This window comes from Mauremys mutica, chromosome 1, assembly GCF_020497125.1.
Source record: "Mauremys mutica isolate MM-2020 ecotype Southern chromosome 1, ASM2049712v1, whole genome shotgun sequence".
Classification (NCBI taxonomy): Eukaryota; Metazoa; Chordata; order Testudines; family Geoemydidae; genus Mauremys; species Mauremys mutica.
In genome coordinates, this window is record NC_059072.1 from 297144911 (window position 1) to 297216999 (window position 72089).

Genomic DNA, 72089 nt, shown 5'->3' on the forward strand with positions numbered 1-72089 from the left:
TGTATTTTCTTGACTCTGAACTGATCTGGCTATCTTGCATTTACCAAAATGGTGTGTATTTAGGAAAGATGTTAAGTATTTATTTTATGGTTTTGATTATACAATGATATTTCCTGAAGCTAATTCATGAGTTTCTCAAGCTGGATCTGATATAGAAGTTGACAGTTTATTCACTGAAGATAGTGTATAAGATTCTTTCTTGCTGGAGTGCTATTTTTTCTTCTCTTCACTTAATCTTAGATTTGCTGCAATTTTTCCAGTTTTAAAAGTATATTCTGGAGTAATGACTGACATTCTGGACTGAGCTGATCTAGATAAACTATTTTATTTTCTGGGACAGGTAGCAAAACAGATGAAAGCAAGAGAGAGGACTCTTTAGAATTTTATCTTCTATCTGTACTGATTGATTTTTTATTTTAATCTGACACAGACCTTTGATGGATGATCATAGTGAATATTAAATATTGGGACTGCGTCATGAAATCCTTTGAATTTAATAGATCTTTTTTTTACTGCCCGTAGTGTAATATAAACTATTAATAATGCAATGTCTCTCCTCTTCCTTTATCAAACTGTGGACTTTATAGATACAGAAAAATTATCTCTGTTGTCTTAGACTCCAAAATCTACAATGAGCTTGATAAAGGAACACATATTTTATAACCATAGTAACTGCCAAGAACATTTGTAGTGTCTGCACTCTCTCATTCTCCAGAAAAGATTGAAAGACATCACTTATTTTGATTTTGTGTTAAAGGAAGAGAGGAAAGATCAATTATGGACATAACTTTACATTGCATATGGTTACCTATTTGGGAACCACTGGAACAGTGAGTGACAGATGGTAAAAATTATTTAGATTCAACTGAAATATAAGAGGGAGAATTGTCCTCTCTGTAATATCAGATTATCTGTCTAGACACTTTAATGATACCTTATGAAAAATGTCCATGTGTACTGTTCTCTTAAATGCTTTTTTTTGGGAGATTTTGTAACTCTGGGTCAGACTGTACCAGTCTGCCATAGAACCTGAGAGAGGAGGACCGAGGGAAGGAAAACTCAGTGAGAGATGACCCTGACAGAGTTTCTGCTAAATTATTCTGACAGTTGGGGCAGGGTTTGCTGAAGAAGCAATGGGTCATGTGGTATGTCAGTGAGAGTAGATATATTTCAATAGTATTTTAGGATAAGAAAAAACAAAATGTCCAAACACTGCCAGTGCTGCTGTAATCTATCCTGGTGGTGTGCAGGAATAGCCACCTTCACAAGGTTAAAAATCCTGATGGACAAAAAAACCCCAAATCCATGATAATAGGTTAAAAACAGTGGAATGTTTGTTTGTTTTTCTTTATCTTACACTGCTTTTTGGTTTGCTTTCTGATTTTTAAATACTTGACAGGCATTTCCCTTTTTGTGAGTGAGCATTTCAGGAAACTCAACCTGAGATGCACAAAAAATACACAAGTTGGGGGACTTCCTCCCTTTTACTTTTGGTTGAGAGGTGGGACACTTTCTTAACATCTTCCCTTCCCAAGGCACTGATCTCATTTCCTGCTCTGTGCCTGGTTCTCTGCACCCCTCTTCTTTCTGCTTTTCTCGAGCACAGCCCCTGCCCAGCTCCCACTCCTGGATACCTTCCCTTGTGCAGTTCCTTTTTCTTCCCTGGCTCTCAGGCCTGTATTGCTCTTCTCACAAAAGGCCTGGAGAGCTTGTATTCACCTGCATTAAGCATTACATAGCAGAGCAAGGAGAGGCAACACTGATTGATGGCATACTGGAAATTTCTCCCTGCATATAGCTCTTTACATGCAGCCCTTAATACAGTAGCTATGGCATGGGAATCTAAACATAATAATCTTTGGCCTGCCAGTTAAATGGACTCTTGCATTTCAAGGGTCTGTGGCATTTTTCTTCCCCATTCTGTTCCAGAAGGGCTCTTCCCATCTCTTTGCTATATCAGTTTATTTTTTTCCTTGCAGTATATTGGCTTTGCAGTGTAAAGGTCTCTTTCCAATACAGTTTCTGCCTAGATTTATATTTACTACTTTCCTAAAAGATTGTGTACAATTGTAGAGTTGAACCCCTTCTCAAAACTCTTACTTATGGGAATATTTTTTAATTTAATGTGGGGTTCCCAAGCTGATATTTTTTCCAGGTCATTATAAAGAGCGTTATTTAGAAGTAAGGCAAAGAAGGGAAGAGTTGAGATTTTGTTTGAATTTTTAAAATTTGTTCTGTGTACAGTACCATTTCCTGGCCAATTCTCATTCCTTTTACTAGACTATACAACTCGGCCTTACTCATAACAGTAATCCAGTTGATGTCAGTGGGCTCATCTCTTCCGTGAAGTCCAAGTTGTCTAAGGATTGGGGGAACAGTGACTGTGCCTATAAAAGAACAGGATAAGTTAGTGCTAGTGGAGTCCAAATCATAATGATATAACTAAGAACTCTAATTGCAAAAGTATCTGAGCAGCAAAGAATAACCCATGTATAAAATGGAATCTCTTTCAGAGGCAATGGAATTGGTATGTTAAGGAACTGGAAAGTGTGTGTACAAAATTATTATCAAAGAAACGTGTGCAAATTAGACCCTTATTTGTGGCCATAATGTAACTCCAAATTACATTTGCACTGTGAGTGCTTATTTTCAGAAGAAATAGCCCGCTCTTTGTATCATGCATGTTCGATTCATGATAATTTGAGTGCGCCTTTTTAATCTGGAACTCCTTAGCATACTGTGTTTGCACAGTCTAGTTACATGTGTACTCCAAAAACTGCTCAAGCACATTCTAGAGAAAATTGACAGAAAAAAAAAAGGAAAAATCAAGCATTTCCACCTGATTGTAGCCTATAAAGCTCAAAGCCAGAAGACTTGCAAGCATCTAATTAAAGTAGAAAACATCTAATAGAAGACTTGCAAACACTTAATACATGAAAGGGAAGGCACAACACCAGAAAACAGGCAGAAGCATTAAGAGCTGTTTGCAATAGATTTCATAAAACTGAAAACGAAACATAATTAGACACATCAGGGAGCCACCCTGCATAAGAGTACACTGTCAGCAGTGACAGTAAAGTCCCTATAAATGGTATGCTCTGTTGGAGCTGAGCTCCACATGAGTGAAGAGCAGAACAGCTGCCCGCTGGGGTCAGGCATTAGAAAACAATGGACTAGCCATTTGCTGAAAATTCAATACAATGGGTCATGGCAGAAATAGGACCAACTGAATGATCCTGATGCCATCTACAGGTTTGTGCTGTTCTATGTAGGTTGCTATACCACCCTCATCACCTCAGTATCTGAATGCCTTCCAGTAGTACATTAAGCAATGTGACTAACATCTGTCACTTATTTGTTCTCTCCTTATGGGGAGAGCTGTGTACGCTGGAATATTTTTGTTTTGGATTTTTTTTAATACATATACATGTTGCTATATGCTTATGCTAGAGAAGGTAAGTCAAAGAAATGTGCCTTGAACTTAGACTAGGAGGCGGTGAGGTTTGTGTTGGCCCTTAGTTCCTGGAGGAGTCCATTCCCTAGTCTAGGGCCAGGCCCCAGGAAAGCTCTTGTCCCCATAGTATGTTACCCTTTAAGTGACTTTAACTGCTAGAATTTAATTACACACTTACCCCTGAGAATAGAGTTTAAGGATGCAAAGTTAGCTTTAATATTTCATAGCAGAAAGTTTTATAACCATTCTTATTAAGACAAAAAGGAAATCCTCTATTCCCTGCAAAGTTTAAATGAGCAATGGCAAAGATACCCCCAAAGAACAACTTAGTGCATGTACAATTGACAGTTAGGCTAGTGATAATCCTGAAAGTCTTGTTTTTATTGTGATACCTCTAAAGGTTGTCAGAGCCACTGAACCACAGAAAGAGCAGGCACACTGACATTTTTATGGTGTTCCCTGAGTACTTACTAGACAAGGACCTGAACTGTACATCCCAAATGTTTGGAAAGCTCAAACATAAATCCAGATGTTGAGTCATGTGACTTTGGCCCCTCTTTAGCCCTTGAGGACAATTTAAACATTCCCTGCCAGACATATCTACAGTAATCCCTATTTTATTCTTTTCAGAGTCTTATACCACCCTCATCACCATAGTATCTAAGTGCCTTCCAACAGCATAGTAAGTGATGTGACTGAAGTCTGTCATGTGTGGTTTGTTTTATCTGTCAGTCTTTCCCCAGGGGGACAGTTGCGTGTGGGGAGGTGTTTTTTGGTAGTTTGTTTATAATGCATATGCTGTGCTGTGTGTTTGTAGTGGAAAGGACAAGGTTAAAGAAGCGTACCTTACACTGTGATTAAAAGCTGGTGTGACAGAGTATCTGTATATTTTTGAGTTATTTCATAATTGTTCTTATGAATATACAGTTTTCTATAGGAAAACCTTGCCAGTTGTTTTGCCCAGGCAGTTTTTGAACTGTGTGTGTCTCCGAAAGTATAATGTTAGTGAATAGGTGAATGTTTAAACCTGATCAAATTATGCCGTGAACTAAGATATCTTCCTTGGACTTCACCTTGTGTGAAGTGTTTTGAAAAGCTTTATGCTCAGACATATTAAATGTTTGTACCATGGAAAGCAGTTCTTCCAGGAATGAGCTAAGGCAATGCCAGAAAATCAGCTTTTATAGCACTGTCAAAGGCTTCCCAGCTATATGCAGCTTTACAAGCAGATACTGGCATGAGCATCAAATACGCCTGAACTTCAAGGTGTTCTTAGTATTGTCCTAGCTTTCTGTCTAAGAGAAGTGGAAAATTATACAGAGAAGTAAAGCATTTAATTTTTTTCATACTGCAAATTGTTAAGGATCCTCCCACAGAATTTGTTCCCACTGATGGACTACTTGATCCTAAATCGTACTGTGTAGGTTCTGTTGCAAGATAGGTCTCTTTAGGTTTCCTTCTCATTTCAGTTAGAAGGAAACTAGCTTCCGGATTGCTTTTCACACTGAATCTAAGGGTAGGTCTACACTGCAATTAAAAACCTGCAGCTGGCCTGTGCCAGTGGACTGGGCTCGCAGGACTCAGGCAATGGGTCTGCTTAATTGCGGTGTAGACATTCAAGCTCAGTCTGCAGCCCCAGCCCAAACATCTACACTGCAATTAAACAGCTCCTTAGCCCAACTTCCATGAATCTGATTTAGCACACCTGTGCCAGCCATGGGCTTTTAATTGCAATGTAGACAAACCCTCAGGAGGTGTCTCACTATTCATGAGGGAAGGGTTCCTTGGATATGCTCCCAAATTGGGGAAAATATTACATTTTATTTTTATTTTGTCAGTGGTGCCCTGTTACTACAGTAAATGGGTATCTTCTTCTAAGGAACCAATACAGCAGATTCCCCACATATGAAACACAACCTTAACTTTGCAGATCTTCCTTCTGGAGGCTTGCAGGATCAGGCAACAATAATAAGAATCTGTAGGTAAATTTATCTGTCATAATGCTAATCTGGCCCTCCATCAACATTGGATGTGAACACCTCACAATATATTTGTCCTCCCAATACCATGTCAGGCAGGGAAGTACTATAATCTTCATTTTACAATGGCAAACTGAGGCAGAGAGAGACAAAGGTACTTGCTAAAGGTCTCCTGGGAAGTCTCTGCCAAAGCAGGTCTTCCAAGTCCCTGATTAGTGAGTGCCCTGATCACCTGACCATGCTTCACCAACCAAGTATGGAGAAGTTGAACATTAAGCTCCAAACAGCTTGTGAATGCATTAGATCAGGGGTGGGCAACCTCTGGCACGCGGCTTGCCAGGGTAAGTACCCTGGCGGGCTGGGCCAGTTTGTTTACCTACCATGTCGGCAGGTTCGGCGGACCACGGCTCCCACTGGCTGCGATTTGCCATCCCAGGCCAATGGGGGCGGCGGGAAGCGATGCAGGCAAGGGATGTGCTGGCCGCGGCTTCCCGACACCCCCATTGGCCTGGGATGACGAACCGTGGCCAGTGGGAGCTGCGGTCCGCCGAACCTGCCAATGCGGCAGGTAAACAAAGTGGCCCAGCCCGCCAGGGTGCTTACCCTGGCAAGCCGCGTGCCAGAGGTTGCCGACCCCTGCATTAGATACTTATAATACCAGCAAGCTGTACTAAAATTTTATAGAAGTGTAGGGCTAAAAGGAACCTTGAAGTCATTGAGTCTAGCCCCCTGTGCTGAAGAAGGACTGAATAAACTTATCTCATCCCAGACTGTTTAACATGCGTAAATACCTTCAATTATGTGGATTCCACAACCTCCCTTGGAAGACTATTCCAGAGGCTTAACTACCTTTAAACTCTCCACATTACAAGGCACTGCAACACCTGATATAGTGGAAGTGTTACTAGAGCTATATTCATTTCTCTCCACTGAAGGAAACCAGGCAAATTTCGGCCTTTTGTGCTGTTCTGCTTTAGATATGAAATGTCTGGTATTTTGTCTAAAATTGTCACAGCTAAAAAGTACTTTTCCTGCAACAGAAGTCTCTCTTGGTTGACAGAAAAACAATGTAAGGACCAGGTTTTGCAAACCTCATCTGGCTAGGCCCAAGGAAAGTAATGTAAATTTCTCTGGGACTGTCATGCACCCATTCTCACAATTGTACGTCCATGTCCAACTGCCATGCTGGAGTTCATAGAATCATAGAAGATTAGGGTTGGAAGAGACCTCAGGAGGTCATTTATTCCAAGCCCCTGCTCCAAGCAGGACCAACCCCAACTAAATCATCCCAGCCAGGGCTTTGTCAAGCTGGACCTTAAAAACCTCTAATGATGGAGTTCCACCACCTCCCTAGGTAATCCATTCCAGTGCTTCACCACCCTCCAAGTGAAATAGTTTTTCCTAATATCCAACCTAGACCTCCTAATATCCAACCTGCAACTTGAGACCATTGCTCCTTCTTCTGTCATCTGTCACCACTGAGAGCAGCTGGGCTTCATCCTCTTTGCAACTCCCTCCCTCCCTTTTGTTCGTTGAAGGCTGCTATCATATCTCCCCTCACTCTTCTTTTCTGCAGACTAAATAAGCCCAGTTCCCTCAGCATCTCCTCATAAGTCATGTGCCCCAGCCCCCTAATAATTTTCGTTGCCCTCCGCTGGACTCTCTCCAATTTGTCCACATCCTTTCTGTAGTGAGGGGCCCAAAACTGGATGCAATACTCCAGATGTGGCCTCACCAGTGTCGAATAGAGGGGAATAATTTCCTTCAATCTGGTGGCAATGCTCCTACTAATGCAGGCCAATATGCTGTTAGACTTCTTAGCAACAAGGGCACACTGACTTATATCCAGCTTCTCGTCCTGCAGAAAAGAACCTATGGGTTACAGTGAACTTCTGCTTAGCCAGTCAGTCCCCAGCCTATAGCAGTGCAGGGGATTCTTCTGTCCTAAGGGCAGGACTCTGCACTTGTTCTTGTTGAACCTCATCAGATTTCTTTTGGCCCAATCCTCCAATTTGTCTAGGTCACTCTGGACCCTATCCCTACCCTCCAGCATATCTACCTCTCCCCCATTGTCATCTGCAAACTTGCTGAGGGTGCAATCCATCCCATCATCCAGATCATTAATGAAGATGTTGAACAAAACTGGCCCCAGGACCAACCCCTGGGGCACTCTGCTTTATACTGGCTGCCAACTAGATATCGAGCCGTTGATCACTACCCATTGAGCCCGATGATCTAGCCGAATTTCTATTCGCCTTATAGTCCATTCATCCAATCCATACATCTTTAACCTGCTGGCAAGAATACCATGGGAGACCAAAGCATGTATCAAAAGCTTTGCTAAAGTCAAGGTATTTCATCATTTTCCATATATCCACAGGGACAGTTGTCTCATGATAGAAGGCAATCATGTTGGTCAGGCATGACTTGGCCTGGGTGAATCCATGTTGATTGTTCCTGATCACCTTCCTCTCCTCCAAATGCTTCAAAATGGATTCCTTGAGGACCTGCTTCATGATTTTTTCCGGGGACTAAGGTGATGCTGACTGGTCTGTAGCTCCCCGGATTCTCCTTCTTCCCATTTTAAAAGATGGGCACTATATTTACCTTTCTCCAATCATCCGGGACCTTCCCTGATTGCCATGGGTTTTCAAAGATAATGACCAATGGCTCTGACATCACAGCAGTCAATTCCCTCAGCACCCTCAGATGCATTGCATTTGGCCCCATGGACTTGTGCATGTCCAGCTTTTCTAAATAGTCCTTAACCACTGAGGGCTGCTCACCTCCTCCCCATACTGTGCTGCCTAGTGCAGGAGTCTGGGAGCTGACCTTGTCTGTGAAGACTGAGGCAATAAAAGCATTGAGTACTTCAGCTTTTTCCACATCATCTGTCACTAGGTTGCCTCCCCCATTCAGTAAGGGTCCCACACTTTCCCTGACCACTTTCTTATTGCTAACATACCTGTAGAAACCCTTTTTGTTACCCTACACATCCCTTGCTAGCTACAACTCCAATTGTACTTTAACCTTCCTGATTATACCCCTGCATGCTCAAGCAATATCTTTATACTCCTCCCTAGACATCCGTCCAATTTTACACTTCTTGTAAGCTTCCTTTTTGTGTTTAAGTTCACCAAAGATTTCTCTGTTAAGCCAAGCTGGTCACCTGCAATATTTGCTATTCTCTCCGTACATCGGGATGGTTTGTTCCTGCATTCTCAATAAGGCTTCTTTAAAATACAGCCAGCTCTCCTGGATTCCTTTCCTCTTCATATTAGCCTCCCAGGGGATCCTGCCCATCAGTTCCCTGATGGAGTCAGAATCAGCTTTTCTGAAGTTTAGGGTCCATATTCTAATGCTCTCCTTTCATCCTTTTGTCAGGATCCTGAACTTGACCATCTCATGATCACTGCTGCCCAGGTTGCCACCCATGTCTACTTCCACTACCAATTTTTCCCTGTTTGTGAGCAGCAGGTCAAGAGGAGCATGGCCCCTAGTTGGTTCCTCCAACACTTGCATCAGGAAGTTGTCCCCAACACTCTCCAAAAATTTCCTGGATTGTCAGTGCACCGCTCTCCCAGCAGATGGAAGGGTGATTGAAGTCCTCCATGAGAACCAGAACCTGTGGTCTGGAAACTTTCGTTAGCTGTCTGAAGAAAGCCTCATCTGCCTCATCCTGCTGGTCTGGTGATCTATAGCAGATGCCCACCACGACATCACCCTTGTTGCTCTCGCCTCTAAACGTAACCAAAAGACTCTCAACAGGCTTTTCTCCAGTTTCATACTGGAGCTCTGAGCAATCATACTGCTCTCTTACAGACAGGGCAACTCCTCCACCTTTTCTCCCGCACCTGTCCTTCCTGAACAGTTTATACCCATCCATGACAGTACTCCAGTCATATGAGTTACCCCACCAAGTTTCTGTTATTCCAATCACATAATAGTTCCTTGACTGTGCGAGGACTTCCAATTCTTCCTGCTTGTTTCCCAGGCTTCTTACATTCATGTACAAGCACCTAAGATAACTAGCCAATTGCCCTACTTTCTCAGTCTGGATCAGGAGGCCTCCCTGTTGCACCCTCTTCCTTGTGTTTCTTCCCGGTATCCCACTTCCCCACTTATGTCAGGGGCTTACGTCTCCATCCCCCGGTGAACCTAGTTTAAAACCTTCCTCACTAGGTTAGCAAGCCTGCCTGCGAAGATGCTCTTCCCTCACATTGGTAGTGGATCCCATCTCTTCCTAGCAATCCTCCTTCCTGGAACAACAAAGGATGGTTGAAGATTCCAAAGCCCTCTCTCCAACACCACCCACGTAACCACGCATTTACTTCCACAATTTGATACTACTTACCTTGGCCTTTTCCTTCAACAGGGAGGATGGATGAGAACATAACTTGCCCCTCAAACTCCTTTATCCTTCTTCCCAGAGCCACGTAGTCTGCAGTGACCTGCTCAAGGTCATTCTTGGCAGTATCATTGGTACCCACATGGAGAAGTAGGAAGGGGTAGTGTTCTGAGGGCTTGATCAGTCTCAGCAGACACTCCTTCATATCCTGAATTCTAGCTCCAGGCAAGCAGCACACTTCTTGAGTTTCCTGGTCTGGACAGCAGATGGATGACTCTGTTCCCCCCTAGGAGGGAGTCTCTGACCACCACCACCCATCTCCTCCTCTTAGGAGTGGTGGTCATGGAACCCCCATCCCTAGAACAATGCAACCCATGCCTTCCAGTCGATGAGGTCTCCTTCTGATCACTTCCCTCAGATGACTCTTCTAAACTATTCTCCAACATAGTACCTGCGCAGAAAGCCTGAAAATGGTTTCTTACCTCTATCTGCTTTGGGGATACATGAGTTCTCCTCTTTCTTCCTCTGGAGGTCACATGCTGCCAGTTTTCTTCCCTGCTCTGCACTGTCCTCTCTGATTCTTCAGCATGATGTGCCTGCATTACCAAACACTGACAGCTATCCAGAAAGTCTTCATTTTCTCTGATGCAATGCAGGGATCGTACTTGGGTCTCTAGTCCTTTAACTTTCTCTTCCAATATGGAGACCAGCTTGAACTTCATACAGATGAAGTTGCTTCTATCCTTTGGGAGAAAGACAAACATGGCACATCCTGTGCAGGTCACAAAGCTGATCGCTCACTATCCATATTGTCTTCCTTCTAAGAGCCTCTTCAGATGTTGTATTAACTGCTCACAGAAGCCTAAAAGGCAAAAACTCTGTGGGAACTCTCCCGCCCCGCCCTCAGCAAACTCCCAGGCAAACTCCCTATATCTGGCTTTTTTATAAGTCTGCTGGCTCGAAGCAGTTGCCCTCACTCAAAGCCTTCCCTCCAATCAACCACTCAAGGCCCACTTGGAACAAAGCGTTCCCAATTCACACTTTCAAACAAACAACCACACAGTCAAACAATCACACTTATCAAACAAACAAACATATGGTGAGTTCACAGTCTCACACTTACCATTCACTCACTTTATCTCCAAGTTGACTGTGGGGATGGGAATGGGACACAACAGCTAGCTGGTATTAAGTGGAGAGGACTTCTTCCCTGGTCTCTTCTGGGCAAAAAGAGGGGCTGGTCAATTCTTCTTCCTGCATCTCCTGGGGAGTCCCCTTTCCTATGTCAATGGAGGGGCTGTGGGAAAACTCCTTGGCTTTCTTCTCAAGATGGGAATTGCCAGACTCCCTTCTCCACAAGGCCATGGGAATGTCAGCATCTAGTGACATTTTTCTGGGCCAACACCCAGCTTGAGGTGAGCACCTGATATCCAACTCTTGAGAAGGCAAAAACAGTACTACCAGCAAATCACCAATGGTACTAGTGCAGTAGCAGCACCAGACCTGCACAGTGACTCCATGTTACAAGTGAGCCTAGTTACTCACTGAATCCTGGCTTTGTGAAGTTAGGACATCAGAAAACAGAAGTGCAGACTGCAGTCGGCATGTGGAACATACAATTAGTAAGGTTCAAAAACAGTGCTGATATCTCCCACCTTATCCGCCGTCTTGTAGTCTCACAATATCGTGCAAAATCCTGTCATGTCTCATTCACTTGGGACACTTTTCAAATATATTGCTGAATATTTGTCCTTGGGTAATGGGTGGTGGAAATTCAATTGACATTTCTTCTATCACAATAGCAACCCCTAGATCTTCTGAGTGTGTTGAGGTTAGTGGAGTAGAAGTTGTGTAGAGAAGGATTTACCAGTAAACATTAAGGGAATGAACATGGGATTTTGTCATAGGAGAGTTGTTTAACAGTGATGGTAACACTTCTTTCATGGAAATTAATGTGGGATGGGTTAACAGTAGTGTTGGATACAACAATGTGGTATTGTTAGCAACAGAATGCATCTCTATTACATGCTGTTGTTGGGATCAGCAACCCATTCTGACAGAGTGGCAGTATTTTCCCAATCACTTTTTTTTTTACTTAATTGTTGAAAAAACAATGAAAGCAATCACCGTGTGCACTGAAATTAGCCACAAACCACTGGCAGGGCAATCTAATTGCAGTAAGTTACCAAAAATTTAAAATAACACTTTGTTTTTGAGTCAATTTTCTTGCCAACCTGAAACTAATACTTAGGGAGTTTGTTTCAGTAATGCCACTGAGTTATTTGGGGTGAGATAAACAGAAAGAGAGAACTATGTGTCAAATGAATGAGAATTTTTTAATATGACAGATTCAATTAACCAAAACAACATAATTTGTTATAACTATTAATAGCCTGACCTTCAACTGCTCCTCAAAGAAAATAGAGAATACAAAATAGAGAATAAAGTTTCACATAAAATGACAATGATCTTCATCAGATTACATATACATTATAGTACAATATCATATATATATATATATATATATATATATATATATATATATATAAAATAATTACTACAGCAATTTACACAATCTAATTAGATATGTTTGCAAGTGTGTTCACCGATTTCAAGTCTAGAAGGAATCATTATGGCATTTAGTCTGACCTCCTGTATAATACAGGCCTCGGAACTTCCCCAAAAATTCCTAGAGCAGATCTTTTAGAAACATACAATCTTGATTTACAAAGTGCCAGTGATGGAGAACCCATCATGCCCTTGGTAAATTATTCCAGTGTTTTCTAATCTTTAATCATTGTCATGGCTCATCTCTGAACCCTCTCCAATTTATCAACATCCTTCTTGAATGGTGAACACCAGTTCTGGACACAGTATTTCAGAAGCAGTCACACTACTGCCAGATTAGAGGTTAGATAACTTCTCTACTCCAACTTGAGTTTCCTCTGTTTATGCATCCAAGAATCACATTGGCCTTTATAGCCATGATGTCACACTGGGAGCTCATATTCAGCTGATTATATCCACCATGATCCCCAAATCTTTTTCAGAGTCAGTGCATCCCAGGACATAGTCCCCTCATTCTGTAAGTATGGCTTATATTAGTTGTTCTTATTTACATTTAGGCATATTCAAATGCATATTGTGTGTTTGCGCCCAGCTTGCCACATGATCTAGATCACTCTATATCAGTGAGCTGTACCCTTCATTTTTACCATTCCCTTAATTTTTGTGATGATTTTACTTCTAAGTCATTGATAAAAATGTTAAATAGTGTAAGGTCAAGAACCAATCCCTGCAAGATCCCTATCTAAGTATAAAATATATTTGTGTACATATATAAATAGTGTGTGTATACTTAATGATTTAGCATTATAGGAATATGATATTGATATTTATATTATGGGTCAGATTGCCTGGTTTGCCTGAGCTATGCAAGGTACCTGACTAGAAAGGGGAGACACAGTGAAGGTGAAGACACCTTTATGCTGCCTGATCCTGGAACTGTTTGGGAATAGAGCTGGGTAATCAATTTTTTGGTTTACTGGCAATTCAAAAAAAACACAATTTTTTTTTAAAGAAAATGAAAATTGAAAAGTTTTTTGGAGACAATATGCAAAGTTTTGGTTTGAACCCAAAAAATTAATGTAGCCTTCCAGGCATTTTATCAAAAGGAAAGGACTAGATTCACAAAATGGCTGCAGGAGGAGATGTTGCTACCTCCTCCCTCATAAGCTTCAGCCCAGGGGATATGGAACTTGTCTAAGATATGGGACATCCAGGGTCAATGCCTCCCTCTAATGGATGTGGAGAAGGGATATGAACTGAGGTCTCCTACATAGGCTATGGGATATTCTGGTGATTCTTTTTCAGTCTCTTCTCTTGAAGCTGTTCCACTCTTTATAAATAGTTATTGGAACAGGGACATGAACTTGGGGCTCTCACATCTTAGGTGAATATCCTAACTACCATACTATAGAATCAGTCTCATGTGCTTTCCCTGGCCCAGTGACTATCCCTGATCATCCATAGTGGCAACTTATAGTCCATTAATTATTTTTTTGTCATCTAACCAATAATTATTCCATTGCTACAAGTTGTAGAGTTGATCAAGAAATGGAGCATCTGTGCAAATTAATTCTCTTTCAGTGACCTAAAACTTGCAATAATTGCTCCATCCTCCCCTTCCACTCCCAGATGAATAACAGCCCATATACTTAAGAATTAATAACAATCCTGCATGGCTGTTGAAAGTGATAGTAGACAGAGAGATAAGACTTTTTAAACAAACCACTTCAGGAAGGAGCCCCGATTACTGTGTGTTTGGTAAATATTCAGGTGTTCAGTTCATGCTTTTACTTAGGAGACAGACTGATACAGTCAGCCATGTTAGATATTGCCCTATTTCTTGTGGGGGACATATGTGAATGGTAGATGAAGAGTAGTTTAACTCTCCTTATTGGACAGACAAATAAGAAAAAAGAGTGAAAGGTGGATGGGTTTTGCAAAATGTTGGTTTGGTTTTGGGTTGTGGAAAACAAAAGCCAGAAGAGGTACAGATCCAGATTTCTTTTAATTCAGTCTCCTTCTCCCCTCCACTCCAAATTGTGGGGAGGTTTGAATAAAAAGTTCTGCTTTTATCCCATCTCTAAGCACCAGTGCATCTAGACCTTTTAAAAAACCTCTGGTCATAATTTTTGAAATACTTTCATGTGATGATTACAAGGCTGCAGCTGCATTAAATTCTTTAGGTAGAGCATGTGGTTGCTCTGACAGCATAGCTTCCACCACAGAGGTAACTATATTTCAGTGGTGGTGGTTCAATCCTGGTATTCACAATCTATAATTATTAATGCAATTTAAATCTATACAAATGAAAACCCTTTACTAAATCTACCCGACCGACATTTCATTCACATCTATGTTGCCCACAGTCCTTTTCAACTCACCCATTCTCACAAGCTTATGAAGAAAATGCACTTTTCTAAAGAACTCAAGAGCATTTCAGAGTTTTGGTGAATAAGTCCATTAGGCAGAAGTAATCACCTTTTTTCAGATAATTATAGGAGAGTTTTGTAAAATGTACAAATTTCAATGCAATATATAATAACTATTATGCAAGACTGAGAACATAAAATAGCTAATGCACATACCCAGTAGGTAGTTTTCTTATATGGCTATACTGGTTATTTCTAAATACTTTTCACAGCACTGAATGAACACAAGCAGCTAAATGTTTGTGAAAATTATCTCTTAGGTCCCAATTCAGCAAAACATGTTGGTAAGTTTATCCCTATTCAGCAAAGCATTTATTCATGTTCTTAAATCCTATTGACTTCAGTGGATTTAAGTGTAGGCTTAAAGTTAAGCATGTACTTACGTTCTTTGTTCATAAGGAAGTGCTGATGAATCAGGGCCCTTGACGTTAAGGGACAAATTCTGCTCATATAATCACCCCATCTAACCCCATTGAAGCCAATACCATTACCAGGTTTAGCGTTAAACTGCTGTTCAGTCTAGCAGTGTTTACAAATACGTGCAAAACTCCCACAATCGAAGTACTAATTTTTGCTGTTCTCTGCACCAAAACAAAACACAACATTGTTTAGCTAATGTCGGTCAATTTTATTAAAACAAAATTGCATGTGTTGCCCATGTGATTTAAAATGGATGATAAAACTTGGAACAAACAGAGTCTAAAATGGAAATGCTGAGAGACCCTTAACTGTAGCTTTGCTATGTGATGCTTGCCAATAAAAGAAAAGTCGCAGGATATTAAAGCCTACAAAAATTATGCCCTTGAGGAAGCCTGTACAGTTTGTCTCAAATTGGGAACCAAGTAATATGCTGATTTAACAGGGACAACACTGCATTTTTTCATCTGGTGTTGATACAGGTTTAAAAAGGCACTTGCCTTTTCTGCTATTCTTACCTATTCCTCACTGTACTGGTACAAAATTGGAAGCAGTGCACTGACAAATACTGCATTTAGAAGGGCTGATTTAACACCGTAGCAGAGCAGCAGGCTGGTTGTGGCAGTGACAGCAGCACTAAGAGGATTTCAGAGCATTGTAACACATTCTAAATATTTCTCTTATCTTTCCAATTTTTAATTTACCCACTCATTCATTGCAATCTCTTTCTATTCAGAAATAACTTCCAGTTGGGAAAACACAACTAAATAGTACACTGGAGCCAGTCCCCTTTATACTTATACTGCTTAATTTTTGGCAGATATATGCTAATGACTTTATTCAAGCCATTACAATACTCAACTTTTCCCATCCTGAATGGAGTTGGGTGGCCTGATATGGTGTGTAGTGCATAATCTGTCTTTCTATCTAGTCTGTCCTTCTAATGAATGTCTATGCCAAACAAGAAGATGGAAACTGGAAAGAGGAAAACTAATCTGCAGAAAGCAACCAAAATTCAATTAAAAATGCTTGAAAAGATAGAAATTAGCATTGACCTGAAGAATAAATTCCAAGCTCTAACAGACTGAAGGCCTGAATGCCAGATGCAAAGTGATGATGTGTGCAAAGGTTGATTCCTCAGAGGAAGTAGCAGCCAAGATGTTGGTGAAGTAACCAAGATATCTACTGAAATGTGAGAGAGATGGTTAAATGTACTGAACTGTGCAAAGCCTTGAGGGAAAAGATTGCAGGGGACATCAGTAAATACGACTTCAGCTGAATACAGGAGAGTCTGGAGGGAAACAGATGCTACAGTAAGATTAAAAAAGAAAACAAGTGAAGGGGTAACAGCAGGTGTATGCTCCAAGGACAGGACTGCATATCCCTCTCTGTGATAGCAGGAACAGGAAATGGACAACAAGATAAAGATGTCTGCTTATAGAAGAAGTAGAGTAGGATGTGTTGAATACAAGAAAAGTGTGCTGAGATAAGAAGATATTGTAAATGCCATTGTGAAAAACAGGGGACTATAGAACTGGCAATAAAGGTGACCACTTTAGATGCATCCACAACTGTTCATCATCAGCATTCGTCTATAAAATATAATTGCAGAAGACTGTATGAATCATTCAGACTTACTTATATTATAGTCTCTCATTCAGTGTATTGTTTTGTACCATAGGCCTATGAGTAACCTATACAATATGCTTAAATGTTTGAGAAATTGACCAACTATACAGTAAACTTTTACTCCACCAGAAGAGCAGAGAGGCTATAAATTGGGATGTTCTATGATAGAACTCCATCAAATGATTAGTGTATTCCTGGTAAAGATGAATAAAAATAACCTTCCAATGTGAACGGCATTCATTGATTCTGAGGAAGATGCTGACCTAGCTGGAAAGAAAAATAAAAATGCAGTGCTGAGAATGCAGTAGAAGAGACCCAGGCATAAGAAAGCATTATATGCAGTTTTGGAGAAACATCTAAAGGGCTGGGCTGTGGCTGGCTTATCTGGGAAGTACAAAAAGGGCAGAAGGATGACTTTCTCCTTCCCCCCCCCTCCACCCACCTGCACAACATTGGTTCTTGTGCACAAAGACTGTACAGGTCTTAAATGGATGAAGTGGGATGACTTGGGACTGGGGTGGGTGAGTGAGTGAGTTGTGTGGGGGGTGCATATGCATATGATGTGTCTTCGTTCAGTGCTCCTGAAGGCATTCTGATCAAGTCAGCCATAGGGCATCCAGAGTCTGCTGCTGGGTTGGACCATCTCCACATACACCATAATCAAGGCTCTGGTTGTTAGAGCTAGAATAGAACTTGTCACAGTTTCCAAGGTAACTGCAACTCTGGTTCCTTCATGGCCTTCTTAAGGACATCCCTCTTAAGTCTTGAACCCCCACCTGTCACCTTGCTTGGGGCATGAGGGAATCCTGTGATCTACTCCCTCCAGACTGGACTGGGGGTTCAATTCACTGATTAGCTCAGCGGGACTGATTTTTAGTTCTGCATCTGCAGTCCTGTTCTTTCATGGGCAATGATAATAAAAAAAGGGAGATATACCTAAGCTCATAGAGCTGGAAGGGACCCTGAAGTGTCATTGAGTCCAGCCCCCTGCCTTCACTAGCAGGACCAAGTACTGATTTTTGCCCTGGATTCCTAAGTGGCCCCCCTCAAAGATTGAACTCACAACACTGGGTTTAGTAGGCCAATGCACAAACCACTGAGCTATCCCTGCCCCCAAGTGACCTGCCTGCCTGCCTGCCTGCCTGCCTTCATAAAGGAAAGTATTACAGAGAAAACATATAAAATGATAAACAGCTTATAACACACACCTAGTTTACCAGATTTCACCCACCTTTCACATGGAGTCTCTGGCAGGGTTCAACGTGCTTCATGTCCTTCCCAGAATCTGTCTGTCTTCTTAACAGTCTCATGTGCATTCATGGATTAAGGCTGAGTGATCCTCTCTCCAGGTCAAGGCTATTATTTTATTCAGTTTGCAGGTCTTTGACAGGCCTCTTAAACTAGCTCAAACCAGTGCACTGTATTTTCCCCATGGAGTGAAGTTTCCACACATTTGTTATCTGTATTAGGGATTTGGATTAATTCCCTCCCATCCCCCAGTGATTTCAGTTCCTGCAGGAAATGCTTTCACACCTCCTTTTAGCCAGGAATAAAAATCACTAACCAGACCAGGCAGATAAATATAACATTTATAATGCTGATGCAATAGTCTTGGAATACTCCATGTGTACATAGCTTCTGTTATATCTCAGTAAAATAGTCTTTGAATACTCCATGCTTCCAAATTATCTTATCTGTCACAGAATTCACAAACTCTGGACTTCCGTGGTGTTGCAAGAGAGGGGGAACTAAAATTTCGATTATCTTTATTTTATTTTTTTTTGCCAAGAATGGACCAAATTCAACCTTGGTTTAAGAGAAACTGACGAATTACAAAGTAAATGTCTATTTCTTACTGTTAACGCAATCCCACTGACGTTAGTGGGAGTTGTAGTCATTTATTCCATGGCTGAATTTGGCCCAATGTCTTCCAATATTTAGACTGAGGTTGAATAGCAATCAGAGATGTCTTGGGTTCTAAATATCATTATTTTCCTCATTGACAAAACTCATGATTTCTAAAAAATTATTTAGATAGCAACTCTTTAGGAAAGAGACTGTGTCTTTCTGTGGATTTGTATAGTACTTAACAAAATAGAACTTTTGGACCCTACTGAATTGCCCACAATAAATAATAACAATCAGAGTTGAATGCAAAAAACAACTACCCTGAGGCTCAATCAAAAATCATTTCAATCAGACAGAAGAAAAAAAAGATTAGAGTAGAATGGAATGCTTTGGAACAAAAATCAAAATTAGTATCATTTAGAAGTTGCTAGTTCAGACTGAACAGAAAACACATAGAAGTTCTGCATTTTGCTTCTATAGGTCAGAATATTATGAGAGAGAACCCAATAGAACAAAGATTATTTACAGGAAAAATGCAACAGAACGTGGTCAAATAAATTGCATTGCTGGGCTTCTTGTATCAGTGAGGAATTAGATCTATGAAATGGAGAAAATATTACTATTGTGTCACTAAATATAACTATGGTTGAGGTGGCCATGCTATTCAAAATCCCTATTTTCATGTTGCTAATGGTTTTCTTGGAAATTGACCTTTTAAGTGCATATTCCTCATGTTAGTCCTTCTTTTCTACTTTGTACTGTAGTAGATTTTCATCAGACACAAGAAAAACAAACCACAAACCCTAGTACAGTATCAATACATAGTGTTCAGAGATGTTATTGAGATGTTATGTCCTGACAGTTTTTTACATTCTACATTCTAAAAGAATTTTTGTAAAAGCTTGAAATTACCTCTGTGGCACTGGTTCCCAAACTTGTTCCGTCGCTTGTGCAGGGAAAGCCCCTGGCAGGCCGGGCCAGTTTGTTTACCTGCCGTGTCCGCAGGTTCGGCCAATTGCAGCTCTTAGTGGCTGCAGTTCGCTGCTCCATGCCAATGGGAGCAGCTGGAAGTGGCGGCCAGTACGTCCCTCAGCCTGCGCTTCCAGCAGCTCCCATTGACCTGGAGCAGCAAACTGTAGCCACTGGGAGCCACGATCGGCCGAACCTGAGGACGCGGCAGGTAAACAAACCAGCCTGGCCCGCCAGGAGCTTTCCCTGCACAAGCGGCGGAACCAGTTTGGGAACCACTGCTCTATGGAGGAAAAAATGTTTTTGTGTAGGCCTTTTTATATTTTCTTTATTTTTGGCTAACTCCAAAATTGCTTGGGTATCAATGTTATATTTGGCACATAGTTAACTTCTCAGTAAGAAATGGTGTTTTGCTCAGTTTAAAAATATTAGTTAGAGGTTGAAAAGGTTTAAAATGGCATAGTGTTCTTGCTCAGGTTGGAAATCAGTATGCAAACAGGTATGTGTAATTTAGTGTGTGAGCAGGTGTATTTTTATTGCTACTATTATTAGGTTAGGTACATTCAATACACTGGAGGATGGCAGAAAACGAAGAAGGTGGGAAATGAGGAGACTGATTCCACAGTAATGGAAATCCTGAGGGTAATAGCACCTCAGTGATGGCTATTTAGTGTGTATCCAACCACCAAACCTCAGCCCACTTCCAAGAGGACAGAGTATGTGACTCCACCCCACCAGGCTCATTATGATGATAGCCAGGAGGTCCTGTGCATGTGCAAAATTTCACAGACTCCACAATGTAGTGTTTATGGTCCTCCTAATCTCAGCTACAGTGGAATTAATGGTGACACATGTACTGCCCCCCTCCTGAGTAATGATCTGACTCCTGGATATATATACAAAGATACACATATTGCATATATGTGGTGTTGACAGCATGTAGAGCAGAGACTATATTTTTGTTCTGTATTTGTACAGTACCTCACACAATGAGATCCTGCTGTATAAGTAAGGCTCCTAGGAGCTATCTTGATACAAATATTAATAAGAAATTGAAGAGCCATGTAATCATAGAATTATAGAAGATTAGGGTTGGAAGAGACCTCAGGAGGTCATCTAGTCCAACCCCTTGTGCAAAGCAGGACCAACCTCAACTAATCATTCCAACCAGGCTCTCTCAAGCCAGGCCTTAAAAACCTCTAAGGATGGAGATTCCACCACCTCCCTAGGTAACCCATTCCAGTGCTTCACCACCATCCTAGTGAATAATTTTTTTCCTAATATCCAACCTATATATCCCCCACTGCAACTTAAGACCATTGCTCCTTGTTCTGTCATCTGCCACCACTGAGAACAGCCTTGCTCCATCCTCTTTGGAACTCTCCTTCAGGTAGTTGAAGGCTGCTATCAAATCCCCCCTCACACTTCTCTTCTGCAGACTAAATAAGCCCAGTTCCCTCAGCCTCTCCTCATAAGTCATGTGCCCCAGCCCCCTAATAATTTTCGTTGCCCTCTGCTGGACTCTCTCCAATTTGTCCACATCCTTTCTGTAATGGGGGGGCCCAAAACTAGATGCAATACTCCAGATGTGACCTCACCAGTGTCAAATAGATGGGGATAATCACTTCCCTCGATCTGCTGGCAATGCTTCTACTAATGCAGCCTAATATGCCATTAGCTTTCTTGGCAACAAGGGCACACTGCTGACTCATATCCAGCTTCTCATCCACTGTAATACCAAGGTCCTTTACTGTAGAACTACCACTTAGCCAGTCGGTCCCCGGCCTGTAGCATTGCATAGGATTCTTCCATCCTAAGTGCCGGGCTCTGCATTTGTCCTTGTTGAACCTCATCAGATTTCTTTTGGACCAATTCTCCAATTTGTCTAGGTCACTCTGGACCTTATTCCTACCCTCCAGCATATCTACCTCTCCCCCGAGCTTAGTGTCATCCGCAAACTTGCTGAGGGTGCAATCCATCCCATCGTCCAGATCATTAATCAGCTTGATGCTGGCTGCCAACCAGACATTGAGCCATTGATCACTACCCATTGAGCCGAATGATCTAGCCAGCTTTCTATCCACCTTATAGTCCTTTCTTCCAATACCATAGGAGACCGTATCAAAAGCTTTGCTAAAGTCAAGGTGTATCACATCCACCACTTTCCCCATATCCACAGAGCCAGTTATCTCATCATAGAAGGGAATCAGGTCGGTCAGGTATGAATTGCCCTTGGTGAATCCATGTTGACTGTTCCTGATCACCTTCCTCTCCTTCAAGTGCTTCAAAATGAATTCCTTGAGGTCTGCTCAATGATTTTTCCAGGGACTGAGGTGAGGCTGACCTATCTGTAATTCCCCAGATTCTCCTTCTTCCCTTTCTTAAGGATGGGCACTGCATTTGCCTTTTTCCCAATCATCTGGGACCTCCCCTGATCGCCACGAGTTTTCAAAGATAATGGCCAATGGATCAGTAATAAACTGTGGATACTACGCAACTATCATTGACTCAGCTGCTCTCTGTGCATAATCTGTTTTCACTGGAATTGCCAATATTCCAGTTCCTTGAGCGGTTTCAAACAATATTTTTTAAAAACCCACCAACCATAACCAATGCTGCTTCTTTTCCCCCATATGCTGGTTTCATTCCAGGGTCAGAAACTTAGATTGTACGCTCTTAGGGGGTGAGTGTTTTGTTTCCTTTGTCTTCTGTGAAGTGCCTAGCACAATTCTGCGAGCTATGTAGAAATAAGGAATAATTATAGATCAGGGGAATCCGGATGGGTTATTTGTACAGAGGTGGACATTATGGCTAGGAGACAAACTGAATTATAATGTGATTATGTAACATAAATCCTGTTAATTTCTTAATTCAATACAATAATCCTCTCCTATTAAACAAACAAATAAAACCTAGGTTAATTTTTGGCTGGCAGGTAACCAGTCCTAAATCTGATGTTAGATCTGATGCAGCAGAGTGCTTACCAGCCTTGGGTCATGTCCTTAATGCTAAGTGAAAGGGAAATCTGTTGCTCATTCAATGATTGCTCAGCTATAATAAACTGCTAACATTTTTAATTTGATACTTTATATACTCATTAAACTCTGGTATCATATAACAGGGCAGAAGGTTTAATTTTTTTCACAAGAGCAATTTTCTCCTGAAGCCTGAACATTTCATTGCTGTACTGTAATTTCCAGGGATACATAGACTTGGTGAAATGAATTACACAGCTTCTGAAAATAGCCAAAAATCAAACACAAACTTAAAAAAAATGTAGTGCATACACAGTTGTATGGCTGCAAATCATGTAGAGGAGGAAAAATTATAAACAGGCACCTTTATAAATAAATAGGCCACTGAAGTCTTCATCTCCACAGGAGAGGAGGGGAAAGCGTTTGAAATAACTTTCTTAAGTCTTGATTTAGTACAATGCTTATTTTATCAGATATAGAGCAAAAAAGTCAACCATCTTGAATTTATTCACCTAGTTTGATAAGTCAGAGAAAATAATGATCAAAGTGCCTAATATAACCAAAATGAACAACTGATATACTTGTGGAAAATAAAATGGGTACCTTAAAAAGGCCTCAAGGCTCATTCTTTCAGTCTTTATTCAGTCTTTATTTTCTTCTTAGTCCGTGGGGGTTTAGTCTGAGTAAGGACTACAGGATCAGGCACCACGGCTGGTAAATCACACAATAACAAGGAAAAATAATAAAGGATTAATGTTAATAATTAAAAATCACTTTAAAAATAATTAAACAGAGCACTAAGACACAAGAGTTTATGCTTTATTGGACCATTAATACATGCCTCAGGTGCATTGTTAGGCATAATGCTATAAACCAAGTGCCTTCAGCCACCTGAGGCATGTGTTTATGGATCTAAATGTAACCTCTTGTGTCTTATAATGTGGCCATTGCATTTGAAACTCATTTTAACTAAAAAAAACCCCACATCCTGTGATAGATATTTTAGGAACTTAGAAATCTCCTTCCATGATGGAAAGTAGTTCACAATAGAATTACAGTGGGATTAGCTCCATACAACACGTGCTGCAGAGGGCATCTCATTGCATCTGTATTGTCAACCCCCCACTATCTCTGCACAAGTGGCATTCTAATGAGTCCCAAGGTCAGAGACCATGGTGGTCACTCGCTGTCCACTGACTTGTGTAATTCACTTGCAGCTGATGCTTCTTCCTTGGATACTCTTACATATTATGAGGCTGGAAAAACCCAAGAGAGAGAGATGCTGCCTCATAGCTTGTCCACTCTGACATTCTCTGGGATTGTGTGTTTGTGTAGAATAGGATAGCATAAGAGTTGTGAGTCACCACAGGCTGAAAAGGAGTTTTCTGGCCCCATTTTTCTCAATAGAACTCCAGAGAAGACAAAAAGGGAAGAAAGGAAGTGAAAAAAGAGAGACGGGAGATAAATGAAAAGGAAATGTGGACCATGGGAAGGAAAGTGATAGGGATAGGAGGCCAAATACAGGAAACAGGGGAGAGAGATTGGAATGTGGAAGAATAAAGGACTGGAGGGATGTCTGAAGACAAAACACTACAGCAGAGTGGGGGAGAAAAGTCACAAGGGAGCAATAGAAAATGAGACAATGAAACGTGGAGGAGTCAGAAGACAGAGTGAGAGGGTGGGGGGAGAGCAAGGGGAATGAGGAAGCAAAGAAGAGGAGCAATTTCTCATGTAGCTGAATTTTTATTGTTGCCAAATGTGACTTATTTCAATTTAACTCTGTCAGTCCAGGACTCCTGGCCAGCATTCATGTTGGGCACATCTGGCTGTTTGATGTCTTTTTGCAGATGATTCTGTTGGGCTGCAGTGGCTAGTTCGGGGGCTGTGGTGACAGAAGGTTAGACAGGAACGTGGAAATAGGAATTGCCATAGTGGATCAGACCCATGGTCTATCTAGTTCAGTGACCAGGTGCCACTGAAGAAGCTGCAAGAACCCCACAGTAGGTAGATGTAGGATAATTTGCACCCATCAAGCTCTCTAAAAGTTTGAAATTGTCTTAATCCCTCAGTCTTTGCTTGCATTAATTGCCAGAAGTCCAGATATTCATGTTATCACATAAAAAGTCTAAATCCCTCTTTGAATCTTACTAAGTTCTTGGCCCCAGTGGCACAGTGTGATTATGCATTGTGTGAAAATGTATAATGAGATAATAATAATAGTACAGGATCATCACCCTTTAAGTGAATCAAGTGGCACACTACTTCTGTAAACACTCAGCTTTTCCTTGCAATGCATTCCCGATATGCCCAGCAGCCATGCATCCTGCTCCCAATGTGACAAGAGAGAAGAACCAGTGAAGGCAGAGCAGCTGCAAGTGCATGTCTTTGTGGATCTATCATGGGAGCTGGAGCGGGTGACAGAAGGGAGGCAGGAATGCAGTCAGTGGGAAAACACAGGAAATCATTTGGGGAGAGGACGAAAGGTGAGAGCATTGGTGGGGTTAAGCTCAAACAAGAGTGCTGGGGAGAGATTGAATCTGACTTGAGACAACAGAAGGAGAGATTAGCAATGAGGCGAGTGAAGGCCTAATGGGAGAGAAAGATGAGGTAGTTAATAGTAATTTTTTGAGTTCTCAGTAGACGAAATTGAGGTTGACATGCTCTAAAGGTAAAAGAGAGCAGGGCCAAAAAGGAGTATTTCTGTGATGAAAATATGTTTTTAAAAATTGACTTAAACTAGCTTTAATGTAACAGCATATTTGCCACTGTGGAAATGTTTATGGATATTGGTGTTACAAAATGACTATGGCTCTTGCAAAGTATGAAGACTTTCCTAGGGATCTCTGGTCGACATAGACCTATTGTGCATGCATGGCATAGTACAAGGATTACACAGTGTAGTGTTATTTAAATATGCAAAGTCCCATTGACATAATAGGCAGGAGAGAGTATAGTTTAATGTGTCCATAATCCACATATTAAAGCTCCCTAAGTATGATTTGACATGACAGGCCATAATGCTTCTGAGCTTTAACAATCTATTGTGTCTATGACATACACTCCACAAATTACAGTACAGAAGTGCCTCTTGGAATTTCATTTAAAATCTGCTGGTTTTCTTCCTTTCTTTTTCTACCAAACTACTGGTAGAAATATAGATAAAATAACACACAGAAATTAAGTGAAAGTTCCGTTAAATTTCTTAATTTCAACACAAATAAGAAGGGCAATCAGAGTTAATTCTTACCCTGTCTTCACTTTACCCTCCTGTGACTGCAAACTGAAGTAATACAACTTGGCAGGGCTGTGGCTGTCCCATATGTGACAGGTAAGGAGGAAACATTACTGCTCACTCTCTCTCTCTCTCAAGTACCTATATGGCCCTCATTACCATTGTATCTGAGTATCTTTAATGTATTTATCCTCACAATGCCCCAGTATAATTATCCCCATTTTTCAGATGGGGAACTGATGCATAGAGAGTCTAAGTGACTTATCCAAAGTCACATAAGAGACTCTGGTAGACTAGGGATTTGAACCCTCATCTTGCCTTGCCTATCAGTTCAAGAGGAATGTGCCCCCTAGCATGCCATAGTAGGTTCCCTGACTACCCAGTAAATGTTCACTAGGTATTATAGTGCTTCTGTTCCCTAACCTGCAGTTTCTGGAGTATCCTGGGGTGTTTATTAGCTAATCTTCTCAGGATTATAGACATCTGTGTTGTTAATTTAATAGATCCGCGAACTGGAAACAAGATTTTCCCTTTTTGTTGCTGGGTATGGGGATGTTGCACGGTCACCTCCTAAGTCCCCTACCTTACATGGCTTTTAAGATGGGAGGTGGTAGCTTGTGGTAGGCAGCCCTCCTAGAGCTCCTGCTAGGGAGCAGCAAACCAGTGTTTGTGAAGAGCTTTGGGAAAGAAGTATCTGGCCCCATAATTAGGGTGTGTATTAACCAGCTAACATACCTGTCCCAGTTAATAAGGTAATTTCCCAGGGCCTAGAGAAAAGATTCTTGTGAGGAGGAAGGAACCAAGATCTCTAAATGAATCTACAGGATATGCCTTATAGGCCACCCTTTGGCTGCATTCAAACAAACGGTGCAGGGAGTTTCTAGTAGAAAAAAAAATTCTGAAATGTAAACTTTAAAGAATTTCTGGGGGAGTTTGCAAATTTTAAGGTATTATATCTTATGAGAACATAGATTTAGTCAGTCCTTCGATGGGGTGGGGGGCTTCTATGAAGCAAGGAAAGAGAATGCTCAAGAGAACAACATTATTTTAATAAGCTTGAGCGGATCATGAATTTGCATCTCAGAGCCCTTCTCTTGTTCACAGTGTCATCCTATCTCTAGATCAGTCTAATGCTCTTAATTTAATATGCTTTGTCTTTTCCATAAAGAATGAGAGTGTCTGCCTAAATGATTAGATCACCATAAAGAAAAAAAAACCTGTTAGTGTTCTTTCTATCCAGAATATCATCTGCAGAAATATAAAAATATTCATTATGCAGCATTCCTTTCTCTGGGCCAATCGGGTTCCATAAATAGGAAGTGTTCAAATTGCCAATATTTGTTTGCATAGATTGCGTGTTTGCTTGCTGCTTACCCACAGGGACCCGTCCCAGCCCACTTCAAACCTTTCAGTGACCACTTAGATCAGTCTGTTTTATTCATTGTACTCATGAACTGTCTGAGTTTTTTTATGGTAGCTTTTAAACATTTATCTCCCTGTCTGTTTACTGCGGTCCAAGCAGCATGTTTCCTGAGTCTTGTCTACAGAAAAATGTACACCGGGGACTCTTCCTTTCAACAGCTTCTAATTAGTCTGCTGAGGTTGAGGCCTGAGCAAAGCAATTTTAAGGGCAACTTCCTTGAGCTGGCTCCAGTGCTTCCTGCTTAGGAGAGCTCACTGCTTAAGAAGCTTATCAGCTAACTTCCTGCTGTTGAGACACTTGCCAATCAGCTGATGCTGTTCCTTCAATGTATCAGTGACCTGGACCAGTATTATGGCAATAATAGGATAAAAAAAGAGACTGACCTTGTACAAAGCAGCATTGTGGTTTGCATGCAGAACACAGCTACCGTTGCAAATGTACAATTCCATTTCTAGGGCAAACCTAGCATGACTGGATATAAATGTGTCTGCTTCTCCCTGAAATGCATGCAAAGCTGGCATTTCTACAGCTTGTCACTTCTGGCTCTATATTGCTTGCCTCTAAATTTTAAAAGGGAGTTGTCAGTGAACAACTTTCTTTATTAAGAAGCAAAGGTCCTCTCTTGTCTTTTCCACCCAGAAAATAACTCATCAGTCTGATGATAAACCATTTCACTGGCATGCGATCTTCATGCTTCTATTAGACAATTTTGGTTTAGACAGTGCAGCCAGGCCTGAAGCCTTGGGTGCAGGAGTGCACTTCATCAGGGACAAGTTAAAATGTTAGTATGAAGTTTACAGTTCATGCTCCAGTATGTAGCATGTGGTATGCAAGCTGATGCTCATTGCCTGGGAGCTCTGTGGTGGTAACTTTTGCTGTTTGGGAAATCACAAAGGCTCCCTTTACCATAGCTCTGGCACAGATATTTATTTTTTTCCCCTACTTCTATATAAGGAGAAACATACATCCATTGTTTCCATAACTCCCCCTCTGAACCAACCATACCAGGAAACCCCAGGGCACAGTCCTAATTGTCCTTTGTGGGCTTGACAATCCTGTCCCCTGGCAACCACAGAGGTTTGGGGCAGGGGTGTGTTGGAGGGAAATCTTGAACCTTACAGTGGTTAACTAGGGATCCATAGGAGCCGCAAAAATTTCCTGAATTGCCCCTGGTGGCAATTATTGAATGTAGAATTTTAGGATACTATTTTGTCTCATTTGTGCTGCTAGTTAAAACATTTACACAGTTTTCCAGATGTGCCTTCTCATTCACTGTATTGTAGTCTCTCTAGTATCAATGAATGCTACACATGTAAAATGGAGGAGGACAATCATTAATTGTTATTGCACAACTTTTGAAAAGAAAACTCCTTTGTTCTCAAGTAATATGTATATTTTTGCTGACAAACCCTGCATCCATTGTGAGAAGACTGAGGGCCTGATTTTGACATGTGGCCTTTAATTTTGTAGGCACAACTGTTTGCAGGTTCAAAACTACACCTAAAAACTAAAGGCCAAGCTGAGAGTTCATTGAAAATGAGGCCCCATCACTTAACCAGGTATGCCAGTTCTCATATCTCCTTATGAGCTGGGATCACTAAAAGATTATAACATTTAAATTTGATTTTACTGCAGTAGCCCCTCTTCCAATAAAGAGCTAAACAAAGAAATTCTGTTCAGAACAAAATCAATTTCCATGGCATTGGGCAATTTCTTCATGAGACTTACTTCACACCTCACTCTTAGACCTTATCTAAACAGGTTTTATCGTGAATACCTATATAACTATAATGATGCAGTTGTAACCCAATATGTGGACACTTATTCCAGTACAAGAATGGCTTTTTCTGGTTTAGCATAATCCCCTTCCCAAGTGATATGGGATGAATGAAAAAAAAGTGCTCTTATACCAGAATAAGAATGTCCACACTGTGTATGTGTATGTGTGTTATACCATATAACTTTCTTGTAAAGACAAGGTTTTATAGATACTAAACCTGATTCACCAGCCAAAAGTGATCAGCTTTGAAATCAGTTCTCTTGATTAGCCCTTTCTCTCAAAAACTTGTTAGAAAGTAAAATGTCTCCATAGTAGGTATGAATATAGATGCTGTACAAAGAAGATATCTTACCTGTCAAGACGAAACTGACTCTATGATTAAGAAGTTCATTAATACACACACACACTTGTGGGAAGTCATCCCCAAATTCTCACCCTTAGATGAAAGTCCCATTGATATTAATATGGATGAAACCAATTAGTTTCTCTAAGACGCTAAATACCCACAGAATTTAATAGAGAATTATTCCTTTTCTATAGTGCTTCCTCACAACCATTCTGAATAACTGGATAGCAGGGATATACATCTCTGTAAAATCAACCAGATGATGTAAACAATCTAGAGAGGTTACCAGAGAGGTGATCGTTTCATATGAATTTCTACATTACTTTTTTTCTGTATGGGTCTAAGTGCCTGAAATCTGTTAAGAAGCATTTAAAATCTTTAGATCCTCACTACTGACTTCCGCCTAGAACACTGGTCTCTTTCTGTCAACAAGATGACTGCAATTAGGAGGTGGATGATTTCTTTGCTGTCAGATACTGCTGTGATAAGTGTGTTATAAAGACCCAGACAGATAAATAAATAGATTTTACTTTTGACTATGTCTCACAATATGACACACAGAATAGAGAGTTTCTTATTTTAACTCATTCCATGTGTAAGGACATGACACATTTCACTTTGACCATACTACCTTATGCTCAGTTGGCTGGTTGCCCATTTCTTGGGGCAATTTCACAACATGTATCTTGGGCTCTATTTGATTCACTCCTCTGAGGTTGATTTTGTCTCTTGGTGCCAATGCCTGTAATCTAATTGCCTACACGCAGACTGCTTGCAGGCAGGATTCTTCTGCTACATACATTTTGACACGGCCCAGGTGGTCATCCTGTCTTGCCAAGACACTTGCTGCATTACAACCTGTTTTCTTGTCAGCTACCAGTGCCCTTCATGATGCCTTTCTTCTTCTGCACTGTCCAGGCATTGATTGTTGTTAAATGACCCTGAGCAGGGTCATGTTATTCAGGTTCAAAACTGAAAAAGGAGGATTATTAGCTGATGCAATGAAAGGAAATAGAGTCTTAGTTGAACCTTCCCTAAGGCCTGTTACAAACATTAGCTAATTCAGCCTCAAATTGACTGGAGGTAGGGAAGTAGTAATATCCCCATTTTACAGATGGGGAACGGAAACAGAAAGATTTAGGGCAACATTTTCAGAAGTAGCCTCTAATTTTGGGTGTTTCAAATCTTGCTCAATCTTGTTTGCCCAACTGAGATACCTAGTGCGTGGTTTTGGGAGGTGCTGAGCATTTGTAGCTGCTACTGACATCAAGTGGAATTCTGGGTGCTCAGAATCTCTGAAAATCAGACCCTAGGTATTTGAAACTGGCTACTCAAAATTAGGCCATTTTTAAAAACTGTGGGCCTAAACGAGTTGTACAAGAATATAGAGATGTTTTGGAACATTGCTAAAATGTTACTGTTTCTCATGCACACCTCTGCATTTGAGCTATCAGAGAGACAGTTGGTATTTGTATTGATATATAGACAGTACATCTGAACTCATCACTGTCTTGCATTTATACCCTAAAAAGGTTCAAGAGCTGACCCATTTGTTGAGCAGAAAGCAAATAATACAAGCAGATTGATATGAATGTAAGAATACAGAACACCATGCATATACTAATTATGGGCAAACCTCAAGATGTTTAGATAAGCCTTTCAAGCTTTAAGCTGCAGTTTACATGAGCTTGCGTAAACCTTTTTGGTCCTGATACAGGGGAGGAAATCCTATAAGATCAGGCTTTTTCACAAGATTTAAAATACAACCAATGGAACAAACTTTCATGCAGTTTTTTGCTCTTTCTGTTTCCTGTCTCTGGACTGAAAGCAGAAAGTGCAGAGACCCCCAAGAGTAAACAAACAAGCAGATGAAAGCTAACCAAACCTTTTTGCATCTCAAAACAGTTTGGGGCTCATTTTGGGCTAGTTCAGGTAGCTTGTTAATTTATCCTAATCAGTTTGCTATCCTTTGTATGTAAATATATTAATGTTTGGAGAGGCAAGTTGAGATTTGTAGACAGGAGAGTCTTAGATTACATAAACACTTAGAGCTGGGGTGTGTGACAGAAGGTACCCCTGTGTCCAAGCCCTACACACTCTTATAATAATCTGTGTATAAAGTATGCTGTAGTGAGGCGGCCTGGTTCCCAGCTGCACCTGAGAGGGATGAGCCAGAACGGCCGCCTCAGTGGGCCGCCGTAAGTCAAGGGGCGGGACAGGAAATATAAAGGCCTGGGCCCAGCGCTCAGTTGCAGCCCGGCCGCTGGAGAGGACAGACGTTGGTGCCCGAGCTCCTGCTGAACCAAGCCTGCCCCGAGCCCGGTACCCTGAGGAGGACTGGCCGAGCCTGCCCCAAGCCCGGTACCCTGAGGAGGACTGGCCGAGCCTGCCCCGAGCCCGGTACATAGAGGAGGACTGGCCGAGCCTGCCCCGAGCCCGGTACATAGAGGAGGAGTCAAGCCCACCTGTGCACCCGTCTCCTGAGGAGCCCATACTGGTGGACCCCCCTGCTGAAGCCACAACGACACAGGTACCACTGGAGGGGGAGATTGGAAGTGGCCCGGGAATAGCCGACCCCAGTCTGGCTGCCGCCGACCCTGAGCCTATGTCAGTGTGTTGCGGCCAGGATCCCCACTGACTGCAGCGGATCCACACCGCTGCTAGGGCCCCGGGCTGGGACACAGTGGAGTGGGTGGGCCTGTGTCCCCCCCTGCCACCCCACTCACGGGTGGCAGTCTCCCCCTCACACCAGCACCCAGACCCAAAAGTCTGGACTTACCGGCTGTTTGCTCAGCTCCTGACTGAGGACCTGAGCCCCTGAGCTATTTTGGCTGCTCAGCCCTGCCTGAGGGTCTGAGCCCTGTATTTGTTGCTGCCCCGCCCTGAGCTAGGGCTTGGGGCTTTCTAAACTGAACTGCTGCTCAGCCCTGCCTGAGGTCTGAGCCCTGTACTTGTTGCTGCCCCGCCCTGAGCTAGGGCTTGGGTTTACAACTGAACTGCTGCTCAGCCCTGCCTGAGGGTCTGAGCCCCGGACTACTGCCTGTTGCCCCGTCCTGATCTAGGGCTGGGGCTTAAAGTACTGTTTGTTTGCTCAGCCCCTGTCTGAGGGTCTGAGCCCAGGACTACTGCCTGTTGCCCCACCCTGATCTAGGGTGTGGACTGTGTGACTACACTACTACTCAGCCTCCTGTAGTGGGGTGGCCTGGTTCCCAGGTGCCCCGAAGTCGAAGAGCGACCCCTTGCCTGACAAGGGGACCCGCACCCGGACCCTTACATATGCCTTGAGAGGTATCATTTGAAAATTAATATAATAACATAAGAATGACCATACTGGGTCATACTAAAGGTCCATCTCGCCCAGTATCCTGTCATCCAAGAATGTCCAATGCCAGGTGCCCCAGAAGGAATGAACAGAACAGGTAATCACCAAGTGATCCATCCCCTGTCATTGCTGGTCATTACTGTCCTGTTAAAAGGTGTGTGGCAACATTGTATGTGAAGTTATAAGATTCCAGTGTATGGTGTTTTTACATATGTTCCAAATGGAGGTTGGCAGAGAGGTCTGTCTCAAACAGAGGAATGTGTGCTCTGCTTAATTTGAGTAAAGCAGTAAACAGAGTCATCAAGCAGTAAGGAAAATAAAAGAAGCTCCAAAAGGTGAGGAAAGGGAGGGTCCCAGGCCTACCCACTACTCTGTGTCCCAGCCCAGGGACCCTGTAGATAGCAGCCACTTGCTGCATTCCCTCCAACCACACAGTTTATTTCCCTGGACCACTTCCCCATGGCCCTAGCACCTTATCTCAAGGCCTCAGCAGGCCAGTCTTAAAAGCCACCCAGGAGCTTGCTCTCACTCCCCATATCCTGCCCAGAACTGCTTTGTCCCAGGTGCTGTCTTTCTTCCACCTGCAAGGCAGCCAGTCCTCAAGCTCCAGGAAGCAACTGAAGCTTCTCTGCAGCTCTTCTTATATGGAGCTGCCAGGCCCTGATTGGCTGCTCCTCGCAACCTGTAGCAGGGCAGTGGGATACCCCACAGCCCCGCTGAGAGACGAACCTCTCCTGACACCAACATGGGCGGAGCCACTGGGTCCTGCGCCCGCCTCTCAGACGTCACGGCACAGACCCGGAAGTATAAAAGCTCACCTGCAGAGCTCAGTTGAGACCCAGCCACCACAGAGACCAGACGTCTGCAGCCAAGCTCCCTTGGGGGAGACAGCAGAAGGCCGCGGCCGGCCTGAGGTTGCCCCAGGCCGGCCGAGCCTACTCCTTGCTCGTTACCCAGAGGAGGACTGGTCGAGCCTGCCTCTCGCCAGCTACCCCCGAGGACTGGTCGAGCCTGCCTCTCGCCAGCTACCCCCGAGGACTGGTCGAGCCTGCCTCTCGCCAGCTACCCCCGAGGACTGGTCGAGCCTGCCTCTCGCCAGCTACCCCGAGGAGGAGCCGAGCCTGCCTCTCGCCAGCTACCCCGAGGAGGAGCCAAGCCTACCATCCACTACTTACCCAGAGGAACCGATGATGTTTGAGACTGCCGGCGACGCTACGATGACTCAGGTACCCTATGAGGGGGAGTGGAAGAAGCCCGGGGGCAGCCGACTCCAGTCTGGCTGCAACACGGCCAGAGCCTATGTCAGTGTGTTGCGGCCAGGATCCCACTGACAGCAGCGAGTCTTTGCCGCTGCTAGGACCCCGGGCTGGGACGCAGTGGAGTGGGAGGGCCTGCGTCCCCCCTGCCACCCACTCCTTGGGTGGCAGACTCCCCCTTTTCCCTGGCCTGGAGAAGCTAGGACCTTCTGTTATGTAACTACTGACTCAGCCCCTGCCTGAGGGCCTGAGTCCCTGACTGTTTGCTGGCTGCCCCGCCCTGACCTAGGGCCTGGGCCGCCATTTGACTATTGACTCAGCCCCCGTTCCAAGGGCCTGAGCCCCTAACTGAGTGTGCGTTATTCCCCTCGACCGCAGAGCCGACGGCCGGTGGACTAGAGCGAGGCGGTGGATACCCCACGGCCCCACTGAGAGATGAACCATGGCAAAGCCGCACCACATGTGGTACCAGAAGTGGGGACTCTGCCCAGAATGTGGGCACGAGCCCATGACCTCTGTGAGAAAGGGTCTGGGGAAGAGCGATCCCCTACAGGAGCCATGGATTTGACGAAGCTCTTCACACTCCTGACGGAGGGCCAGGAGCGACAGCAGGCGGCCCAGTTGCTGCAGTAGCAGCAGCAGCAGCAGGCCGCCCAGCGTGAGCAACAACAACAGCTGGTCGAGCAGCTGGGAGCCCAGCAGCAGCAGCTGATCCAGGACCTGACGGTGCAGCACCAGGAGTTACAGCAACAATGTTTGCAGCAGCTGGCGTCGGCGCTGCCCCGCCCCACAGAGCCCCTGCCGGGGGGCATGGATGGGGCTCCCCGACTCACCCCACCTGTAAGGCTGACCAAGATGGGACCGCTGGATGACCCCGAAGCTGGGCGCCAGACTAGTGGGCCACCCTCCTGGCCCCATACTTGACAGGGATGGCCCAAACTGTGTACCGGGGTTTATCCGCGGAGGAGGCCAGGGACTATACCCGGGTGAAGGCGGCGATTTTGGACGCCTTAGACGTCAGCCCGGAAACCTTCCAGCAGCGGTTCCAGAGTCTGACTTACAACGCAGGCGCCCGCCCCCGGTTGGTGGCTCAGGAGCTGAGAGACCTGTGTAAGCGGTGGCTACAGCCCGACAGGCTGAACCCCGATGAGCTCACTGAGCAAATCATCTTGGAGCAGTTCCTCCACATCCTCCCATCGCAGGGAAGGGCTTGGGTCCTCCGTCACCGGCCCCCAATGGTAGCGACCGCCATCACCCTCATGGAGGGCTTCCTGGGGCGTAGACCCCGATTGGGCCGCTTACGTGGGGTCACCCTCCAGGGCTCGAGCACCCGAACCCTGAAAGACTGGCGAGCACCCAGGTCGAACCACGGAATCCACCGCGGAGTCAGGAGCCCTGGTATAGACATCTCGAGGGTTCCCCGACGGGCCCCGAGACTGGGACTGGCCGCGCCCCGCGGAGTCCCACTACGAGCCAGATGGGAGGTTCGGTCTGGCCCGGACGACCCGAAATTGGGCCCTGTTTCTCCTGTGGGAAGCATGGGCACCTCCAACAGGACTGCATCGAGATGGACTGCAGCTTTGGGCACGTTTGCGCCGGAGAAAACCATGCCCGACTGCCGCAGGCTGCCAAAGTCACCATGCCCGTAGTTGTCGGGGACTGCCAGATGCAGGCCCTGGTCGACTCAGGCTGTGGGCAGACTCTGGTCCGCCAAAGCCTGGGCTTCCCGGAAGACCCTCGGCTGGGAACCATCCAGTTGCAGTGCATACATGGTGACATTCGACCTCACGCCAGTGCCCGAGTCCTGCTTACCGTGGATGGAGTCACCCGAACCATGGTGGTCGGCCTAGCCCCACGACTCGCCTACCCCGTGATCTAGGGGCATGACTGGCCAGAGTTTCCGGGTGTCCTGGGATCGCATGTGCAGGGAAGCCCCGAGGTCACCCCAGCATTGGAAGGGGATCGCCACGAGGACCCCACAGAGGGGGCCAAAGAGGCGGGGCCTGAGAGCCAGGAAGGCGCATCAGAAGACCCCCCGCTAACGTCTGCAGATGTCCCCAAAATCGACACGGACTTCTGCCGGGACCAGAGGGAGGACCCCCACCCTGGGTCGGGTGTATGAGCAGCTGGCGGCGGTAGACGGCGCTCTGATTGATCTGGCCCAGGCCGAAGTATGGCCCCATTTCGAGCTACGAAGCAACCGTCTCTATTGGGTGGATTGAGATTCCCGCACCGGGGAGGTCCAGACACAACTGCTGGTGCCTCGGTGCCACTGATGAGCAGTGATGAGGCTCGCTCACGACATCCCAGCGGCCGGGCACTTGGGCCAGGAAAAGACCCTCGCCCGAATTCTGTCCCGGTTTTTCTGGCCCGGGGTGCACCAGGAGGTGCAGAACTATTGTAGCTCCTGTCCGGAGTGCCAGCTGGCCGCTCCCTCACGGACGGCCCCGGCCCCCCTAATCCCCATGCCCATTATGGAAACACCATTTGAGCGGGTGGCAATGGATTTGGTGGGACCCCTCCCGAGAAGCCACGCCAGGTTTCTATACATCCTGGTCATTGTGGACTACGCTACCTGCTTCCCCGAAGCTGTCCCGCTCCGGAGCGTCACTGCCAAGATCATTGCGGACAAACTCGTCAAGGTCTTTGCCCGCGTGGGCTTGCCTCGGGAGATCCTCACTGACCAGGGCACCAACTTCACCTCCCGGTTGCTGCAGCAGGTGTGTAGACTCCTCGGGATCAAGCAGCTACGCACCTCCGTGTACCACTCGCAAACCGAAGGCCTGGTGGAGCGGTTCAACCGCACCCTGAAAGGCATGCTGAGCAAGTTCTCCCCAGAGGACCTGCGTCGATGGGACCAGTTGATCCCACCCTTGCTCCTGGCTGTCCGTGAAGTACCCCAAGCCTCCACCAAATTCTCCCCCTTCGAGCTATTGTATGGCCGTCGTCCGCAAGGGCTCCTGGACCTTATGAGGGAGACCTGGGAGCAGACCCCCTCACCGACTCAGGGCCTTCTGCAGTACGTCCTCCAACTGCAAGGGCGTCTCACCCAGGCAGGAAGTCTCACTCGAGAGAATTTGAAGGCGGTGCAGGAAGCTCAGGCCCACACATATAACCGGGAGGCCCGAGTTTGCAAGTTCCAACCCGGTGATCGGGTTCTGCTTCTCTTGCCCTCCAGCGAGTCAAAACTATTGGCCCGGTGGCAGGGGCCATATGAGGTGATGCAGAAGTTCGGGCCGGTCACCTATGAGATTAACCAACCAGACCTCCGGAAGCAAACCCAGCGATATCATGTCAATCTCCTGAAGCCCTGGCGAGAACGGGAAGGCCTCCTAATTAATCCCTGTCCACCAGAGCCCGAGTTAGGGCCCCGGGTCACCTCGCCTGAAGACGCCACGATGCCGCAGCTCGGAGAGTCACTAACTGAGGAGCAACGCAAACAGACCGGGTGCCTCCTGCAGGCATTTCGTCGGACATTCACCGCCCAGCCGGGCTATATGACCCTCGTATACCATACCATTCAGACGGAGCCGGGGGTGGTAATCCGAGAGTCAACTAGGCCCTTACCCTATCGGATGTGGCAGGTAGTTGAGGAGGAAGTCCAGGCGATGCTAGAGCTGGGCGTTATTGAAAGTTCCCAAACCGGACGGCACCTAGCGCTTTTGCATCGATTACTGCCGTGTCAACTCCATCTGGAAGTTTGACGCGTACCCGATGCCTCGGGTCGATCAGCTGCTGGACCGTTTAGGCAAGGCCCGCTTCCTCACGACCCTCGATCTAAGCAAAGGGTACTGGCAGACAGGGCCGGCTTTAGCAAGTGCGGGGCCCGATTCGAACAGTTTTGACGGGGCCCGGTAGGGATGACTAAAAAAAAAAAAAAACACATAAAAAACATGTGGGGCTTGTACTCACCGGGCGGCACTCCTAGTTTTCGGCGGCAGGTCCTTCACTCACTCTGGGTCTTCAGCGGCACTGAAGGACCTGCTGCTGAAGTGCTGCCGAAGACCTGGAGCGAGTGAAGGACCGCCCCCAAAGTGCCGCCGAAGACCCGGAGCAGCGCCGGGTGAGTAAAAATTAAAAAGGATCCTCTAACAAGGGAAGGGATTCTCGACCACTTGTCCCCCCACCGCCCGGCGGCCCTGCCACTGGGCACGGGCCCCTCTTAGGTGCGGGGCCCGATTTGGGGGAATTGGTGGAATTGGCCTAAAGCCAGCCCTGCTGGCAGATTCCCCTCGACCCCGCTTTGCAGGAGAAGACCGCATTTGCCACTGCCACGGGCCTCTACCAGTTCACCCGGATGCCCTTTGTTCTCCATGGTGCCCCCGCAACGTTCCAGCGGCTCATGAATCGCCTCCTTCGTCCTCATCAAGGGTACATGGCCGCATACCTGGACGATGTCATCATTTATAGCGACCGTTGAGAGAACCACCTGGAGCGAGTAGTGGCTGTCCTGAGGTCCCTACGAGCCGCAGGATTAATCGCCAATCCGAAGAAATGCCGTATCGGGTGGCAGGAGACCACCTACCTGGGGTATACTATTGGAAGGGGACAAGTAAGACCGCTTGTGGGAAAGGTTCAAGCCCTAGCAGCATGCCCAACCCCCACTACGAAGTGTCATGTCTGCCAATTCCTCGGACTTGCGGGCTACTATTGGAGATTCATCCCCGACTTCGCCTCCATTGCAGCCCCTTTAACCGGACTCTTGACCAAGACTAGTCTCAGATGGGTGGAGTGGACCCCGGAGTGTGACTGTGCCTTCCGGACCCTCAAAGACTGTCTCTGCCGCGAACCCGTCCTGTACAGCCCTGACTTTACCCGAGGGTTCATCCTCCAAACGGATGCCTCGGAGGTAGGCTTAGGGGCAGTCCTGTCTCAGGAGGTGGAGGGGGAGGAACACCCAGTTATATATCTAAGTCGGAAATTATTTCCGCGAGAACGGCACTACGCTGTGATAGAGAAGGAGGCCTTGGCAGTAAAGTGGGCCTGCGATGCCCTGCGGTATTACATCCTGGGGGCCCTCTTCACACTAGTCACCGACCACGCCACGCTTCGGTGGTTGGCACGAATGAAAAATAATATGCGGCTCACGCGATGGTATCTGGCACTACAGCCCTATGCTTTTACCGTACGCCATAGGGCCGGTAAAGACCACGCCAACGCGGACTTTTTGTCCCGCCTAGGAGAATTGGACGGGGCTGACCCCGAGGGACAGGAGCCAGCCTTGGGGGGGGGTGTAGCGAGGCGGTGGGATACCCCACAGCCCCGCTGAGAGACGAACCTCCCCTGACACCAACGTGAACGGAGCCACTGAGTCCTGCACCCGCCCCTCAGAGGTCATGGTGCAGACCCGGAAGTATAAAAGCTCACCTGCAGAGCTCAGTTGAGACCCAGCCACCGCAGAGACCAGACGTCTGCGGCTGAGCTCCCTCGGGGGAGACAGCAGAAGGCCGCGGCCGGCCTGAGGTTGCCCCGGGCCGGCCGAGCCTACTCCTCGCTCGTTACCCAGAGGAGGACTGGCCGAGCCTACCCCGCTCCAGCTACCCGGAGGAGCAGCTGAGCCTGCCTCTTGCCAGCTACCCCGAGGAGCAGCTGAGCCTGCCTCTTGCCAGCTACCCCGAGGAGCAGCTGAGCCTACCATCCGCTATTTACCCAGAGGAACCGATGGTGTTTGAGACTGCCGGCGACGCTACGACGACTCAGGTACCCTACGAGGGGGAGTGCGGAAGAAGCCCGGGGGCAGCCGACCCCAGTCTGGCTGCAACACGGCCAGAGCCTATGTCAGTGTGTTGCGGCCAGGATCCCACTGATAGCAGCGAGTCTTTGCCGCTGCTAGGGCCCCGGGCTGGGACGCAGTGGAGTGGGAGGGCCTGCGTCCCCCCTGGCACCCACTCCTTGGGTGGCAGACTCCCCCTTTTCCCTGGCCTGGAGAGGCTAGGACCTTCTGTTATGTAACTGCTGACTCAGCCCCTGCTTAAGGGCCTGGGTCTCTGACTGTTTGCTGGCTGCCCCGCCCTGACCTAGGGCCTGGGCCGCTTTTTGACTATTGACTCAGCCCCCGCTCCAAGGGCCTGAGCCCCTAATCGAGTGTGCGTTATTCCCCCCGACCGCAGAGCCGATGGCCAGTGGACTAGAGCGAGGCAGTGGGATACCCCACAGCCCTACTGAGAGATGAACTGCGGCAATGCTGCACCACACAGGCCCTCTCCTATTGGCTGCTTTTTGAACAGCCTCCGTAGGACTACATTAACCCCTCACAGGCCAGTGTGGGGCAGATGCCCCATTACATGCCTCATTACTTGTACTCACTTAAAATCTGTCTCTTCATAGTTAATAAACTTGCTTTATTGTTTTATCTAATCCAGTGTGTTTAAATTGAAGTGTTTGGGAAACTCCATTTGGGGTAACGAAATAATATGCACACATCTTTATTGATGAAATGACAGACTTTATATGTAACCCTTCTGCCGGGCCGAAACGATAGCAGCAAGGGCCAGGTTCAATACATAGGGGTCCCTTCCCCACAACATAATGCAAAACCAGCTCAAGCCCTCACCCAGTGACCTGGGAAAATCTTACACACACCCCTGGGCGCCTAGAGGAGGCAATACTTCCCCTCTCACAAGCACAGAGTCTTGGTGTAGCAGAAAAGGTTTAATTACATGATAAACAACAAGCATTAAATTGGGAAAATACCTCAGCTAGAGTTCATAGGTCAAACCGTGAGCAAAGACCCACCCGAGCAAATTGGGCCATGTCCTTCTCTCAGGGCCCTTGAGTCCAGCAACCCCCAAATCACCCACAGTCCCAAAAGTCCCACAATCCAAAAGTCTCTGTCCCGGGTCAGTGCAGCCCCAGAGTTCAAGAGTCTCTCTGCAGAGGTCCCCCTCCCCAGCCTGGGTAGAAAGGGGCACCTTACGTGGTTTCGGGGCCAACTGCCCTGCCTCTTCATGGGGTTCTGCTTCCACTAGTCGTCCCCGCAAACAGCTCAGCTCCGCTTGCTCTGTGGGCTGGTCCGCTCTGCCAGCTGCTGTGGTCCACCAGCTGTCCTGTGAGCCACTCCAGCTGTCCTCGCGAGCTGCTTGGCTCCACTCACCCAGTGGCTGCACAAACTGCTCCACTCCGCTCTGCCAGTTGCTCTGCTCCACGGTATTGCTTCAGGCTCCCCCACTCATTAGCACAGTACTCAGTGCTCTCAGCTCAGCAAATCCAGCTCTTCAGTGATTTCAGCTCTTAGTGATTCCAGCTCATAGTAGGGGAGCCCCAGTGCCAGTGAGTTCAGCTCATAACCTGTATCTAGACTCTTAAGGGAATCAAAAAATTAACTCTCACATTCCACAGTGGAGAGAGGCATAGGTGGAACTGGTGCTTCTGGCTCACACAAGAAGCCTGCACCACCCAGTACAGATATCTGTCCCCAGCCTCTCTCTCTTGACTGGGTTTTGGAACCCATGTCCCTTGTCTAGCAAGTGCTATTTAGTTGACAATGAAACCCTCTATCATAAGACAGTTTTGTAGTTCCTCATTTACTTAATCGGGATGACAACATTTTATTGCTCCTGCCCCAATAACAACGAAATTGGGGCTCCCACGGCTGTAAAAATAACCATCCCAGGGTGCTGTGTGGTATGCTAAGTGGGGTGGGAGTGCCAATGCAAATAACTGAAATGCTAATGCGAATACTTGAAACTTCTTTCTGCACTCCCCATAATCTACCACCAGATGTCGGGGTAGAGCTCATCCTGACTCTACTTACATATACAAACTTGCATTGTCCAGGAGATGGCTGGGCACTACAGGACATACATTTCTGGGGGAAAATCTAAAACTGGGAGTGTGTTGGGATCACCCTGCAGCATAACCCAGGCTGGAAAGAGCCAAGGTTTTGCTGGCTGGCTGCAGCACACACACTGACATAATTTGGAGTGACTTGTATGCTGTAGGCCAGTGGTGGACAACCTGCGTCCTATGGGCGGCATGCAGCCCATCAGGGCAGGCCGTGAGACATTTTGTTTACATTGCCCCTCCGCAGGCATGGCCCCCCCGCACCTCTGAGTGGCTGTGGTTCGCCGTTTGCAGCCAATGTGAGCTGTGGGAAGCAGCAGGCCACAGGAATGTGCTGTCCACCGCTTCCTGCAGCCCCCAACAGCAAACCGCAGCCACTGAGAGCTGCGGGGGGCCATACCTGCAGACAGTCAACATCAGCAAAATGTTTCGTGGCCTGCAATCAGATTACCCTGATGCAGCCTGTGGGATGCAGGTTGCCCACCGCTGTTGTAGGCTGTTTGTGAGCAAGTCCAGACTGGAGGCTACAGCAGCAAAGTATTGTAAAGGGCGCCCTGGAAGGCAGGGGTGAGAGTTACTCATTAGTCTGGATCAGGGGTCAGCAACCTCAGGTACACAGCTCGCCAGGGTAAGCACCCTGGCGGGCCGGGCCAGTTTGTTTATCTGCTGCGTCGGCAGGTTTGGCTGACTGCGGCTCCCACTGGCCGTGGTTTGCCGTCCCAGGCCAATGGAGGCAGCGGGAAGCCGCGGCCAGTACATCCCTCGGCCCATGGCGCTTCCCGCTGCCCCCGTTGGCCTGGGACGGCAAATTGCGGCCAGTGGGAGCCACAGTCAGCCGAACCTGCCAACGTTGCAGGTAAACAAACTGGCCTGGCCCGCCAGGGTGCTTACCCTGGCAAGCCGCGTGCCAGAGGTTGCCGACCCGTGGTCTGGATTGTACTCTGGTATGTCACAGGAAGTGATTCCTAGATTAAGTAGACATTGAGCTAGCACGCTAAAAATTGCAGTATTGCTGCAGTCCCACAGGCAGCAGTGAGTAGCAGCATGGGCTAGCCATCCTGAGTATGTACCAATGGGGACCAGGTGGATTTCTGCTTGGGTCAGCTAGCCCACACCACCCCGCTTGTGCTACCAGCTACAGTACAGTGTGCTAACAGGAGTATGTCTGCTCAAGATGGGAATCACACCCCAGCTTCAAGTGTAGGCATAGCCTAAGTGGGCGTCCATCCTGACTGTTCATGCATTTATGACTAAAAGGATGTGCTAGCTAAAGTAAATTCAATTAATTAAAATCTCCCCCCATTGTTCAGAAGTTATGTCATATTTCTCTGAATCAGTTTGGCTCATTTTTATTGGTAATGAGCCCAGAATATTTTTCTTCCAACCGGTAGCTCTTGCGTGTCAAAAGTGTTTTTCCTCTGTTAAAATAGCTGGAATGCCATTGTTATACTTTAAAAGAGGATTAAAAGGATTTAAACATTCATCTTAATGCTAATATGTTAATGAAATAATATAGAAATGCTGATTAGCCGTAGTCATGCTGGGTGAGATTTTGACCTGTTGGAATTGGGTGAAGGGCAGGGATGGGGAGTAATTATATTATATGTATAATTATATATATAAAGTAATTCCGCCTTTTCTGCCTTTCCACAAGTCCCCCACCAATACCCCCTCTTGAAGATGGGATGCAGAAATGGGTCTCCATTGGGTACCATGTATAATATTCAGACTGAAGAGAGCCCTGGGAAGTATATCTTTAATGTTCTGCTCACATCAAGAAAACTGCTTTCTTTGATATTGACATTATCAAATAGTTATTTATTTCATGATATGGAGTATACTGCCTGGGGGACCATGAATAATTCATTGGCCAAGATTGAAAAGATATTTTTATGACTTGGTGCTGTGTTTAAAGGATGAAAATAATGCTCCTTCATTAAAGGATCTGGGAAGTTCTGAACAACCAACAATTAGATGAATTAGAGCAAGACTGTAACTGGACCTACATGGTTGTTCAGGGAAATAATAGGGAATAGGATCCTCATTTATGAATTTACCTAAATTGCTGCTCTGTGCATGAGAAGGAGCGAGGGATCTCGGGGGTCACTATGTCCTTTCTCCCAGAGCAGATGGGCAGAGACTGGGGATGAACCTTGGCTTTACTCTGCCCCAAAACATGGCTGTTTGCACATCTGAGCCAGCACAAGGAGAGAAGGAATCTGTATCTGGTAAATTGTTAGCACATGTTAATTCTCCCCTGACTCCGGGGTTCTAGTGAAGGAACTGCCAGAATGCTCTTCTCCTGACTGCTCCTGAGGGTGTCATTCCCAGGACAAGGTGTAAAGTCACAAGTTTGTCCTTCAATTGTAAACTACTTTTCTACATTGTCTACAGATGCCATGCATGTTTACAACATAGAATAAATAATAACATGGAGTCTTATATTAAGTAGGTCTTAAGAAGAGCTTTCCATTAGCCCTTTCAACTGTTGTACCATATAGAGAGGGGTGAAAGCTGTGTTCATTTCATATGTATTCAAACTTCATGGGCTGGAAATGTACTCATGGAACTGGTCCCTTAGTAGAGGTCCATAATCCATGAAGTTTCTCTTTAAAACATCATACCACCTGGGTGTGGATCAGTAGTATGTGATTTCTGACACTGCCATTCATTCTAGAGAGAACCTTGTCATATTCTGACTTGGCAGGGAGCTCCATACTGCTTTCCTTTTGTAGGTTTGGTATTGCATTTGATGACCCATCACTTTAAAAAGAAAGATTTAATATTATGCATATATTTGTTCAGTACACCACGCCAATTGAAAACGACAGTTTTGCAGTCAAATAGATGAATTATTACGTTACTAACTAAATTAAACACATTTATAAACATTAAAATAACCTTGGAGAATACTTCATAGCCATCTATTTGGGGACTCTTGATCATAACTAGGGAATCTATAGTTGGCAAGATACATGGCATGTCTTCTGCTGCTACCAAAATAACCCATAATTCATTGTATAAAAGATTGTCTCCTTGATCGATATATGATAGTATTAAAGATGGCCATATTAAGTATCATCTTTATTTTCTCAATTTGCTGTTCCTTTAACTTCAGACAGCTGACGGGGTGAGGGAAACTAAAAGGTCAAGTTTTAAGATGGATACAAAAAGCTAGAGGCCAAGTATGTGCAAAAAAGAGGAATTTGTGGAATTGGAATACAGCTTTATGCACAAAAGGAAGAATACTTTAATATGTACAAGGAATAGCATTCAAAGGAACTCTTACTAAACAGTATATACTTGCCTGCCCTTGATAAATTGAATTATTAAAAGATTTTTATATTTATCCCTCAGATCACCCAGATAATCTTCTCTGTGTTTATTCACAGATGAATTGTGAAAATCCCCAGGGCTCACCTTCTTTTCTCTCAGGCAATATAATATACAGGGAAGAGATACCTTAGCACAGAACTCTAGGGCCAGATTTCTAATATAGCTCTGCACCTAGCAACTCTCACTGTTCTCAATGGCAGCTGGTGGGAGCTGAGCTCTTTAAAATCTGCCAACTTCATTTAGATGCCTCATTGGTAGCTGAGTTCTTCTGAAAGTCTGGCCCGTAACTTATTCCAAAGACAATCTAGGCAGTCCATATGGCATTTCCTTTCTTTACTCTATACAGCAATAGAACACATTTTATGGCTTGTTTATAAAAGTAGCAGGGCCGCCCAGAGTGGGGGGCAAGTGGGGAAATTTGCCCTGGGCCCTGCAGGGGCCCCACGAGCCCTGGCCTGGTGGCAGTCCAGGTCTTTGGTGGCATTTTGGCAATGGGGGGGCCCTTCAGTGCTGCCAAAGAGTGGAGTGACTGAAGGGCCCCCCACTGCTGAAATGCTGCCGAATACCCAGAACGCCACCGGATGAGTACAAGCTCCGCAACTCCCCGCTTTGCCCCAGGTCCCCTGAATTCTGTGGGCGGCCCTGAAAAGTAGGTGACACATTCATCAGATTCTAGTCCAGGAGTAGAACTTAAGTGGTACATGGAACATGTGCAGCCCCTCTACACAGGGATAAAATACACCTTGAATGAAGACCATACCTTAATAATTTGTGGGATGTAGTCTAATTCAAAATAAACATTGGGGCAATTGTTCCTGTTCCAAAATCTCTGTAGAAGTGAGCCAGCATATCTGCCTCACCAGAGACCTCATGAAGTCATCGTTAGTGTCTCTGTCATCGTCAGTGTCTCTAGAGCACCTGCCTGGAATCCTATTATATAATTTCTTCCTCCTATTCTTTTCAAGACTCTTCTGCTTTGCAATCTGCCATCTCAGAAAGTCACGTCAAGCAATCTTTATGCCTCCTTTCTGGAGAGCAGAGCAGTATTCATTGTTGTAGCTATGGTACTGTGGAATATCTTTAAAGGATAGTGGTTACAAAGCAAGAACTTCACCATTAAGGTTTTCCATTTGGACCATTCATCCTGCATAACCCAGTCTAAGATATTGTGGTCTGTCATCCCTTTTAAGTTTATGCTATTTATATAGGATTGGAGTTTCTGTAATGGCCACACAATGGCAAGGATCTCCTAATGGCAAACGGTACCAATGTAGGAAATAAATTCCTGGTAACACATATACCATGTAAGGTTTTTTTTCCCTTTCACAGTCACCTGGCAAAGGTTCAATCTCTAAAATAGAATCTGTTGCATTTGTGTATGTGGTGCAAACTTACCAACAAACTATAAAACATGTGACAATGGCTGAGCACGTAGTGTGCTGTTACCAATGCTTATTAAACTAATCATTATTTCGCTGCTACCTTGTTCTACCCTCATCTATTTCTTGTATCCACCTATTGTCTTCTGTCACATACTAGAATATATGCTCTTGTGGGAGGGGGTATGGGGCAGAGAATTACTTTTTCGTTATTTGCATGTGCAGTTTAGCACAAAGATGTCCTGATTCCTGGTTGGGTACAGTAGAAAATGAATTAGAAGCTTTTCATAGAGTTAAAAAGAACCTTTCCCCCCCCCCCCCGTTTTCTAATCTATAGCACTAGATGGCAGGAAAGGGTTAACTTGAATGTTTGTCATTCTATTATCCTACTATTCTATTATCCTAATATTGCAGTATTATCCTACTGAAAGTCTCTCAGCTATTTTTTATCACTCTCTGTAGCTCTGAATGTATTCATTCAATGCCCCCATCTCAAATCCAGTGGATTTTATTTGGAAGAGGTTTTGGGACACTTCTGTGCTTGAGTAGTTCTTCCATTGGGAAAAAAAACCATTGTTACAAGTGAAAACTAAAACTAATGTTCTATATAGTATGACAAAAAGTCCAGTTCAGGTATATGGTACCTCAGTTCAGGTATATGGTACTCACATCACAGTAACGTTACTTAATTTTGCAAGTCGCATAGTTGCATAGTCTGCAAGACTTTGACTCCCTCAGGGAACTGATGGGCAAGGTCCCCTGGGAGAATAACATGACGGGGAAAGGAGTCGAGGAAAGCTGGCTGTATTTTAAAGAAAACTTATTGAGGTTGCAGGAACAAAACATCCCGATGTGTAGGAAGAAAAGTAAATATGGCAGGCGACCAGCTTGGCTTAACAGTGAAATCCTTGCTCGTCTTAAACACAAAAAAACATTTTACAAGAAGTGGAAGATTGGACAAATAACCAGGGAGGAGTATAAAAGTATTGCTCAGGCATGCAGGTGTGAAATTAGGAAGGCCAAATCACACTTGGAGTTGCAGCTAGCCGGAGATGTTAGGAGTAACAAGAAGGGTTTCTTTAGGTATGTTAGCAACAGGAAGAAAGTCAAGGAAAGTGTGGGCCCCTTGCTGAATGAGGGAGGGAACCTAGTGACGGAGGATGTGGAGAAAGCTAGTGTACTCATTGCTTTTTTTGCCTCTGTCTCCACAGACAAGGTCAGCTCCCAGACAGCTGCACTCTGCAGCACGGTATGGGGAGGAGGTGACCAGCTCTCTGTGGAGAAAGAAGTAGTTCAGGACTATTTACAAAAGCTGGATGAGCACAAGTCCATGGGGCCGGATGCACTGCATCCGAGGGTGCTAAAGGAGTTGGCTGATGAGATTGCAGAGCCATTGGCCATTATCTTTGAAAAATCATGGCGATCGGGGGAGGTCCCGGATGACTGGAAAAAAGCTAATGTAGTGCCCATCTTTAAAAAAGGGAAGAAGGAAGATCCAGGGAACTACAGGCCAGTCAGTCTCACCTCAGTTCCTGGAAAAATCATGGAACAGGTCCTCAAGGAATCAATCCTGAACCACTTAAAGGAGGGGAAAGTGATCAGGAACAGTCAGCATGGATTCACCAAGGGCAAGTCATGCCTGACTAACCTAATTGCCTTCTATGATGAGATAACCGGCTCTGTGGATGAGGGGAAAGCAGTGGATGTGCTATTTCTGGACTTTAGCAAAGCTTTTGATACAGTCTCCCACAGTATTCTTGCCAGCAAGTTAAAGAAGTATGGGCTGGATGAATGGACGGTAAGGTGGATAGAAAACTGGCTAGATGGTCGGGCTTAACGGGTAGTGATCAATGGTTCCATGTCTAGTTGGCAGCCGGTATCAAGTGCAGTGCCCCAAGGGTCGGTGCTGGGGCCGGTTTTGTTCAATATCTTCATTAATGATCTGGAGGATGGTGTGGACTGAACCCTTAGCAAGTTTGCAGATGACACTAAACTGGGAGGAGTGGTTGATACGCTGGAGGATAGGGCTAGGATACAGAGGGACTTAGAGAAATTAGAGGATTGGGCCAAAAGAAACCTGATGAGGTTCAACAAGGACAAGTGCAGAGTCCTGCACTTAGGACAGAAGAATCCCATGCACTGTTACAGACTAGGGACCGAATGGCTGGGCAGCAGTTCTGCAGAAAAGGACCTAGGGGTTACGGTGGACGAAAAGCTGAATATGAGTCAACTGTGTGCCCTTGTTGCCAAGAAGGCTAATGGCATTTTGGGTTGTATAAGTAGGGGCATTTCCAGCAGATCGAGGGATGTGATCATTCCCCTCTACTCAGCACTGGTGAGGCCTCATTTGGAGTACTGTGTCCAGTTTTGGGCTCCACACTACAAGAAGGATGTGGATAAATTGGAGAGAGTCCAGCGGAGGGCAACAAAAATGGTTAGAGGGCTGGAGCACATGACTTATGAGGAGAGGCTAAGGGAACTGGGATTGTTTAGTTTGCAGAAGAGAAGAATGAGGGGGGATTTGATAGCTGCTTTCAATTACCTGAAAGGGGGTTCCAAAGAGGATGGATCTAGACTGTTCTCAGTGGTAGAAGATGACAGAACAAGGAGTAATGGTCTCAAGTTGCAGAGGGGGAGGTTTAGGTTGGACATTAGGAAAAACTTTTTCACTAGTAGGGTGGTGAAGCACTGGAATGGGTTACCTAGGGAGGTAGTGGAATCTCCTTCCTTAGAGGTTTTTAAGGTCAGGCTTGAGAAAGCCCTGGCTGGGATGATTTAGTTGGGTTTGGTCCTGCTTTGAGCAGGGGGTTGGACTAGATGACCTCCTGAGGTCCCTTCCAACCCTGAGATTCTATGATTCTATGAAGACGTGTTTTCCCTGACTATGGCCGTAAGAACCATGATGTCAGAGCCATCCTCATAATCTCCCCTGCTTGATAATTTTGGCAGAAGCTAGATGTTAGAAGCAGAAAGGAGGAATATCACTTGTGTTGAGTCTAGTGCAGGTGTCTGACATATGCAGTAAGGTCAAAGACGATAATGAAGGAGGAACCTGGAAAAGAAAGAGATCTTTGGACATAGACAGATCCTTGGAAGCGTGGAGGGACTTCGGGTAGTAAGAGATGGAGACTCTGATGGAGATGGATGGAGAGAAACAGAACCTATGTCCTGAAAACAAATCAGCAGGACCTATAAAGAGGGAGTCAACTCCAGACAGTATCTATCTAGTCATGAAAATTCTAACTTTGAATTTTTAGAGATTTTTTGGAGCTAATTTGTTAAGATACAAAACAGATTGTCTAATGTGCCCTTCATTCCGGAACTTTTGTCTCTAGCATATGACATAAAAGGACCTGACAATGCTGAGTGGCCTTGCTGCCGTAATTACTGGAAATACTGCTGTCCAAAAATAGTGCTTCTGGGAAAGCTAATAAACTTTGTTGTGCTTATCACTATTGAGAATCCTGTGGTAAAACTGGTATTGGGAATATCTGCTGAGCCCCATGTGAATTTATATCTCTGCTTCAAAGGTCTTTACGCTTATAGTTTTACCCTCTTTGATCCAAAGTGGAGGTTGCACAGAAAGATGATACTTAAATCTCCAGAGGATCATTTTGTTTGGCTCCAATTATAATTTAACCTTTTTAGATAAGTCTTATTAAAACATAAATCTGGTCTTAAAAACCCTAGAGACGTAGTGTGTACAATATATTATTAATCGGGCCAGGAGAAATCTATGGAAAATGTCTGCATAATTGGCAAGGACTTCAACTTAAATGTATGCAAAGTTGCCTTCCCCTAATATAAAATCTTAAGGAATATCCTAGGATCCCCCTCCCCCATTCCCCGCCTGCTTGCTTTTTATTATACCAATGGTCAAGACCAATTGGAATGTACAAAATGTATGGAAATTTATGGGCTTTCACTTAATGTAATTGGTGTCATATTTGCAAGGCAAAAATGTAAAGAAATTCTATGCAGATTTGAATTTAATTTGCAGAGAGAACAGAAGGAGATTTGGTTTCATAAAGTCATGGAAGGTTCTGAGGAGAGTAGTTTATGGTACCTAATTTTTTTTCCACCCTACATGAAAGTCAGGAGGATTCAAATCCCAGGTTACAGTTTTGACCCAATTCTAGATAAAATAAGAATTTAACATAAAACTCACATTGAAACAAACTAGAGGTTCACAAAAATTTGGTTAAACTTTTATAACATGCTTCTACATCATACCCGCTTAATATCAGCTCTTTGGAGGATTTCTCGTGGCCTGAGGAATGCCCCCAAATATAAGGTGTGAAATCCTGGTCCCACTGAGGTTAATAGCAAAATCTCCTTGACTTCATTGGAGTCAAAATTTCAATCCAGGTCTCTAGGCATACCCAGAGCTGTGTGCAATGTATCACTGCTGCGTACAGCACAATTGTGAATGTGACACACAATAGACAAGAGGAAGCATTTAGATATAGGTCCTGACCAGACAGGCCATAAGGAAGACAGTTTTTGAGCCTCACTCCAAGATTCACTTATAGTAGGGATATATTAATTTTCTGTTTTAAAAATATGCATTTGATGTCATTTTTTTCAGTTGCAGAGATAAACTCAAAGGATAAACTCAATTGCAGAGATAAACTCAAAAGATTTCACTTGGCCTGATTACTAATATACTTTATATACTACAAAGGATAAGGAGACTTTAGGAGTCAACCCAGGGGAAAATCTTAAGCTTTTTAAAATTTTTCATTTTAATTTCTTTCTGTATTTTTTGGTTTCAGTTTCTAATGGCAACAGTGAAATGTCATGCGTTTAGATAAATTTACTAGGAGTCAGGAGTCCTGGATTCTATTCTTATCTGCTACAAACTTCCTTTATTAAGATGCACAAATCACTTAACCTTTGTGTGCCTCGGTTTCCCCATTTGTAAAATGGGGATAAAAATGTTTTCCTTCATAGGTGTAATGTGAGAGTTAATCAATGTGTGCAAAGTGCTCTGAGATCCTCAGCTGGAAAGCACAGCAGAATTACAAGGTTTTATTATTTCTAAACTGAATCTAGGAAGTACTGGAAATCACACAAGAACACCTGCTCTTGTAAGATTTTCAGAGTGATTTCTTGACCAAAGAGGCTTGGATAAATCTCAGATAAGCATCTGAATGTCCGGATGCTTATCCAGGCTGCAAAGAACAAAAAAAATAGTTTGAGCTGCGCTCTTCACCAGCTTCATGCAACTTCTGCGACTTAGCCACAAAGCATGGGTAGCTCAAAACTGATTGCTTGTAAAATGTCAAAGCCCTTTCCCTGCTCCAAAAAGATGTAAGGCCATATTATAGAAATAAAATGTAGCTTTCCACTACATAAAAAATAATGGTAGTCATGATTTACATTTGCTATATACAATGCCCTTGATCCAGAAAAATCCTGTGTTTTACACACTGAAATACAAATCCTTTATCTAGATATCACTATCCTCCCCACAAAAATGCTGCTACCTATATAATGACATTCACTGACAGTAAATTCTATTAAAATGTCTAATGACTGAAAGTTTAGATTATTATTTCAAATTGAAATAGTAGGGGGAATTTCAGGTAGGCAGAATTCACTGACTGGTGTAAACATAAGCCTCCCTTATTCTTTTGCACCTCTTGTGGGGTGTAATTTGCACCCTTGTTCATGCTAGTGAGCACTTTGTTGCACAAGTAGTCCCACTGATGTCAATGCTAGTCAATGGCACTACTCTCGTGAGTTCAGGATCACCAGCATGAGAGCAGCTTTCACAATCTAGCCCTTTGCTTTTGTTGTCCTATGCTGTGTTATGTTTAATCTTGATGGTAAATATGCCTGAGCCCATGCCTGTCACTTTGTCTCTAAAGACTTGTGTACACCTGAGGCATCATAGCAGCAAGAATAATGAGGACGGAGATGGTGGAGCCAAGTTTGAGCTATTGTGAGATAATGCTGAAAGGGTTAGTATTGTTTTATCCAAGGCCACAACACAGTCTATGCACCCATTCCCTTGCAGCTCAAGTTGTTTATTTGCCCCACTATTTCATCAAACACATTGAGAAGACATGAAAATCCAGTCAAGAGTTGCACTCCTCCACAGGCTTGCCAGCAACTCATGGGGCACGTGTGCTGCAACTTTATGGACATCTACCAATTCCCTAATTAATGCACTTGCTGAAAACTGTGTGGCAACATGGGAATCCAGTCATCATCATGGCAAGCTGGACTCAATGATCAGCTCTGTCCTTCATATCATCACTGGTGTGGCCTGGCTAAATCCACTCTCCAGCCTTCTAGTTGTGGATGGCATTGATCCCCTGGTGATTAGGTGTGAATGTAGGGCTGCATTACTGCGCACAGACAACTATCAAGACAGCTTAGTTCACCATTTCATCTGAAAGCCACATCAAAAATACCAGCTAATGTTAAGACACCCTTTTCTGAAATAGATAAGCCTCTCATACAGTACATTGGGGATGATCTTTCTAAGGAACACCAACAATGTGGTTGGATTGATGGTGCATGTCTTGGCAGATAAACAACTTAGATCTATCTCTCTGAACTAGCTCTCGCATGCCCCTCAGAACAACCATATGAACTGAAAGATCCTTCATTGTTACAAGAAGATACATTGTGGTCACAGGCAGTTTAACTCACATCTTTACCTATGGAGTTTCTTGAGCTCGCTGTCCTGCCTCTGTGGAGCTCAAGAACAAAGAGCGTGCTATTTGGTTATGGACTGTCCTCTTTATCATCTTGATGATGGATGAATGTGCTTGATGTCTCTGGATGCAGCTACCGTGATACAGTGGCTACATCACTTACCCAACATATAATTAATTGTTTGTGACATCAGAAGCCATAAGAGGTATGATGTCCTGCACTGGCTGACTGGGCCAGCATCTCCACTGCTATCTCCCTGTGGTGCATCAGCAAAACTTTACTGCAACTCTTCCAAAACAGATCTATTCGTTTGGTCTTGGTGGAATCTGTAGTACCCTTGTGAACACTCCTCCTAAAGCTTTACTGTTCTTCAGTGGTCACATCCTGAACCCCTTCCAGAGGGATGTACCTATGCAATGTACCAACCTACCAGCAGTTTAGTATCTGAGGGGCTGATGTTGTGGAAACTCCACAGACTCAAGAATTTATTTCTGAATGTCTGCCTTCCCATGGCTGTATTTGCCGAAGCCAATAACTTAATCCCAAGAATCTGTATCCCTACAATTTTCACTTTCTTACATTTTTCTCTAGGATGAAAAGTGAAGAGCTGTATGTACTGAACTTGGTTCCCTTTGATGTGTCACACTGAAAATGCACAGAGAGTAGACTTCAAAGTTGCCCTTTCAGCAGACTCCCCCTTTAATATAACAAATGTGAGTAACTTTAGGGAAGCTACCCTAGTAAGGACTTAAACTACCTGTTAGTAGAAGCACATAAGAAATTTCCTTGGTTTTGATTATAGAAGATTATATTTAAAGTACCACAGTTGAGTTTAACAGAAGAAACCAGCCCATGATTCAGCCAGGTTTCTGGAGCAACCAAATTAATTGTTTTGATTTGTTCAAATAACACTCCCTATATGCAGATTTATAACTTTAGGCTACTCGCTTTAATTCTCTGTGCCTCAGATCTTGTTGGACTGCCATCTAAAAAATGGGAATAGAAATACTTACTTTTCTTTGTAAAACACTTTGAGATCTTTGCATGAGAAGTAAATGCAAGTTATTCATAATTATCAGCTGTGAATATGTAGCAATCTACTACCTGTTTTTTCTAGTAATGGAACAGAATTATAAATGTCACATTACAATGTTTTAATCAGTCTTAATAGAAGAAAAGTACTATATATATATATATATATATATATATGGTGTGCGTGTGTGTATACACATACACATACACACGCAAATAAATTAGGTTGAACTATACACACACACATACACACACCCTGGAAATACAGAATATATAAACCCCAAATAAAGTATTTTATCAGCAGATGTCATTTTTAGAAGAAATGTCTTTGCCTTTACTGTGTATTTTTCCCTGAGGAGAAGTTGAAGGTCAAGTTATTAAAAGAGCTAATAAATGATAATATTTGTGTTAGTTAATTAAACCTGTCATATCAAAAATTCATCTGACACTTTGGGTCTTATCCTTTTCTGTCTTCATTTAGGTAACTTGGTGATGATAGTAAAATGGATCTGTAAGTGTCTGTTTGAAATTGGTAGGAAAATTAGCATTTACTCAAATTAAAATGGTATTTTTAGTTTTGTAGTTCACTTACTCCTTGTAAAGTTAAAAATCAAAATGTACTTTTCTGTCTCTAGTTTGTGGCCCACTTCAGTGTATGTTCTGATCTTTTTGTGATTTTGCTGACAGTTGAATCAACAAGAAGCAGGAAATTTCAGGCACATAGAAACCAGTGCTGCCACTCTGTCAGAATGGGTTACAGGTGCCAACAGTGGGGAGTAACAGGGGTGTGTTCTGTGGCTAGCAATTCTGTATTGTTGTATCCATCACTATTGTGAATAGAAATACTTTTTCCTCATATCAGCTTATGTTAAAAAAAGTGTTGTTTTTTTTCCAGAACAGCAGTTCAGAAAGCATTGTGTGCGCTTTTCTTTCTGAACACTAGGAATAAGCCAGGCCACCTCCAGCTCATCCTTAGACTATGTATACACTAATGTGCATACCCATGATTGTGTATGTTCCCCATAGCCATGCCAAGTGTCTACATGATGCTGTGCTGGGCACTGGTATAGAGCTTTGTGAACACATATACCCATTTCCACACTGCCACTGTTGTTATGCGACATTAGCACCACCATATCAGAGGTGGTATCCTAGAGTTCTGTGATATTCTAGGATTCACTTTGCTGCATTCTGCTGGTACTGTGGCCCTCCTTCACACATTTGCCAATGGCAGCTCCTGATCGTGTTGTCCCTCGCTTTGGTTCTCTGCAAAACCTGGTAGAAGACATGGGTCAGTGGGATGATTTGGTACTGCTCCTTATTGATGGACTAATGGTTATGCAGTGGAGAAGGCAATCGGTGAGATGCTGGATGGAATTAGGTAGAATATTCTGACACATTGAAGATGGCTGATCCTGAGGATCAACGACAATTCATTCAGCTCACATTGTACATATGTGGTGAATGCTGGCATTGCCACAGTATGCCCTTGGATGGACCATCGCTTCTCATGCAGGAGAAATGGCACTGGTGTGGTGTGGTCACATCATTCTGGAAACCAGGGATGACCAGCAGTGGCTTCAGAACATTTGAATGAGGAAATAGACCTTCATGGAGCTGTGTAAGGAGATTACACCAAACCTCCAGCACTAGAACACTTGATTCAGGAAATCATACCAGTTCAGAAGTGGGGATGCTGTTGCCCTACAGAAGCTGGCAATACCAGACAACTAGAGGTTCATTGCAAGCTACATTAAGATTAGAAAGTCCACTGTTGGGGGCATGGCTGTGCAAGTTTGCAAGTCAATTATCACTGTGATCTATGCACAGGTGGTTGCCATCAGCAAAGTTCCAGAAATAAGAGCTAGATTTGAGAAGATGGGGTTTCTGAACGGTGCAGAGGCCACTGATGACACCCATATCCCAATACTTCACCCACCACAAGGGGCAGGTGAGTATGGGAACTGAAAATGTTACTATTCACTCATTCTGCAAGGCTTAGTGAATCATAGAGGCAGATTCATGAATACAAGCATGGTAAATATTGAAAAGGTTCATGATGCCAGAGTGCTGAGGCGATCAGGATTGTTCTTGAAGGAGATTTTATTCTGCAGAATTGATATTGTTCTCCTGTGGTGTGTCTGTTCCATGCGAATTGTTATTTTGGGATACCGGCATACCCACTCCTAACTTGGCTCATGAAACCATACCCTGAAATCAGTGACACCGATACAAAGGAATTAAATTACAGACTCAGTAGCTGAAGAATGATCATGGCTGAAATATCATTGGCCCTGCATATGCACCTATCCAGAAGTCTATGTGGCAATTGACATTCGTATAATTACCACCTGGTGTGCACTCCATAACATTTGTGAGGATACAGGGAAGTGCTTCCAACCCGAGTGGGCTCAGGACAAGTCTGGTTTACAAACTGTGCAGGCACACTGATCCTGATTACCAGCAGGCAAGGGAAATCAAGAATGCCATATGAGCACACATCTTGGAACAGCAGGGAGGCAGTGGATGACATCTGTCTATGCTGAGGGACACCTTCACATCCTGTACAGCTGCTGAAAAGGCACATGAGGGGACATTGGTACAATACATGTGTGGCTACACAGCTTTGTGAGGGTTTTGTTCCCTCGTAGCTGCAGGTCATTAGCCATTTGTTCGTGTGACATTGCAGACATTAAAAACAATTTTAACAGGACACCTTCATGTTGGGACTGGGTTTGTGCTATGTAGGGCAGCAGATGAGTTACTATATGGTCATTGTGCAAAGAATTTGCCTTCACTGTACACATTTATTTACAAACCTCTGTTATCTCCAACACTCAATCTTCCTTAAAAAACGTCTGAAAATTTGCTTGGGGGTGAGGTATGCAGCCATGCTGGTTTTTTGACCATTCATTCAAGGTTTTAACTGGATTTAGTGGCTCTTATAAAGCACTAATCTCTACTATGGTTGAAACTGATTAAGGTGGGGGGAGGGAAGAGAGAACTGTTTATGCAGAGAGTAGTGATAGATGCTGTCTTTGCCCATATTGTTACTGCAGTTATGTTTCAATTTTCTGCATGTGAACTAAGCCATAAAGACATTCAACTCCCTCTTTTCTGTGGTTTAGACTTCTGCTGTGTTGAAGGCTAGCAGAGCTTTCTATTAACACATACACCTCTACCCCGATATAACACAACCCGATATAACAGAAATTCGGATATAATGCGGTAAAGCAGTGCTCCGGGGTGGGTGGGGCTGCGCACTCCAGCAGATCAAAGCAAGTTTGATATAACGCAGTTTCACCTATAATGTGGTAAGATTTTTTGGCTCCCGAGGACAGCGTTATATTGGGGTAGAGGTGTAACACTTACTGCACTTTCCCCATCCCTTCCCTGTATCATTAGGAGTTTGAATATTTCTGAACCTGGGTGGGAAGGAGAATGGGTGGACAGTCAGAAAAGCATTTACAGTATCATGGCATCATTCAATCTAATGAGTACAGCTGGGCTTGACAGAAGCTGTCTGAGGGTGTGTCTATACTCCAGCTAGACACCCGCATCTGGCCCATGCCAGCTGAGTCAGGATCTTAGTGCTCAGGCTAAAGGGCTGTTGAATTGTGATATATACATCTGGGCTTAGGCAGCAGCCTGAGCTCTTGGATCCTCCCACATCACAGGGTCCTAGAGCCTGGGCCAGCCCAAGCCTGAATGTCCACATTGCAATTAAACAGCCCTTTAGCCTGATCCCCACAAGCCCAGCTCAGCTGGCATGGGCCAGCAGGGGATGTGTAATTGAGGTGTAGACATACCCTGATTGACTTCACCACCTGCTTAGCTGCAGAAGTCAGCAGGCTGATACTTAAGCTCAGTAGCAGCTCAATGTGCTCCTCACCTGCAGCTGTGCTTTGTCCAGTCCCTGCCTCTGCTGTCTCAAGCCCTGCTCCAGTCCCAGCCTCAATCTGTTCCCGCCCCAGCACCCAGCTCCATCCCAGCTCTGACCCTCAGCTATTCCTCCTGACTATGTCTCCGGTTAACCCTTCAGCTTTGACTTCTCACTCCTAGCTCTGACTCTTTGGCTGTTTTTTGACTGCAACTTTGGTTTAGGCTTTGGCTCCTGGCTCCAATTTTTGACTTTGCTTCAAGACCCTGTCCCAGCTGGTTTTAGCTCTAACTGGTAGGCTGGATTGTTGCTCCAACCATTAGGGAAGACTGCTCACGATTGTCACTGACTCTTAGGAAGGAGGGGCTACACACAAGTCAAGGAAAGCATAACATTTATTAGAAATATGAGATGGAGAGTGTAATTGGCAGCATGGTTTTGCTCTCCTGAGTTCAAGGTCCTGCCCATTCAAAGAGAACGGTAACATTATACTTTTTTTTCCTTTGGAAGAAGCCAAGAAGTCAAGAATGTTACTGAAGAAGGCCCTAATTTTGATATTTTTCAGAATTCTAGAAATGTGACTGTTAAACTATCCCTGGTTCTCAGACAACTTTTGTATCCCATGAGGAAGGAACAGAGGCTAGTAATGGTAAGAAAACTGTAATAATGTTTTAAAAAATGTAAAATGTTTCATACTGTCTCCAGAAAGAGGAGATGGTTCCTTCCATTATCCTATGTTGCCAGTTTTCAATTTCCTCTTTAAAAGCTGGCCAACATTTGGAGAACATAGCAATTTTCAAGGTACCAGAATGGAAAAGAGAAGTGGCTTTCCACTCCTGTGGAGGAAATCCAGCAACCTACGCCAGAGAGATGTTTCCGCTAATGGTCAGCTCTCTCTATATTGCTGAATGGAGGGGTTCGGTCAGCTGTGAAGGTGAGCAAAGCAGATTTGTACAGCCATTGAACCTCAAGACCCAGCTGGAGTTTCTGTTACATCAGAAGTTTGCTAAAATATGTATACAGGATTGGGAGGCAATTTGAGAGGAAACTGAGTATATGCTCAGCTATTATATGGAGTGGACATGGAAAGTGAGATGTGAACCATGAAAACTACCCACCCCATGCGTCCCTGACAACACCAGAAAAATCTTCCTCTATGTCTGCTTACCAATGGTGAAATGGATAGGGAAAGAAAGAGATGCTGCCATTGTATTTGATTCCCTGAAGTTTCAGACTGGCATCACAAACCCCTCACCTCTCTACTGCAAGGGACAACAAACAGACTGACTCCTTCTCCCACCCCTGCTTCCTCCAGCTCCTACAGCATGGCTCAGTGAGGGAAGAGACCAGACACCAGGATCAGAGAGAGTAAAAATGTTGTAAGGGCTGCTGTGACTAACTTTTCCTCAGACAACCGAAGAGTTGCGCAGTTGTGTTCTGTTCTTTTAACCTTCCCAGACTTTGCCCCCACTTCACCTTCCTCCTCCTCCCATTCTGCCTGTCTCCTATTTGTAAGGCAATGGTATGATCAGGAGGTGGGAGACGCACTGAAACTGTGCAATCTTCCATGAGACAAAAGAGAGATGTGACTAACCTTAGACAACCAACTATAAGTTTCCTATTAATGTCCTATTCCCAACTGGGACCTTTCCAACCCACTCCTCCTGTCCCCTGGTCCATGCAACCACAGGATCATTGCAGCCTGACTGAATGGTTTATCCACAGTATCTGTTTTTAGTAAAGTCCTTTTGCCGAACACATAATAGCAGTTAATCAGAAATGGAAAAAAGGTAATTGATTTATAACCATCTCTTGCTTAGGGACCATTTCAGGGTGGAGCGTAGTGAGGACTGGATAGAGTGGGGAAATTGGAGAAGTTTGATAAGGGGCTAGATCATGACAATGCCATGGCTTCAGCACTGCAGTTTGAACACACATACATACCAAAGCATTGCATATTATCCAGGGAGGAAAAGTCAGTGCAAGTATTTCAAATGCCCTGGATCTTAAAATCAGGAATTTAGCACCAGAGCAAGAGGGGATATTGGCAGGGAGAGTGGGTGCGGGCGGGTCCATTGTAACTTACCAGCCTTGGGTTCTGGTTCCTGCTGGTGTCCTCCTTGAGTTTGTCTGGGATGGGATGAGGCTTCTTCAATCAGCTCCTCCAGGTGGAGGTGCAAAATCATATGCTACTTGTCTTCTGGGTCTTCTGAAACATACTCCATGGTTCCTGCTGCCAATTCAGCTTGGTCCTCATTAGCATCCCCTTTGACAATGACGTGGGCAAGGTTGAGGAGGGGATTGAGAGCCACTTCACACTCTGTATTGGAAGCCCTTGACAGCATCTGGTCAAGCTCCTCATAGAAGCAGCATGTATGATGAGCCCTCTTGGTGTGACTGTTCAGGTCTTTGGCCTTCCTGTACCAGGAGCCTCAAGTGCTTTATGCATTGCCAGCATTGGCCCAGAGTCCAATGAATGCTCACCTGCTCCAGCCTCTATGACATTTCACTGTACTTGTGTTTGTTCCTCCCACTCTGGGTGAAGTGGTGGAGGATGGTGTATTGATCAGCACCCAGGTGTGGTCGGTGGGCCAAGCAGCTGCCCTCAGACCTGGATACATTGCCATTTATATTCATCTATAAACAGTGAATCATAGAATCATAGAATCTCAGGGTTGGAAGGGACCTCAGGAGGTCATCTAGTCCAACCCCCTGCTCAAAGCAGGACCAAACCCAACTAAATCATCCCAGCCAGGGCTTTGTCAAGCCTGATCTTAAAAACCTCTAAGGAAGGAGATTCCACTACCTCCCTAGGTAACCCATTCCAGTTCTTCACCACCCTACTAGTGAAAAAGTTTTTCCTAATATCCAGCCTAAACCTCCCCCTCTGCAACTTGAGACCATTACTCCTTGTTCTGTCATCTTCTACCACTGAGAACAGTCTAAATCCATCCTCTTTGGAACCCCCTTTCAGGTAGTTGAAAGCAGCTATCAAATCCCCCCTCATTCTTCTCTTCTGCAGACTAAACAATCCCAAATCCCTCAGCCTCTCCTCATAAGTCATGTGCTCCAGCCCCCTAATCATTTTTGTTGCCCTCCACTGGACTCTCTCCAATTTATCCACATCCTTCTTGTAGTGTGGGGCCCAAAACTGGACACAGTACTCCAAATGAGGCCTCACCAGTGCTGAGTAGAGGGGAATGATCACATCCCTCGATCTGCTGGAAATGCCCCTACTTATACAACCCAAAATGCCATTAGCCTTCTTGGCAACAAGGGCACACTGTTGACTCATATTCAGCTTTTCGTCCACCGTAACCCCTAGGTCCTTTTCTGCAGAACTGCTGCCCAGCCATTCGGTCCCTAGTCTGTAGCAGTGCATGGGATTCTTCCGTCCTAAGTGCAGGACTCTGCACTTGTCCTTGTTGAACCTCATCATATTTCTTTTGGCCCAATCCTCTAATTTGTCTAGGTCCCTCTGTATCCTAGCCCTACCCTCCAGCGTATCAACCACTCCTCCCAGTTTAGTGTCATCTGCAAACTTGCTAAGGGTGCAGTCTACACCATCCTCCAGATCGTTAATGAAGATATTGAATAAAACCGGCCCCAGCACCGACCCTTGGGGCACTCCACTTGATACCGGCTGCCAACTAGACATGGAACCATTGATCACTACCCGTTGAGCCCGACCATCTAGCCAGTTTTCTATCCACCTTACCGTCCATTCATCCAGCCCAGACTTCTTTAACTTGCTGGCAAGAATACTGTGGGAGACTGTATCAAAAGCTTTGCTAAAGTCCAGAAATAGTACATCCACTGCTTTCCCCTCATCCACAGAGCCGGTTATCTCGTCATAGAAGGCAATTAGGTTTGTCAGGCATGACTTGCCCTTGGTGAATCCATGCTGACTGTTCCTGATCACTTTCCCCTCCTTTAAGTGGTTCAGGATTGATTCCTTGAGGACCTGTTCCATGATTTTTCCAGGGACTGAGGTGAGACTGACTGGCCTGTAGTTCCCTGGATCTTCCTTCTTCCCTTTTTTAAAGATGGGCACTACATTAGCTTTTTTCCAGTCATCCGGGACCTCCCCCGATCGCCATGATTTTTCAAAGATAATGGCCAATGGCTCTGCAATCTCATCAGCCAACTCCTTTAGCACCCTCGGATGCAGCGCATCCGGCCCCATGGACTTGTGCTCGTCCAGCTTTCCTAAATAGCCCCAAACTACTTCTTTCTCCACAGAGAGCTGGTCACCTCCTCCCCATACCGTGCTGCAGAGTGCAGCTGTCTGGGAGCTGACCTTGTCTGTGAAGACAGAGGCAAAAAAAGCATTGAGTACACTAGCTTTCTCCACATCCTCTGTCACTAGGTTCCCTCCCTCATTCAGCAAGGGACCCACACTTTCCTTGACTTTCTTCCTGTTGCTAACATACCTAAAAAACCCTTCTTGTTACTCCTAACATCTCTGGCTAGCTGCAACTCCAAGTGTGATTTGGCCTTCCTGATTTCACACCTGCATGCCTGAACAATACTTTTATACTCCTCCCTGGTTATTTGTCCAATCTTCCACTTCTTGTAAGCTGTTCTTTTGTGTTTAAGACGAGCAAGGATTTCACTGTTAAGCCAAGCTGGTCGCCTGCCATATTTACTTTTCTTCCTACACATCGGGATGGTTTGTTCCTGCAACCTCAATAAGGTTTCTTTGAAATACAGCCAGCTTTCCTCGACTCCTTTCCCCGTCATGTTATTCTCCCAGGGGATCTTGCCCATCAGTTCCCTGAGGGAGTCGAAGTCTGCTTTTCTGAAGTCCAGGGTCTCTGTTCTACTGCTTTCCCTTTTTCCTTGTGTCAGGATCCTGAACTCGACCATCTCATGGTCACTGCCTCCCAGGTTCCCATCCACTATTGCTTCCTCTACTATTTCTTCCCTGTTTGTGAGCAGCAGGTCAAGAAGAGCTTTTCCCCTAGTTGGTTCCTCCAGCACTTGCACCAGGAAATTGTCCCCTACACTTTCCAGAAACTTCCTAGATTGTCTGTGCACTGCTGTATTGCTCTCCCAGCAGATATCGGGGTGATTAAAGTCACCCATGAGAACCAGGGCCTGTGATCTAGCAACTTCTGTTAGTTGCGGGAAGAAAGCCTCGTCCACCTCATCCCCCTGGTCCGGTGGTCTGTAGCAGACTCCCACCACGACATCACCCTTGTTGTTCATACTTCTAAATTTAATCCAGAGACACTCAGGTTTTTCTGCAGTTTCATACTGGAGCTCTGAGCAGTCATACTGCTCTCTTACATACAACGCAACTCCCCCACCTTTTCTGCCCTGCCTGTCCTTCCTGAACAGTTTATATCCATCCATGACAGTACTCCAATCATGTGAGTTATCCCATCAAGTCTCTGTTATCCCAATTACATCATAATTCCCTGACTGTGCCAGGACTTCTAGTTCTCCCTGCTTGTTCCCCAGGCTTCTTGCATTTGTGTATAGGCACTTAAGATAACTCGCTGATTGTCCCGCTTTCTCAGTCTGAGACAGGAGTCCTCCCCTCTTGAAGTCTCCTGCTTGTGCTTCCTCCCGGTATCCCACTTCCCCACTTACCTCGGGGCTTTGGTCTTCTTCCCCCGGTGAACCTAGTTTAAAGCCCTCCTCACTAGGTTAGCCAGCCTGCTTGCAAAGATGCTCTTCCCTCTCTTCGTGAGGTGGAGCCCATCTCTGCCTAGCAATCCTTCTTCTTGGAAGACCATCCCATTGTCAAAGAATCCAAACCCTTCTCTCCGACACCATCTGCGTAGCCATTCGTTGATTTCCACGATTACACCATCTGCGTAGCCATTCGTTGATTTCCACACAGTGCATCAGAAAGCTCTTCTGATGTGGTCAGGACAGCACCCTATGACTGGAAAATGGGGGGGACAGGGACCTTCATAGACTGTGTAAAGGTCAGGAAGAAAAGGGTGCAGTGCATTTTGGGAAAATGTGTGGAGGACTATTGAAACTTGAGACCTGGTACACAGCCCATACCCCTGGCCACACTGCAAAGTGGCAGGCATATGGGGATGTCCCACAGAGGAGGCATGTACTTTCCCAAAACCTTCAGGTGTGCTAGCTCCTTGCCCTCTACTCACCTTCAGACACATGCTTCTGAGGTTTAGGTGTGGACAATGGGGAGGGGATATGTCACAGCCATGCATATGAACATGTGTACTGTCACTAGTGTAGATGTACCTTCAGGTCTGAACTTGATAAATACTATTACAACACAAGGACTCTCTCCTATTGATAGTAATGCCACCAGTTAGTTGGCTTACATGTACTGGATTACTGAAAAGCACTTACCAATGTGTCTTGTTTTCTGTGTTTGCCTACTTCTATTTGTTGTGTCACAGCTGAATGTTCACTTTTATCTCTGGAGCAGAGTGACTTTGATTCTTCTCTCAACTTCAGGTGCCACGTGGATCAAAGACTTTTCCCACAAGGATGCTCATTTGAACTGGCAGAGGGTGACTGACTGACACCAAGCTTATTGTGCCATGGCATTAGCATATTATGAAACCTATTGGCCATATATTTTATTTATTTCCCTTTTTGGTGTTTAAAAAAACCCTTTCATCGTGTCAATCAGTCAGTGATCGGAAAAAAGCTGTTGTTTCTCTTTCTGTAAACAAAGAGAGAATTTTTTAAATTTGAGTTGAAGGTATGTATATTGGTATAAAACTATTTTTACAAAAGGCAGAGATGCCAATGTTTCCCATTGCAAGTCACCCTCCCATCTCTTCTTTTTCTTTGTGGGGAGGGCAGTCAATGAGACCGCTGAAGACTGTTCTCTGGTTAGATCAGGGGTAGGCAATCTATGGCACGTGTCCTGGCCCACTAGTCCGGGGGGCTCTGCATTTTAATTTAATTTTAAATTAAGCTTCTTAAACATTTTTAAAACCTTATTTACTTACATACAACAATAGTTTAGTTATATATTATAGACTTCTAGAAAGAGACTTTCTAAAAACATTAAAATGTATTACTGGCACGCAAAACCTTAAATTAGAGTGAATAAATGAAGACTCGGCACACCACTTCTGAAAGGTTGCTGGCCCCTGGGTTAGATCATTTGGACTTGTCATATTTGTACTTTTGTACTTGAACGTATTCTTTTCTAGTGACTTAAATTTTGTACAAGGGAGGATGCCAAAGGGTGCAAACTCCCCATAGTACGGAATACCACAAGATGGTGGTACAATGGGATTTTACTATGGGATGATTGTAGCTGTTGGTGGCCATCACTATACATCTGTATTCCATGTTTTCTCCATGGGGTTGCATGTATGGTATTACCATATTCTGTGTTTTCTCAGCTGGGTTTTGTGTGATAGTATATATTTCATTGCACAGGTTTGAGGTATGTACTAGTCTAAGTTCTTAAGATCTCAGAATATAAATAATTGACCCATCCAAAAAAAAAACCTTTAAAAAAAGTATTTGTGTTTATGAGGGATGTGAGGGATAGAAATTCCCATTGAAATCAATGGGAGTTTTTCCATTGACCTCAGTGGGCTTTGGATAAGGGCCTAAGGGAACATAACATACAATAAAGCAGACATTTCCCTCTTCTTTAGTCTCTTTTGAAGGCTTATCTTTTTATTTAGCTTTTAAAGTTCCTAATACCAGAAGGATAATATCTGTTTCAGATCTCAAAACAAATGCTCTGCAATGAGAATAAAAAAAACTATCCCACCGGTCTCATTTATATGGTGCAGGATAATTGCTGTTCTCTGTTTCAAAAAGGAAATAAGCCTTCAATGAAGTAAAAACTTTTAACCCTTATTTCAAAATCACTGAAGTTCAGATTATATGTAAAAACAGCAAAGAATCCTGTGGCACCTTATAGACTAACAGACGTTTAGCAGCATGAGCTTTCGTGGGTGAATACCCACTTCGTCGGATGCAAGTAGTGGAAATATCCAGGGGCAGGTATATATATGCAAGCAAGAAGCAAGCTAAAGATAATGAGGTTAGTTCAATCAGGGAGGATGAGGCCCTGTTCTAGCAGTTGAGGTGTGAAAACCAAGGGAGGAGAAACTGGTTCTGTAGTTGGCAAGCCATACACAGTCTTTGGTTAATCCTGAGCTGATGGTGTCAAATTTGCAGATGAACTGAAGCTCAGCAGTTTCTCTTTGAAGTCTGGTCCTGAAGTTTTTTTACTGCAGGATGGCCACCTTAAGATCTGCTATTGTGTGGCCAGGGAGGTTGAAGTGTTCTCCTACAGATTTTTGTATATTGCCATTCCTAATATCTGATTTGTGTCCATTTATCCTTTTCCTTAGAGACTGTCCAGTTTGGCCGATGTACATAGCAGAGGGGCATTGCTGGCATATGATGGCGTATATTACATTGGTGGATGTGCAGGTGAATGAACCGGTGATGGTGTGGCTGATCTGGTTAGGTCCTGTGATGGTGTCGCTGGTGTAGATATGTGGGCAGAGTTGGCATCGAGGTTTGTTGCATGGATTGGTTCCTGAGCTAGAGTTACTATGGTGCGGTGTGCAGTTACTGGTGAGAATATGCTTCAGGTTGGCAGGTTGTCTGTGGGCGAGGACTGGCCTGCCACCAAAGGCCTGTGAAAGTGTGGGATCATTGTCCAGGATGGGTTGTAGATCCCTGATGATGCATTGGAGGGGTTTTAGCAGGGGACTGTATGTGATGGCCAGTGGAGTCCTGTTGGTTTCTTTCTTGGGTTTGTCTTGCAGTAGGAGGCTTCTGGGTACATGTCTGGCTCTGTTGATCTGTTTTCTTATTTCCTCGTGCGGATACTGTAGTTTTTGAGAATGCTTGGTGGAGATTTTGTAGGTATTGGTCTCTGTCTGTGGGGTTAGAGCAGATGCAGTTGTACCTCAGTGCTTGGCTGTAGACAATGGATCTTGTGGTGTGCCCAGGATGGAAGCTGGAGGCATGAAGGTAGGCATAGCAGTCGGTAGGTTTTTGGTATAGGGTGGTGTTAATGTGACTATCACTTATTAGCACCGTGGTGTCTAGGAAGTGGACCTCCCGTGTAGATTGGTCCAGGCTGAGGTTGATGGTGGGGTGGAAGCTGTTGAAATCATGGAGGAATTTTTCCAGAGTCTCCTTCCCATGGGTCCAGATGATGAAGATGTCATCAATGTAGCGTAGGTGGAGAAGGGGCGTGAGTTGACGGGAGCTGAGGAAGCGTTGTTCCAGGTCGGCCATAAAAATATTGGTATATTGTGGGGCCATGAGGGTGTCCATAGCGGTGCCACTGATCTGGAGATATATATTGTCATCAAATTTGAAATAGTTATGTGTGAGGATAAAGGCACAGAGCTCAGCAACCGGTTGTGCTGTGGCATCATCAGGGATACTGTTCCTGACAGCTTGTATTCCATCAGTGTGTGGGATGTTTGTGTAGAGAGCCTCTACAGATTATATGAAAACTCATTCTAATTCTTACATCAAAGTAGAACCCATCCAAGGCATCGCAAAATCCCAGAATCAGTTATTCTTGTTTTCTGTAGCCTGGCACAAAAGGTGGATGCAGTTTTATTTGGTCAAACTTTCATAAGATCCTGCAGGAGATTACTGGTGGAGCAGTAATTGCTTCTCACACTGGTGCTCATCCAGTGCCATGTTAGTCAACTGGACTACTCATGGGAGAAATATTGTGGGAGGAATCACATGAGAAATGCATTGAGTTCAGTGGAGTGATCCCAGACTTCAGCAGGGGTAGCTAAGAGCTGTATTTGGCCCTCTGTCTTGCTTTGTCTTGTCTTTCTAAAATTGCAATCTCTTCGGGTGGGACCATAAATTAGTCAATGTTTGTAAAGTGTGTAAATATACAATATTATATAATAGATTTTTATTACAAATATTATTTATTAATTAATTTCTAAATGAATTAATCAGTGAGTCCTATACTGCAGTAAGCCCTATACTATAGAAGATAACCCTGTCATTGAAGTCAATGGAAGTTTGATTTGTTTAGGTAACTGCAGAAGAAGGACCTACAATGTGAAATGACCTGCTTACCAGGGGCTCCTTCACCCACATTAGCAGAGGAGAATCCCGTTGCCACAGGAAACATATAAAGGGAAAGCAATAGCTTCTCCTCATGATCACTTTCTCCCCCAATTCTGAAGCTCCCATATGAGCTAATTCCTCCAGGATTAGAACTATATGAGTCAGGGAATGGTAGTCCAGGAACTAAAGAGACAGAAGCCTGAAGATGGTTATTTTCTTTGGGATCATCCTCTCTCCACCCTATGGGGATTTCTTAGCATATTATACTGATCCTGCCTGTATTGTCTTATGATATGATCCACCCCCTTTGTATTGTGAATCCTCCCAAGAGATTTTGTTGCAACTACAGGAAGAGACCACATTAAAGCATACTTTCTGAGGAAGCCATGGTGCCATGGAGAAGTGAGTGACACTGGGAGCTATGCAGAGGGCCTAAGCAGGTCTGTGAGTTGACAGGCTAATATAGAAGATAATTAGTGAGGTAAACCTTATGGAGATTCTAGTGAAGTTTCTCTTTCCAACAGTTTCTTCATGGAAAAGGACAGCATAGCTCTGTGTCATGATTATCAGTTGATATATCTTTCATATGGCAACAAGCAACAAATACACACAGATCTGTCAGTTCAGAGGCAACTTGCATCCGAAGAAGTGGGTATTCACCCACGAAAGCTCATGCTGCAAAACGTCTGTTAGTCTATAAGGTGCCACAGGATTCTTTGCTGCTTCTACAGAACCAGACTAACACGGCTACCCCTCTGATACTTCAGAGGCAAGGTATCTCAGCATTACAGATCTTTTCTAAATGAGTCATTTTAACTCAGTTTCTAAATAACTAGAAGCAAACCTATTCACATATCATTATAGAAGATGGTAGAAACTCCAGATGGATTTAAACACAGGGGAGATGTTACAATAAAAGATGACATTTAAAACTGGGATAAATATAAGCTAATGGACATAGGCAAAAATACTGTGAATTTTATATATGTTCCTGGGTTCTGAGATGTAAGATTTCTCTGAGGTAAAGACTTGGAGTTTTTTCAAGTGACTAGTGATTTTGATCATTTTTGAGACACCTTCCATTGGTCTGCTTTTCAGAAAGTTTAGAGCACAGACTTTCTGAAATCAGACCCCTTTAGGGTACATCAAGTTGAGCACCCAAACTTTGAAACATCCAAAATCACTAGACACTTGTGAAAATGTTGGCTTTTAAAAGTCATTGGGGATACTCAGTAAAGATCTTTGTCCAGGGTGCATGGCAGCTATTAAAAAAGAAACAAAAATATTCCGGCGTTTTTAAAAAAGGGATAGAAAATAATACAGAAAATATAATAACATTACATCAAACAATGGTAGTTCCTCATCTGAAGTACTGTGTCCAATTCCAGCCATTTCACCATAAGGAAAATATAGTGGCGATTGAAAAGATCCAGAGAAGGGCAACAAAGCATGATAGATACATACTGGGACTTAAGTATAATGAGCGACTGCAAAGGCTAGCCTCGAAAAAAGAGTTATACAGGGCTTGATTGAAATATTTTACTGTATGAAGTGTGTATTGAACATGGATCAGTCCCAGCCTTTTCCCTGCCACATAGTACAAAAACAAGGCCACACTTGATGAAATGACAGGATAAGTAAAAAGGAAAATTTTCTTTTTGCAGAGTATAGTTTGCCTATAGAGTTAACTGCTTCAGGATATCATCAAGACAAAATGATGGCTGTTCTTTTAAAGGAGTGACTAATATTCTAAGCTCTAATAACATTTATAGCTATGCAAACAAAGATAATGATAAGAGTAATGTAATCTTGTTCTCCAGGCTATAAAATGGTATCCTGTGACAAAAAGCAAAGACTTCCCCCTCCCCCCCATGAGGTAACAGTACTGCATAAGTAACGTGAGGCAATGGCTATTGCTATATAACAGACTAGTTAGACCAGTGTTACAATTCAGTGTGGAAAATACTATGCTTCTACAATATATAAACAATTATATGCTCAGGTTTTGCATATTCTAGCACAATTGATCCCATTTTCTGCCAAGTGTATTTGCAAGTATTCATTGAGTAGTATAAATTAATAATTTTCAGCCTATATATTGTTCATGAAATGTTCACTTTTGCTATTTGTTGATGTTTAATGTGGGTCACCTAAGTCACACGGTATAATTTTTGATTCCTGATTTTTTTTTAATCTGTTTGGAAAAGAAAGCAGCATACCCACAAATTGAACGAGAGAGATCCATGGAGATTATGCAGCTGGAACAATAGCCATTCTGGCCACATGCTGGTGAGTCCTGAGCAGCCTTTGTTTTTCATTACTTCTTGAATTTCTGGTTGGCTTCACTTCGTATCTGTGTTTAGCAGTATATTCCACATCATTCTGAATACTATCCAGTAAGATTAGTTGCTATGATTTATAGTTAAAGTTTCATCAAAATGCTTGTCTGACACCAATAAGTATGTATCCCACTTTCTGTATTTTTGTACAGAATTTAGTCTGGCTCCTCCAGACACATTTAATTTTCTGGTTTATCAGATCAATTTGTCACAAAGACCAGAAATAGGTGAAGGAGCATATCATCAATTCCTATTGTGTACAGGACTGGATAACACTGAAATTGCTTTAAGTTAGAACTCAGTGTTTATTGGTGGGGAAGAGAGAGATCTATTACGTACAGCAATTTTTAGTCACTGAGTTATAGTTGGAGCATGCAGAAATACTATCAAGACTATGCTAGGCTACAGATAAAGCATATGGACTAAAGCCTAGAATAAACCAACTGTAACCTCATTTCTCCCTCCTTATTTTAGAGCACTGACAGCCAGGAATTATCAATATTCTTTTTCTTCCTGTAAGTGTGTGTGTGTGTGTGTTTATTTTTTGTTTTGTTTTGTTTTTGTTCTGGGTTTGAGCTTCTGATCTCTTCAGATATTGGCAGTAGTAGTCCACGGAGGGCAGCACTATCAGGATCTGATGCACATGGTGCAGATACTGTGTGCAAACTGAGGGCTGGTCCACACTAGCTCTTTAAATCGAATTTAGCAGCGTTAAATCGAATTAAGTGTGCACCCATCCACACCAGGAAGCCATTTAATTCGACATAGAGGGCTCCTTAGTTCGACTTCGGTACTCCACCTCGACAAGGGGAGTAGCGCTAAATTCGACATGGCTATGTCGAATTAGGCTAGGTGTGGATGCTAATCGATCTTAGTAGCTCCAGGAGCTATCCCACAGTGCAACACTCTGTTGATGCTCTGGACGCCAGTCGGAGCTTGGATGCTCTGACCAGCCACACAGGAAATGCCCCGGGAAAATTTGAATTCCTTTTCCTGTATGGACAGTTTGAATCACATTTCCTGGTTGCTCATCGGGGCGAGCTCAGCAGCACCGGCAACGATGCAGAGCTCTCCAGCAGAGGAGTCCAGGCAATCTCAGACTAGAAAGAGGTCCCCAGCATGGACTGACCGGGAAGTCTCGGATCTGATTGCTGTGTGGGGCGATGTGTCTGTGCTTTCGGAGCTGCGCTCCAGCAAACGGAATGCAAAGACCTTCGAGAAGGTCTCCAAAGCCATGAGAGACAGAGGATACAGCCGGGATGCAATGCAGTGCCACGTGAAAGTCAAGGAGCTGAGACAAGGCTACCAGAAACTCAGAGCGGCAAACGGACGCTCCGGAGCCCAGCCCCAGACATGCCGCTTCTACGAGGCACTGCATGCCATTCTCGGTGGGTCTGCCACCACTGCCCCACCAGCGTGCGTGGACTCTGAGGATGGGATAGTGTCGACGGACTGTTCCTCGGAGATGTTCGCGGACGGGGAAGATGAGGAGGACGAGGCAGTCGACGGCGCTTTCCCCGACAGCCAGGATCTCTTCCTCACCCTCACTGAGATCCCCTACCAACCCTCCCCAGCCGTTACCACGGACCCTGAATCGGGAGAAGGATCAGTCCGTAAGTGCTTTAAACAAGTTAACATTTATTTATTAAAAGCAGCTAAGAACAACGAGTT

The 72089-nt window shown here is 44.5% G+C and overlaps 1 long non-coding RNA gene across 1 annotated transcript; it reads right to left on the reverse strand.

Annotated features, from left to right (window-relative positions):
• Positions 1–2323: 2323 nt before the first annotated feature.
• LOC123375307 lies at positions 2324–53262 on the reverse strand. The gene is made up of 3 exons (XR_006581392.1): positions 53144–53262; positions 23220–23327; positions 2324–2387 (listed from the first exon to the last, which is right to left on the reverse strand). It is a non-coding gene; the product is annotated as an uncharacterized LOC123375307 (long non-coding RNA).
• Positions 53263–72089: the final 18827 nt, after the last annotated feature.